This window comes from Myxine glutinosa, chromosome 5 (assembly GCF_964187855.1).
Source record: "Myxine glutinosa chromosome 5, kmMyxGlut1.1, whole genome shotgun sequence".
NCBI classification, from domain to species: domain Eukaryota; kingdom Metazoa; phylum Chordata; class Myxini; order Myxiniformes; family Myxinidae; genus Myxine; species Myxine glutinosa.
Window position 1 is genome coordinate 81,766,986 of NC_136265.1, and position 72,089 is coordinate 81,839,074.

General features: G+C 48.6%; 1 protein-coding gene across 1 annotated transcript; it reads left to right on the forward strand.

Annotated features, from left to right (window-relative positions):
• Positions 1 to 19,462: 19,462 nt before the first annotated feature.
• Positions 19,463 to 41,530, forward strand: LOC144892138 (uncharacterized). The gene is made up of 4 exons (XM_078777362.1): positions 19,463 to 19,749; positions 20,196 to 20,258; positions 31,921 to 32,058; positions 41,406 to 41,530. Exons 1-4 carry the CDS (start codon positions 19,629 to 19,631, stop codon positions 41,528 to 41,530), a joined length of 447 nt encoding a protein of 148 aa, XP_078633488.1. The 5' UTR covers positions 19,463 to 19,628.
• Positions 41,531 to 72,089: the final 30,559 nt, after the last annotated feature.

The following is a 72,089-nucleotide window of genomic DNA, read 5'->3' on the forward strand; positions in this document are numbered from 1 at the left end:
GTTCACCCTCAAAAATCACCAATAAACTCCAATACATTGAGAACTCCGCTGCCCGTCTACTCACCCATTCCCGGACCCGTGACCACATCACCCCCGTCCTTTACAAGCTTCACTGGCTCCCCATCCCCCAGAGAATCCAGTACAAAATCCTCCTCTTGACATACAAAGCCCTCCATAACCTGGCCCCATCCTACCTGGCTGACCTCCTCTCCAGACACACTCCCACCCGCAACCTCCGCTCTGCTGGTACAAACCTCCTGACCCCCTCCACCCGGACCAAATTCAGATCCTGGGGGGACAGGGCCTTCTCCATCGCTGCGCCCACCCTCTGGAACTCACTACCTCACACCATCAGAGACTCCTCCTCACTCACCACATTCAAAACATCACTAAAGACCCACCTGTTCAACACTGCATTCAACATTCAACCCACAGCATTTAACCCCTGACTATCTCTTCTCCTTCTCCCTCCTTTTGCTTTAAATATTTCCCTATTGATTCTTGTCTTTTTTGCAATTGTTGTTTTCATGTATTGTTATGCATTATGTTTGCCACTCTGTCAAAGCGCATTTGGGCTTCTGGAAAAGCGCTATACAAAATAAATGAATTATTATTATTATTATTATTATTATAAATCCCTTCAGCTGTTCACAAGTTCTCACATTTTTACCTGACATGACCTCTGACCTTTGGCCTTTGACCTTGGGACCCCCAAAATCTAATCAGTTAATTTTTACATCATTATACATATCTGTACCAAGTTTCAATTAGATAGCTTTAGCCATTCTCAAGTTATAGACCTATTGCAGACTTTGACCTTTAACCTTTGACCTCTTGAATCCAAAATCTAATCAGTTAATGCTTACATCATTGTACATACCTGTACCAAGTTTGAATTAGATCACTTCAGTCATTCTCGAGTTATAGAACAATTACAAACTTTGACCGTTGACCTCTTGACCCCAAATCCTAATCATTTAATCATTGCATCATTATACATACCCGTACCAAATTGGAATTGGATTACTTCAGCCATTCTCAAGTTATAGACCTATTACAGACTTTGACCGATGACTCTAAGATATATTCACTTTTTTTTCTCCTTTTTTTGTATACAGAATCGAGGCTCGTGAAAGAGCTAACATTTATCACACAAACAAATCAAACAGACAAACAAAATATATAAAAAGAGGGAGCGGTAGACAAGATGGGGAGAGAAGGGGAAGCACACAAACAACATTTGAAAGCAGGGACATCGGGAGATGTGTGGGAGGGAGATGGCTTGGGGGAGGAGGCGTGGGAAGGGGGGTGGGTGGCAGAAGTATAAAACACAAGGACACCAAGGACTTCCAGGAAAGAAGTTGGTATTTCAAAAAAGTGGATTTGGGGTGAAATTAGCAAGGGTAGAAAAGATCAAGGTTTTGGATGGGGGAAGATAAGAGATGGTGGTGAACAGCTGTTTTGAAGACCTGGAGGGAGGAGTGGGATTGCAGAGAGTGAGGGAGTTTGTTCCAGAGGCGGGAGAAAAGAGCAATGAAGGAGTGAAGGTGAGCAGAGATTCTTGATTTTGGCAGTTTAACCATAAGAGGGTTGCAGGCAGATCTTGTGCGACCAGTAGGAATATTTGGGGGACAGAGCCCAGAGAGAGCTGGGGGGGGCAAGGCCGGAGAGGAGTCGGTAGAAGACGGAAAGACCACCAACCTGCCTGCGATGAGTGAGTGAAAGGCCCTCGGAGTTAGCTTCATCGCGGGAGATTCCAATGATTCTGTACGCTTTGGTTTCAACAGCGTGAAGACGAGCTAGGTGTGAGGCAGGAGCACCAGCCCAGAGGGGAGAGCAGTATTCCATTGAGCTGCGGAAGAAAGCCTTGTATGTGGTGAGGAGCTCAGGTGTGCCAAGGAAGGACTTCGCACGACGGAGGATGCCCAGTCGGCGACTAGCTTTGGAGGCCAGATTTGAAATGTGGTTTTCCCAGGAAATATCATGGCAGATAGTGAGACCCAAAAGCTTGAGTGACAGAACTTCTTGGAGAGGATTATTCAGAAAGTGGATGGGAGGGTTTTCCAGTCGGTCTTTCCGGAGAGACATAGTAAGAGTGTGAGATTTGTCAGGATTGAAAGACATGTACCACTTGTTTGCCCAGTCTGTGATTTTGTCCAGGTCTGCAGAGAGTGAGGCGGCTGCAGACTGCCGATCTGAGGGATGAGGAATGGAGCGACAGAGAGTAGAGTCATCAGCAAAGAGATAGAGAGGATTTTCAAGAGAGTCAGAGAGATCATTGATGAAGACCAGAAAAAGCACAGGGCCCAGAACACTGCCTTGGGGACCTCCAGCCTGAACAGGAAGAGGAGATGAGAGAAACCCATTCAGGGCCACACGTTGACTACGACTAGAGAGGAAGGCCGCCAGCCATGCGTGGAGATTTCCATGGATACCAAAGGAGGAGAGTTTGGTGAGCAGAGCGGGGTGCCAGACCGTATCGAAGGCACGTGATATGTCAAGGGAGACAGCTCTAATTTCCTGTTTGGCATTGAGGACCTCCATCCATTGTTGAGAAAGCAGAAGCAGCATGTCCAGAGTAGAGTGACCTGGTCTGAAACCAAATTTATGATCAGAGATCAAGCCATTGGAGAAGAGAAAAGATTTCATATCCGAAGCAATGATGGATTCCATGACTTTGCTGATAATTGGGAGAAGGCTGATTGGTCTGCAGTTGGTAGGATCTGTTTTTGCACCTTTTTGTGCAAGGCGGTGATGTTGGCTGATTTCCAAGCAGATGGCAGATGACCTTGAGCAAAAGAGAGGGTGAAGAGAACAGAGAGAGGGAGTGAAAGAGCGGAAGAACAGGATTTTAGGACCCGTGGGCTGATGCTGTCAGGTCCAGTTGCAGTATCAGAGTCGAGGGTTGACAGAAACTTTTCCACCTTGTCAGGAGGAAAGTACACAGAGTCCAGGAGCAACTGGGTACGGTGGGTACAGAGAGGGATGGGTTTGGGACACAAGATTTAGAGGCAAACACAGACTTGAGGCATTCAGCTTTTTCATGTGCGGAGTCAGCTGTGTAGCCGTTGAGGTGAGGGAGGGGATGGAGGGGGAACAAACACCAGAAACAGATTTGACCAGATGCCACCAGGATTTGGAAGAGGGAGACAGATAAGAGAGTTCGGTGTTGAGAACGGAGAGATATTGTTTCCTGGCTCTCCTGAGGGTGGACACACACTTGTTTCGGGCTTTGTGAAAGCAAATGAGATTTCCTTCCATTGGATTTGCTTTCCAGGAGACGAAGGCAAGTTGTTTCTGGGCAACAGCCTCACCACAAGATTCTGTGTACCATGGACGGGAGGAAGGGTATGACAACTGAAGACGAGATGGGATAAATCTGTGCATGAGAGAGAGCAATTTACTTTGGAAGAATTCCCAGGATGAGTTGATGTCAGAGGCAGTAGAGATGGGAGACCAGTCCAGATGATTGATGGCTGCTTGAAGACTGTGCCAGTTGGCCTGAGTGAAATGACAGACTCGTCGATGCTGAGGAGGCTCTCTGAGAATGGTCAGAGAGATGTCCACTTTAACAAGCACATGATCAGATGAGCCGATTGGAGCAGAAGAAGAACAACAGACATTTTCAGGGAAGTTGGTCATAACCAAGTCCAGAAGACAAGATGCTCCGTTGACTGAGATCCGGGTTGGGAAATTGACAGATTGTGTCAGTCCCAGTGAGTTGCAGTAGTCCTTTGCTGAGGAGCCATGGCTGGTGAGAGAGGTACCCACACCCAGCTAACTGGCATGGTGACAAATGAAATCACCACATATGAGGAAGAGAGAGTTGGGATGGGTAGATAGAAGTTGGTCCATATTGTCAGACAGCGAGATGTAGATGGAGTCATCACTGTTTGGTGGACGGTACAACACACATATGAACAAAAGGTGGGAGCGAAGGGAAAGCCATAGCCAGAGCTATTCCTGGGGGTGAGGTGGAGAGAGGGCAGTGGAGGGCGAGTGAGGAAGAGAGTTTTTTTTATAAAGATAGCAACCCACCTCCAGGACGAGGCTCAGGTCTATCATACCGGAGGAGGGAGTAACCTGGGAGAGATACCAAGGCATCAGAGACATCATGAAGGAGGAAAGTTTCTGTTAAGCAGATCACATCTGGTTTGTCAGAAGCAACCTGTATGGAGAGATCAGTCAGGTTTGAGCGAAGGCCCCAGATGTTTGAGGTCCATTCCGTTAATGAAGAGGAAGGGGGAGCATCGGATACAGGACAGGGGGGGAGGGGTCGGGTAAGTAGGGTAAGATGTGGAAGAGGAGGAAGAGGTAGGGAGAGCTGTTGAAGGTGTGTCAGAAATTTCAGAATAGCTTGGAGAAAGGGAAGGATGGGGCGGACAAAAGGTTTGATGGTGATTGGGTGAGGCACAGTGAGGTGTTATTTGAGGAGGGGGAAGAGCGAGGCAGAAGGTTGGGGGAGATTAAGGTGAAAGTTGGACAGGGGAAGAAGCGGGGAGGATGCTTTGAGGAGGAGGGGTGAGAGGGGAGTCTAGGAGGGGAGGGGTGAGAGGGGAGTCTAGGAGGGGAGGGGTGAGGGATGAGGGAGAGTCTCAGAGGGGAGGGGTGTAGGGGGGGGAGTTTAGGAGGAAGGGGCAAGGGGGGAGATTTGAAAGGGATGCGTGATGGGAAGGATTTGGAGGGGAGGGGCAAGGGGGAAGATTTGAAAGGGATGGGTGATGGGGAAGATTTGGAGGGGAGGGGCAAGTGTTACGGATTCATCACTTCCGTTGTTGTGGTTTTCATCCACTTGAAACATTTCTGGTTCCATGTATTATTATTATGGTGGTTTGAGGGAAATGACGGTTATTGTTGTCAAAAGGTTAAAGTTTTAAATGAAACCGGAACCAGACGACGAGGAAGCGGAGGAGAAGAAAAAGAGGGCGGAGCGAAAGAGTCGGAGAAGAAGCTGGTTGCTTTGCGGTCTGCAATGAACGTTGTCGAGCTAGTCACGTACTTTGGGTTTCCTGGGACAAAGGATTCCTGCGATAAAGTTGTTATCGCTGTGACTGATCATCCTGCGTGTCAGGTTTGGCGTTAGATTCCGAAGAATCATCGCCGGGTCGTTGCGACTCGAGGACGAGCCGTCGGCCATTTTGACTCGTGCGTCGAGCAAACTTTCCTTGCTTCGTCAACTGTTTCCACCGCTTTGAGACGTATCTGTGGTGTGTGTGTGCACCGAAGCTTTTGACAATTACTTTGCGGCTCGCCGACTGTGAACAGTGAAAGTTCATACCTGGAGGGCACCTTTGGATTTCCCAGTCATTGTGAGTGCACCTTTGTGCCGCTTTAACCACGTGATCCTTTTCTCCGCTTTGGCTGCGTGCGCCTTTGTGCCGTTTTGGGTGGCGTGACTGTGCCTGTCATCTGAACGAGATTCTGGTTTCGATTCGACATCGTTCCGTTGATCACTGGAGGAGATCAACTCTGAGCTCGAAGACGGGAATATAGAGACATTGGGGAATGTTCTTTTCCACTCACTTGGAGCACAGTGAGTTACCTTATGCATGCTAGCTGATGGTAGCATCATAGGAGATATTGATTGTACTCTTGATTCCTGTTATTGTTGTACTGTTATTCTTGTGTGATTTTTAATACAATATTTGTTTGTATTATTGGTGTTTGTATTAGTTGCAATTGGTGTGGTTTCACCATTGATTTTTGACACTGGATAACATATTTTTCTGCCGTGACTCCTTTCGGGGCTCGGAGGTACACCGTGACCAAGGGGTAGGGGAGAAGCACGTAACACAAGGGGGAAGATTTGAAAGAGATGGGTGATGGGGAAGATTTGGAGGGGAGGGGCAAGGGGGTAGATTTGGAGGGGAGGGGTGATGGGGAAGTTTTGGAGGGGAGGGGTGATGGGGAAGATTTGCAGGGGAGGGGTGACATTGGATTATAGAAAGTGTATGATTCATGGAAAACGAACATTTTTTGCAAAATGAGTTTCTTGTGACCTTCGAGTCAAAAATACGTTTGAGGACGCTGGAGGAGGGGTGGAGTGCAGGAGAGTTTCGGGAATGTAGAAAAGAGGAACTGTAAGAGATGGAATTTTTTTTTGGAATGAATAGATTTGGTGAGCAAGTCGAAAGCATCCTTTTATAGAAGAAGAAGAAGAAGAAGAAGAAGAAAAAGGTGTTATAATATATGACAGAATACAGTACTTCAGGGGAAAGTTTAAATATTTTAAAATTGAGCAGTGAAAACTATCTGGGGAAATGGAAAATGGAAATGGGGGTGAAACACGTGATCGAAGAACGAACGAACAAATAAGAAGAACGAATAAACTAATAAGAACAACGAATAAGAATAGAGAAGGAAATATTTTTTTGTGTTTTTTTTTTTTGAGTTGAGATTTTAAACAAGGAAGTATGGGGTGAAAGACTGGGACAAAAACAGAGAGCGAAAGTAATTGCAGCACAATCGACGGACCGCTGAGAGAAAAACAAAACCTCAAGGTAGGACACGGTAGCCTAGTAGGCCTCAAAAGATGCGACACAAATTAACCGACGATTTTCTATGCAGGTATGAAAAATTAACACCGAGAATCTTACTAAGGACACACTATAGGTACACACACCAAAAGATAAATACAGTTTCGACAAAAACACAATTGTGAAAAATTACTTAACTTCGAAAGCGTGAGCGCATGGACAGCTTCGAAAAGACGTGACCTCGCCGACAAAGATCTCGCGAGATCTCAAATCTCACTCTCACTTAATCTTTGCAACATTATACTTTGCAATCTCACTCAATCTCACTCACTTGCAATAGACTTAATCTTTGCAATCTCACTTAATCTTTGCAACATTATACATACCTGCACCAAGTTACAATTGGATCACTTCAGCCATTCTCAAGTCATAGACCTATTACAGATTTGCCCTTTAACCTTAGACCCCAAAATCGAATCAATTCATCTTTACAATATTATACATACAATTTTATTATATCAATAATAATAATATTAATAATTATAATAATAATTATGTTATAATTATATTATTATAATATTATAATTATTACATTACGATATTGGATCACTTTAGCCATTCTCAAGTTATAGATCTATTACAGATTTTACCTTTGACCTTAGACCCCAAAATCTAATCCTTTAATCTTTACATCATTATACATGCCTGTACTAGGGTACTAAGTTTGAATTAGATCATTTCAGCCGTTCCTAAGTTGTAGACCTATTACAGACTTTTACCTTTGACCTCTTGACCCCAAAATCTAATCAGTTCATCTTTATATCATTCTACATAAGTGTCCCAAATTTGGTCAGAATCCCAACACTGGTTCACAAGTTATCGCTGTAACAGTATTTTTACCTAACATGACCTTTGCCCTTTGACCTCGTGACCCCAAAATCTAATTAGTTCATCTTTACCTCATTTTACATACCCGTGCCAAGTTTGACTAAGATCTCTTTCGCAGTTCTCAAGTTATCGCGGTAATGAAAATCTATCAAGGCCGGATGGACAACCTGAAAACATAATGCCTCCGGCGACGAAAAAACATGAGAAAGTCGGGAGACGACGATGGTTCACGAGCGAGCGGTATTCAATGACAAAGGACGGACTATAACCGAAACAGGTCCGGACAGGTCAGGCCCGGAAATGTCAAAACGAAGGTTACTGACCTTGAAATGAGATAGAAAATAATGTACAATCAGTTATGAGGTTAGTTAACTACACAATAGCGAAAATTCGGTGAAAAATGAAATGGGAAAAAAATGAAAAATCGAGCTCCGTGGGGCGAGACACATGACATTGGCCGAACCAAATATCGAAACCAGTGTCAGATTCCACCCACTCCCTCGGAGAAGATGTAGCTTGAACTTGATTACCCCCTAAAAAGACATCTTTTTCGGGCGTGGCTCCGCCCACAATGGGTGCAAAACGCCCACTCTAGGCAGGACACAACGAGATCATGATATCAACCTCCCACCCAAGTTTCATCAAGATTGGATGATATCATCGGGTAGTTATTCTGCGGACAGACAGACACACACAGAGACAGACGCACACACATGACGAATATAGTGGTCACTTGATAACTCGTGAACCAATTAGACTCCACAGCAAGAACTTTCAGAGTTTCAGAAGTGTTTGTTCATGTTCAGCTCATGCATGTGCCATGATCACGACACCCACAGATGGGTGAATCTCGGATGGGTGAAATTCATATACAAACAAGGGGAAAACGAAAGTAAAATAAAATAAAAAAATGCTTCGACAAACGAAGTCATCACAACCTGGATAGATTACAAAAATGCCTTTGATAGTGTCCCACTGTCTCACATTCATGGATTATAAAATGCATGCAAGTATACAAAGTTAATCCCTAAATAGTCAGACTGATAGAGAAAGCAATGAGGTTCTGGAATACAACACTGATAATACCTCACTTGGAAGGAAAAATTGAGATCCCAAGGGTGAAGATACGACGACGTGGTATCTTACAAGGTGACAGACAGCCTTTCCCCCCTCCTGTTTTGTCTGGCTCTGGACCCACTGAGTAAACTTATCAATGAACAAGGACACGGATACAATCTAACGTCCAAAATAAAAATGACCAAATAACCTCTAACGGTGACACGTGCTGCACGTGCACGACCTAAAACTGTTTACAGTGAATGATAACAAATTGGTTGATCAACTCAAACTTGTTAAGTTGTACTTGGAGGCCATTCCAATGGAATTTGGTCTTGACAAATGCGCCAAATGCACATTTCTATCCGGTAAAACATAAAGAACACACAATATCTCAATCGATGAAATTACAACAATACAGGAATGAGAAAATGAAGCATCCGACAAATACCTCAGAAAATAAGGTCCCCAAGTGCAACACAAAAAATACATAAAATTAATCAGCAAAGAGTGCCTACAGTAGAATAAGACTAATTCTGAAATCAGACCGCTCTCCACTGAACAAAATCAAAGCTGTAAACCAACTCACAGTACCTGGTATTCCAGTACAGGTGTGCAATTATCAACTGGCCACAATTGGAAATCAACAACTTCGACACCAAAACAAGGAAACTTTGAACTATTCATAAACTATTCTACAAAAACCAATGCATTCCGAGGTTTTATTTGCCGAGACGAAGAGGAGGCGGTCTGATGGAGCTGAATCAAGTGCACAGAACATTGTGTGTAGGACTAGCGGAGTATGTGAAAAGCTCTGAAAAGACTATCGAATATTTGTACATGATCATGAAAATAACAAATCAGAAAAGGTATCCTTAATCCATTTATCAACAAACATCCAGAACAGGTGCATTTGCAGGATACTACGCAGGGAAACAAAACAGAAACAAATACAGCCCCAATGATCGCAAAGAAGAAACAGGAAAACTATACATAAAGAACGGTAACAGCACTCAGTAGAGAGCATACCTCTGCCTGGTTGGCCGTATCAACCAATGGTGAAGAATCATTTCAAAAATTCTCCTCGCTGGATCCGGATCTTCACCAAAATTGAATCGATCCTTCCTTTTCAGACACACAACCTGTCCAACAAGTTTCGTCCAAATGCATCCATAACTTTTTGAGAGATCCCGCTATGTATCGTTTTGGGCCCTACCTCTCAATGGTGAAGAAGCACTTAAAGATTAAATAATTCTCATATCCGAATCCATATTCAGATATTCACCAAAATCGAATCGAATCGTCCTTGTCAGACACCCAACCGGTCCACCAAGTTTCGTTCAAATCCGTCCATAACATTTTGACATATCCTGCTATGTATCGTTTTTCCCAATAGTGAAGAATCACTTGAAAATTCTCGGAGCCGGATCCGAATCCGGATCTTCACCAAAATCTAATCATTTCGTCCTTGTGACATGCACTACATCTCTGCCAAATTTCGTCCGAATCCGTACACAACTTTTTGAGATATTTTGTTCACAAACAAACAAACAGACAGGGGTGAAAACATAATCTCCATCCACCTTTGGTGGCAGAGGTAAATATCAGCAGATATACTCTGACAAATGGGAGAGTGACAAAAGAGCAGGAAGATTCAAAAAAGAGCTTGACTGAACAGGGATTGATAAGGAAGGCTCATCGGAATGGCTAAGAAAAGGTAAAATTAATTGGGACGGAGAACGAGTCATCATAAATGCCCAAGACCAGGGACACCACACTAATGGCTTTAGGAAATTGGCAGGATTGAGCCAATCGGACAAATGCAGGTTCTGTGGAGTAGAAACAGAAAGTACTAGTCACCTCCTTTCGGGATGTAAAAAACTCATGTCAGAAACAGTTGTACACAGAAAGATCTGGCAGAGTCTGTCGAGTGATCCACTGGCACATCTGCAAAACATTTTAACATTCCTGTCCCAGATCAATCATGGAAACACAAACCAAACTATCCTTGAAAATGAACACATAGTGCTCACGCTTGACAAGATGATCCCATCAAGTGTCGACAATGCAGGTGGAGCATTGCGTCCGGACATAGTGATCAAACACAAAAAGGAAAAGACGGCACTGTTGATTGAGGTTTTGGTTCCCAATGACTTTGGGCTAAATGCTTCTGAGACCAAGAAAATGGTCAAATACCAGGAGCTGAAAAATGAGGTCAAGACGTCTTGGAAATTGAAGAAAGCTGAAATTGTACCAGTCGCAGTCGGAACAACAGGGATGATCAAGAAACCCCCTCACTGAGCACTTGAAAAGCATTCCGGGGAATATCACAACAAAGGAGCTGCAGGTGGAGGCTGTCAAAGGTTCATTGAGGGTTCCAAAAAGAGCTCTTGGAAAAAAGCTATGAGAAGGAAGTTTCACAATCTGGTTCATGAATAATGATTCTTTACCGAAAAAGGATGTTGGGAATTTGAGTTCTCGAAGAACTTCCTCCCATCTCCTAAAACCAGCATATGGAGATACCATCCAACGAGAGAAGTCTTTCAATGTTTTGTTTGCAATGAAGATTTTGGTCTGTCCTGCAATTTATGTCATCATAAAAAAAACACAGCAGAAGAAAGACATACAAGTGCTCTGTTTGCAACAAGGATTTTGTTCTTTCCTCATCAATGAAAAGATATGAAAGAATTCACAAAATAGAGAGAACATATCAATCTCAAGATGAGACAGGGTTTTACACTTCAGCAAAAACTTGAAGAGATCACGACTGGCCCCAAAACTATCACAAAAAGCTGCAGATGAACATAATTAGTTCAAAAGAAATGAACTGAACCACAGAGGAGACCATCCTCTATTGCAAAGTATATTCCATGCATGAAGGATTGGGGATTCACAGAAAAGAACAACGTTTCCAGGAACAACTGAGACACGGATTTCACCCAAGGTGGGAAACCCCCTTGGGAAGGGATGCAAATTCCCTCTCCCCAAAAATGGGTGTTGCTGTGAGTTGGAGACAAATGCTGAACATGAGACACTGCACCACATGTGGGTATAACTATTTTAAAAACACTGCGAGTATAAAACAACACCGAGAGATATACAATTTATTGTTTGACTTTCACACAGTATGAGTTTTCAAAGAAAGGATGTCGTCAACAGACTATGATGAATGTGCATAACTGGCAGCCAAAAGATGCGCTCGCCCCTCAACAGGAGCTGGAGCCACACTCTTTTCAAGGAGCCGAAGGCCCTGATGTCCAAACTGTTGTGAATAGTGACACCCTGCATCAAGGTTTAATTCAGACTCCGGCTCGACACCGAAATTCCAACGGCAGTAATGGATGACAACTGAGTAAAAGTTTGCCGACCCATCCCCAGAGGAAGAATATTGTTGCGGTTTTGTGTTTTTATAATAAAGGTTAATTTCTCCTCATAGTTTAGTTACACTACAACATGTAGCCTCGTTTAAGCTCAGTTATTTCTTCGTAAATGTAAGCGTAGACCTTCCCTGTGTTTAGTTTTGCATTGAGTAGGACAATGAAAGTTAGGTCCTTTACGATGCCTCAATGCTTTGGGTTTTGGCGCAAAATACCATGAGGCCAGCCTGAACAAGTCGATCAAGGCCGAAGGAAGGCGGGACAGGAGGAGTGGGAGTGACCGGTAAGCACGAGCCGCCAATCAGGGCTCGAGGGGAGTGACTTACCACTGTGGCAAAAGGCGGGGTTTGGAACATTCGATGCGGGCCAGGGCGGGGGCAATATAACCCTGTGCCCAGAGCCCCCACCTCAGTTATGAGGGGAGACGCTCTGTGACCAGTTATGAGAAGGTACGCGCTGTATTCGGTCCTCCTCTGAGTTATGAGCCGGGATCCTCTGTTGAGTTAGAGTTACGAGTTATGAGTGGAGTTGAGCTGGAGTCAGATCCCCGAGGAGTGCAGACGAGTTGTGCTGTGTCAGTTGCGAGAATGAAAGTGCTCCCCGCGCTCCGCGCAGTTGTATTAATCGCGCTGTAAAAGACAGCCGTGCCGGGCCACAGACGCGTGCATATTGCCTTCTGCCTGCCTTTGCTGAGATACGCGCCGCAAGGATTTTCCCGCCTGCCTGCCTGCCTTTGCCGGGATACGTGCTGTGACCGCCAGAGGGCCACGCCGGGTGAGCTGTTCCTGGAGCGACCAAAGCCGGCGCGTGAACATTCTGCCTTCATCTCCCTGTGTGTGTGTGAGTGGGCCCATTGTCTGGGTAAATAAGTTAAGACTGCCCTGTGTCTCTTCTTCTTCTACCATCGTACATTGTGTAAATAATAATTAAATCTGTTCTTCCTTTGATTCGACCGTTTCGTCCCTTCCATCATTGACTTAGCATGGTATGAATTAGATCGTTCTGATCGGGTTCCAATAGCAAGGTAACAGCACGGACCACGTGGTACGCCATCCGCTCGGGTGTACTCAATTATGCGTGGTTCGTGCGAGGCTCGATCCCCGCTTCCGCTGCGGTGTGGGTACTTAGGTCCGTGCAAAATTGTCCCGAAACCCTTTTCCACGTCTGCCTGGAAGTGGCGACTCAGTCTCACGGTTCGAAGACCCAGAAAGAAAAAGGGGCTTAATCTCCCCTTTGTAAGGGAACGGGCTTCGCAAAACTGCAACAATATATTTCGCCACGTAACCCCCATCGGGCAATAAAACCCCAGATCGAGAGGATGGAAGCAATTGCGGTGGATGCCAGTGTCAAATGAGACAAGGATGGGCTTATGAGTGGAGACAAGGAGAAAAAAAAAAGAATCATCATGAGCAGTAGTATTTGGTTGAGCAGGTCATGATCAGGAGTATTGTTATGTTTATGGGGGGTAGGCAATGAAATCCCTTAGTCTTGGTCGGACTGTATCGGGTAGTGTGCTCCGAATGCCATGAAAAAGAAGAAGAACCTCCATGTAACTGAGTAGGGAATCGGTCTGTCTGTCTGATGATTTTTTGACCGCGATACATTCCATCGTTACTTATCCAATCTCAACCAATCTTGACAGGATGACTGAGGGTTACACAATGAGGGTTGTAGCACATTCATGTGCCCCCTTCCCCAAGGGGGTTTTCTCCCCCGAGCAGGTTTTCCCCGCCATTACCGACATTGGGGTTGCGTGTTGAGGTGTATATCCATGTTAAGTTAGCTTTATCGTGGCATTTTTCCAAGGCCGCTTCTAATAACAAAATGAATGATAGATAATAGCATAATATGAATATTACAAAATATTAATACTAATAATGTCCCACTTCCCCAAGGGGTTTTTCTCCTTGAACAAACGCCATGTCAATGTTTACAAATAGCTTATCATGGCATTTTTGTGGGAGCAATGGCCCAACGGCCTCTAACAGAGGTAAAAAAAAAATTTTTTATAAACAACAAACACATCTGATTAGCTTTTTAAACAGTCGCTAATGCTGTTGTTACATATTTATGTGAATGTATGTGAATTATCATTCAGGTCTTTGCTTATCCATGTGTAATAGAGTAAGGGTTGTTGTGGTTGGAGGGTCAGGAGCCCTTCTGAAAAAGTGTCCGGAAACGGAAGTGACCGGAAAGGGAAGAGGAAAAGACACGAGGAAGAAAAAGCGACGAGGATTATTCTTCCTCGCCCCGCTCCGACGAAAGGTGGGATCGACCTTGCGCTGCGTGGAAAAGCGGCGTTCCGAAGCCTGTCTGGCGAGAGGAATTACCGGGACGTGTACCTGCCCGGTGGAGACGTCAAGTTGACGTGGGGGCCGTGCAGCGACCCCGCGTCTGGCACTGTTCGCGGCACCGTCTAAACAGACGCGTGCGGGTCGCACGTTGGGGCCTAACGCGCCTTGCAAGCGGCGTGGGGCTTTTGGCTTGCTCTACCGTACCCGCTTCGCGTGGCCACGAGGGGCTGCAGCCACGGTGCCTGGTACGATACCTGCCCGGTGAAAAAACGTCCACCCGGGGTTCGTTCAACCGCCCGAGTGCGGCGACGCCGACCAGTATCTTGGTCAGGAGGGGCCCAGAGACATTGTGTGGAGCAGAGACCAAAAGGGGGTCGTGAGTACCGAAGTGAACACACATATATAAGATGGCCATCTTAAACATATAGGGGATTGATTGGGGATTGGGAATTGTGGATGGTTGTTTGCTATTGATTGCTCGGGGAAAATCTCCGTGGTTGTATCATTGAAATTGTATGGTGTCATTACCATTGAAATATATCCTTGAACATCAGTTTTCTCTTGGGTGGAATTCATATGGATTGCGTGGCGAAAGCGCATATATAATACAACTTTCTGGCGAAGTTCCTCTCACGGTCCGGGGGTCACCGAGACCAGGTATTCACCGAGGGGACCACGTAACAGAATTGGGGGCTCGTCCAAATTACGATTTGCAGATTCGCAATTGGGTCTACGTCCGGGATCTAAAATTGTATAAAATAATAAAATAATATTTTTATTAATTAAAATTTATTAATTAAGTATTAATTGGAAAATTTTTGGGGAAATTGGGGTAAAGTCTTGGGTGAAGGTTAACAGGTGTTAACGATAGTCACCATGGCGTTTGTGGCACAGAACTTTGCGGTAACACCGAGTGAGGCACAGTTCCGAGCGTTACTAAAGTCGGACCTCTTGAAATTGGCCAAACATTTTAACTTGGAGGTCCGAACTAATTTGAGGAAGGCAGAGTTGCAGGCCACGGTGATACAATCTATGGTGGGATTAGGAACGTGGGACGAGTTAGCCTGGCAGTGGCTACCCGAAGAACCAGAAGACGTTGAGCTCCGGAAACTGGAGTTACAATTACGGAGCCAGGAACGGATCAAAGAAGAAGAAAGGAAAGCAGAAAAGGAAAGAGCAGAAGAAGAAAGGAAAGCAGAAAAGGAAAGAGCAGAAGAAGAAAGGAAAGCAGAAGAGAGGAGAGAAGAGAAACAAGCAGAGGAAAGGAGAGTGGAACGAGAACTCCAGGAAAGGTTAAAAGAAGAAGAAAGGAAAGCAGAAGAGAGGAGAGAAGAGAAACAAGCAGAGGAAAGGAGAGTGGAACGAGAACTCCAGGAAAGGTTAGCAGAAGAAGAAAGGAAAGCAGAAAAGGAAAGAGCAGAAGAAGAAAGGAGAGTGGAACGAGAACTCCAGGAAAGGTTAGAAAGGATGAAAACAGAGGAAAGGAAAGCAGAAGCAGAGGAGAGGAGAGCTGCAAGGGAACTCGAAGCAGAGGAGAGAAAAGCGGAAAGGGAATTAAAGGAATGTGACATGGAGCTTCAGCAAGAAATCAAATTCAAGGAGCTGGAGTTAATGAGAGAACGGGGAGAGGCACCACCCTTGCTGACGGGGTCGACACCTAACCAGAAAACCTGGGATGTGGGCAGACATGTGAGGCTGGTTCCACCGTTCAGTGAAAAGGAAGTCGCGAAATTTTTTCCACACTTTGAGAAAGTGGCTCGACAATTAAACTGGCCGGAGGAGGCCTGGACCATACTCGTGCAAAGTGTGCTGGTGGGGAAAGCTCAGGAAATTTATTCGGCGCTACCAATGGACCAATGTGCAGATTATGAGGTACTGAAGAAGCACATCCTCAAAGCCTATGAGTTGGTTCCGGAAGCTTACAGGCAAAAATTCAGGAATGCCAGGAAGAGGGAGAGTGAGACCCATGTGGAGTTTGCCAGAGTGAAAGAAAACATGTTTGATCGGTGGTGTGAGTCAAAAGGAGTCGGGAAAGACTTCGAAACATTGCGGGACTTGATCCTGGTGGAGGAATTCCAGCAGTGTGTCCACGAGGACATCAAAGTGTACCTGCAGGAAAAGAAGGTACCAAAGTTGTGGGACGCAGCCACCATGGCAGATGATTATGCCTTAACCCACCGAATAGGGGTCCACAAACCTAACTCCTCGCCTAGACTTCAGCAGGGGAGTTATGGAACACCCGGTGCGGAGAACGACCTTACATGGCGGCGGCCTCGAGATGATTATGGGGACAACTATGATACCCCACCTGTTCAAAATCAGAGGGATGCGGGCCCAAGACAAACTTATAGTTCGGGGGGCCCGAGGCAGACCACGAGTTTTTCCTCCGGGCCTACTTGCGCTTTTTGCAAGAAACCTGGACACTTGATGTCCAGTTGTTACCGCATGAAAAGGGAAGACCCAGAGCGGAGTCCGACTATTACGACTCCAAATGCAATGGCCATTGTGAGAAATCGCCATCAAAAGGGTTACCAACCATTTATTTCAGAGGGGTTTGTGTCACGGGATGGAGCCTCGACTAACCGGAAACCGGTTAGGATATTGAGGGACACAGGGGCACATCAATCTTTAATGCTTGAAGGCATTTTGCCATGGTCCGAGGAGACGGCAACGGGGGATAGTGTTCGTTTACAGGGGATCGGGGGCGGTGTTAGTGCTCCCCTTCATGTCATCCATTTGGAGTCCGATTTGGTGTCAGGACCAGTCACCGTCGGCTTACAAGCCACGCTTCCTGTAGAGGGTGTATCTGTGGTTATCGGGAATGATTTGGCCGGGGGTCAAGTTTATGGTAACCTGAGGGTTGGTAAAGAGCCCAGCAGGGAAAATAACACCACACCAGCTCGGGATGGCGACAAAAGTGCCAAGTTATTTGTAGGGGGACTGAACTTCAAAACAGAGGAAGAAGTTCTGACCTCTGTCTTCAACAGATATGGGCCGCTGGTGGAAGTGCGGTTGGTAAGAGACGGGGAAACGCAATAGTCAAGAGGGTTCGGCTTTGTCACGTTTGCCAGCACAAAAGACGCCAGAGAGGCAGAGAAGAATTGGAATGGCAAGGATTTGGAGGGTCGGACCATAACAGTAGGGAAGGCATTTCGTAGGCGTCGAGAGGTCTACAGGAGAGGACAACTGGGCGGTAGTGTTGGTGGTGGCCGCAATCAATATTATTATGGAGGCTCCCTGAGTTACGGCAGCTCCCGAAGGAAGGATTGTCAAAGTAGTGGCCGAGAAGGAGACCGCTATTCATGGGACTACAGGGACAAGCGGTCCCACCATAATTATTAGGGAAGTTCTGAGAAGTTGAAGCACTGAAGGCGGCGGAGCCGCCGAGCCAAGATTCCTACACGGATTAACCGTGAACGCCGTTCCTAAAGGCGTCCAGGTAGTGAACTTTCCTGCACGGACTAACCGTGAACTCCACGTTCCTCAAGGCGCCCATGTAGAGAACTTTCCTGCACGGACTAACCGTGAACTCCACGTTCCTAAAGGCATCCATGTAGTGAATACTCGGCTTGGCCTCCTGGAAAAAGTGCTATCGAGTTGCTTAACTTTGGATCTTTGATCAACCCCTTAACCTTCATTCACAAGAAACTGACAGTCAAAGTCAGAGGGTCATGAGATGGAGTTTGGCTTGGCAGGAGTCCAAGGGGAAAATGAACATGTAAAGGGCAGGGACAATGTCGTGGCTGGTGCTTTGTCCAGAAGGAATTACCTTTGAAAATCTCTGGGGGTTGTGTGAAATTTTGTTGCTTTATTGTTAAGTGATAACTGTGCCCGGGGGGAACTGATAAGGTGGGGGGGTTGAGTTATTTGGTTTGTTTATCCAAATTGGCCGGCAAAGAAAGTTTTCGCTGGGTTCAAACTTTCTTTCTTGAAGGGGGGGAGTGTTACATATTTATGTGAATGTATGTGAATTATCATTCAGGTCTTTGCTTATCCATGTGTAATAGAGTAAGGGTTGTTGTGGTTGGAGGGTCAGGAGCCCTTCTGAAAAAGTGTCCGGAAACGGAAGTGACCGGAAACGGAAGAGGAAAAGACACGAGGAAGAAAAAGCGACGAGGATTATTCTTCCTCGCCCCGCTCCGACGAAAGGTGGGATCGACCTTGCGCTGCGTGGAAAAGCGGCGTTCCGAAGCCTGTCTGGCGAGAGGAATTACCGGGACGTGTACCTGCCCGGTGGAGACGTCAAGTTGACGTGGGGGCCGTGCAGCGACCCCGCGTCTGGCACTGTTCGCGGCACCGTCTAAACAGACGCGTGCGGGTCGCACGTTGGGGCCTAACGCGCCTTGCAAGCGGCGTGGGGCTTTTGGCTTGCTCTACCGTACCCGCTTCGCGTGGCCACGAGGGGCTGCAGCCACGGTGCCTGGTACGATACCTGCCCGGTGAAAAAACGTCCACCCGGGGTTCGTTCAACCGCCTGAGTGCGGCGACGCCGACCAGTATCTTGGTCAGGAGGGGCCCAGAGACATTGTGTGGAGCAGAGACCAAAAGGGGGTCGTGAGTACCGAAGTGAACACACATATATAAGATGGCCATCTTAATCATATAGGGGATTGATTGGGGATTGGGAATTGTGGATGGTTGTTTGCTATTGATTGCTCGGGGAAAATCTCCGTGGTTGTATCATTGAAATTGTATGGTGTCATTACCATTGAAATATATCCTTGAACATCAGTTTTCTCTTGGGTGGAATTCATATGGATTGCGTGGCGAAAGCGCATATATAATACAACTTTCTGGCGAAGTTCCTCTCACGGTCCGGGGGTCACTGAGACCAGGTATTCACCGAGGGCACCACGTAACACTGTTTATAACAATAAACAAAGAAATTGGAGGAATCTGGACATCACTCAATGCCCATGACATTGCCGAACGCACCTGATCGTAGATGTACTGTCGTCTATATACCCAACAAGGAATAATAACATGATCCTTCCTGCCGCTAACGTCGAGTTCTTCCAAGGCGTTTGTTGTGGTGTTTTTCCAAAGCCGCTTCTCATTACAAAGTTAATAACAACACTAATGATATTATGGCATACCGTAATATTCATGTGTTTTCAATGACCTGATTTAACATGTTTTAATGTCACGCATGTTCCAAGGCCGCTTCTAATAGTGCACCATGGTACATCTAAACCCCCTCTCCGCCTGCCACTCCCACAGTGAGCGGGTGAACTAATAATACAAAGGGAGCCCTGGTTCGATCCAGAATCCCACTTATCATTTCGTTTTAAAACATCACCTTGGATGTTTTTAAGGGAGTGTTCGATTTGTGACGAATCTGCGGATTCGAATTGATGAATTAACTCCATTCAGAGATTGATTGAGAACACGGAGTTCACTCACTCTAACTTCACTCACGGTGTTGTTTGTTTGTGTTGAACCCTGTGGTACTGTATTATAGTTGTACTGTGCCTCACGTACTGTATTACACTGTACCCCATGTACTGTATTACACTGTACCTCATGTACTGTACGCTATGAAGGGAGATTTGGCCATGGTGGAGCACAGAACGAACCCCCCGGGATGTAGGAGCGGCTCCGATGGAGGAAACGGGGTCAGTCCGGGACGTTCTCCCGGGGATGAGGAGTCTGGATCCGGTACGTGCTGTTCGTTCCCGTGCGGGGTCCGTGCTGTGTACTATTTAAATAAATAATAATTTAGACGGAGAATCACACCATGTAGGCCTACGGACTGGGTTCCCTCGTACAAGATCGTGTCGATCTCCTGATCTGGTTTCATCGTACAAGATCGTGTCGAGATCCTGATCGGGTTTCCTCTTCCAAGATCGTGTCGATGTCCTGAACCGGTTAATCGATCCCCTTCGTTGTAATCGAAGCTCGAGCGGACATTTTGATTCCCGAGAGCAGATTCGTTAATGGACGAGGTGTGAGAGAAGTTTAAGTGTTTCCTCTTTCAAGTCGTTTCAAAAATATCTTTTTCAGGGAATTGAAAAGTGAAAATTTTCTGGATATCGATTGTGATGATGATTTTCTTCAGAAGTATTGCTTAAAGTTGAGTTTGAATGTGATGTTTTTATTTTCAGATGTTATTGTGAAAGTGAAGGTGGAGTCCGAGTTTGTTGATGATAACTCCTCGTTTATCAAAGGTTTGAGCAACAACCACAATAACAACAATGGTGCTGTTAATGTTCAACTTTAATGATAACAATACACTTTGCTTACAGAATATAAACAGTTTGCTCCGTTATATTTGGTACCTGTTGTGTTTCCCATTATGGAAGTGTCCATTTCATCAGTGCAGTATTTATCCAAATGAACATCTCCGACATGTTAAACCACAACACTGTTCAGATTTGTTTTTGTATGCATAGTTGAAGCTTGTGGAGGAGCTAGGACGAGTACACTGAACAAATCCGGACACAACAGGACAAAAGCAATAGTGGAGACCAACAGCAGAGCCGAAGACCAAGACAGAGTGAGGCGGACAAACAATGGGTGTGGGGAGGAATGGGAGGCAGGAGAGGATGCACGAGGTGGACAAGATGGATACAGAAAGAAACTCTCAGGAGGGGAAACTGGAAATTGGGAAGGAGGGATTTGCATGGGTGAGTGCGGGGTTTCCAAAGCCAGAAAAAGACCAGGTTTTCGATTGGAGATCATGTTGGTGAACAGCTGTCTTGAAGGAGCAAGTCCAATGTACCGTGACCTGGTTTGGATCCGAACTGGTGTTCAGAAATCAGGCCATTGGAGACGAGGAAAGATTTGATGTATACTGCGAAGATGGACTCCATGACCTCGCTGATGATTGGTATTAAGCTTGGAGGTCTGTAGTTCAGCGGATAAGTTTTTGCACCTTTTATGTGACTCGGGGGCCCGTTGATCCATTGGGCCAAATTTTCATTGGTCTTCATGGCCTTGCAGCATACCCACCTGCCTGCTTTACTGCTTGAGCTTTAGCTTGCCTTTCACCAAGTGCAGATGTGCAGTGGGCCAGCGCAGGGAGGCATGGGGAGAGGGCGAGGGGTATTATGTGTTCGTCGTTGTTATTATTGTTGCCAAATGATACTAATATTATTATTTTTGTTTATATTAATGATATTAATTAATGTATGTTTTGTTACAATGTTATCATTCTTTGTATTATTTATTAAGCCGCCGCATCCGAAGGTAGCCGGAGGCATTATGTTTTCGGGTTGAACGTCGTTTTTGTCAGCAACCATATGTCCGATTGAGACGAAACTTTCAGGGTAGGAGTGACACCCGTGCAGAATATTTTTATGAAACCGCTTCACCGATCGATGTGAAACCTGTCATAGCTGGTGAAAATGTGATACTTTTTGTTTCTTTTTTTTTGTATACAAGGTCGAGGCTCGTGAAAAAGCTGACATTAATCACACACACAAAAAAATACGGACACACAAAACATACAATGAAGGGAGCGGTGGACAAGATGGGGAGACAGAGGGAAGCACACTAGTACAACAGCAGAGAACAGGGACATCGGGATATCTGTGGGAGGGAGAGGGCTTGGGGGGGGGGGGGGGAGATGGGTAGGCATGCGAAGGGGGGGGGGGGGGTGGGAGAGGTATAAAACACATGGACACTGCGAAGACTTGTAGGAAATAAGTCGGTATTTCAAAAAAGTGGATCTGGGGTGAATTAATGGGGGTAGAAAAGATCAAAGTTTTGGTTGGGGGAAGATAGGAGATGGTGGTGAACAGTTGTTTTAAAGACCTGGAGGGAGGAGTGGGATTGAAGAGAGTGAGGGAGTTTGTTCCAGAGGCAGGAGTAAAGAGGAATGAAAGAGTGAAGGTGAGCAGAGAGTCTTGATTTTGGCAATTTCACCAGAAGAGGGTTGCTGGCAGATCTTGTGCGACCTGTAGGAATATTAAGTTATTGGTATACAACATTTTGAACAATTGCAGGAGCACCAGCCCAGAGGGGAGAGCAGTATTCCATCGAGCTGCAGATGAAAGCATTATTTGTGGTGAGGAACTCAGGTGTGCCAGGGAGGACTTCGCACGACGGAGGATGCCCAGTCGGCGACTGGCTTTGGAGGCCAGCTTGAAAATGTGGTTTTCCCAGGAAAGATCATGGCAGATAGTGAGACCCAAAAGCTTGAGTGACAAAACTTCATGGAGAGGATTGTTGAGAAAGAAGATGGGAGGGTTGTCCAGTCAGTCTTTTCATAGTAAGAGTGTGAGATTGGTCAGGATTGAAAGACATGTTCCACTTGTTTGACCACTGTGATTTTGTCCAGGTCTGCAGAGAGTGAGGAGGCTGCAGACTGCCGATCTGAGGGATGAGGAATGGAGTGGCAGAGAGTGGAGTCATCAGCAAAGAGATAGAGAGGATTTTCAAGAGAGTCAGTGAGATCATTGATGAAGACCAGGAAAAGCACAGGGCCCAGAACACTGCCTTGGGGAACTCCAGCCTGAACAGGAAGGGGAGATGAGAGAAACCCATTCAGGGCCACACGTTGACTACGACCAGAGAGGAAGTCCGCCACTCCGCCAGCCATGCATGGAGATTTCCATGGATACCATAGGAGGAGAGTTTGGTGAGCAGAGCGGGGTGCCAGACCGTATCGAAGGCATGTGATATGTCAAGGGAGACAGCTCTGATTTCCTGTTTGGCATTGAGGACCTCCATCCATTGTTGAGACAGCAGAAGCAGCATGTTCAGAGTAGAGTGACCTAGTCTGAAACCAAATTGATGATCAGAGAAAACATGAAAAAACATGGCTCTCAAAAACATGAAAAAACATGGCTCTCAAAAACATGAAAAAACATGGCTCTCAAAAACATGAAAAAACATGGCTCTCAAAAACATGAAAAAACATGAAAATCCACAAAAACATGGCTCTCACACACACTAACAAACACACACACACACACACACACACACACACACACACACACACACACACACACACACACACACACCATTCAAAGACTTTTGGGAAGTTACGAGTGGCAGCAAATTTGACATCTTGCCCCGAACGTCATTTTTCCTTGATACGCCACTGCTCCACTGTACGGGTGATCTGTTTTTAAAATTCCCTCTAGTTGATGGATCCAGATTGCATATATTTTTGAACATGATTAACCACCACTTGGTGAACGATATTCAGGCTGCTTTTGCAAGCCATGTTGTTACAGTAGACAGAGCTCCCCTTTTTGTTTTTACGTACCCATTTTTTTATTGATGAACATTTTTGTCCGATATACTTTCATTGTATTAACTGGCGTGACTCGGCGTGCTCCGCGTTCCTCACCACATGTCGTTTTAGAGGGATAGACATCTTTGACCATTTTGGTGTCTTTTGTGTCTTTTGTGTCTTCAGCATCTTTTGGGTCCTCTGGGTCTTTAAGGGTCTTTTGGGTATTTTGGTTGTTCAGTGTATTTAAGGGGCTTTTTTGTCTTCAGGGTCTTTTTGGTCTTCAGGGTCTTCAGGGTCTTTTTCGTCTTCAGGGTGTTTTGGGTCTTCAGGGTGTTTTGGGTCTTCAGGGTCTTTTGGGTCTTCTGGGTCTTTTGGATCTTCAGGGTATTTTTGGGTATTCGGGTCTTTTTGGGTCTTCGGGGTGTTTTGGGTCTTCGGGGTGTTTTGGGTCGTTTGGGGTGTTTTGGGTCTTCAGGGTGTTTTGGGTCTTCGGGGTCTTTTGGGTCTTCGGGGTGTTTTTGGTCTTCAGGGGTGTTTTGGGGTCTGTGGGGTGTTTTGGGTCTTTGGGGTCTTTGGGGTGTTTTGGGTCTTTGGGGAGTTGTTGGTATTTGGTGGTGTTTTGGTTCTTTGGGGTGTTTTGGGTTTGTTTTTTTTTTTTTTTTTTTTTTTGTTTTTTTTGGATACAAGATCGAGGCTCGTGAAAGAGCGAACATTAATCACACAGAAAGACAAACAGACACACAAAACAAATAACATCGGGAGCGGTAGACAAGATGGGGAGAAAGGGGGAAGGACACAAACAACATTTGAGAGCAGGGACCGAGAGACATGGAGACTTCGAGAGAACTGTGGGAGGGAGAGGGCTTTGGGGGGGAGGCATGGGAAGGGGGGGGGGGGGTGGGAGAGGTATAAAACATATGGACACTGCCAAGACTTCCAGGAAAGAAGTTGGAATTTCAAACAAGGTGGATCTGGGGTGAATTCGTGGGGGTAGAAAAGATCAAGGTTTTGGATGGGGGAAGATAAGAGATGGTGGTGAACAGCTGTTTTGAAGACCTGGAGGGAGGAGTGTGATTGAAGTGAGTGTGGGAGTTTGTTCCAGAGGCGGGAGAAAAGAAGAATGAAAGAGTGAAGGTGAGCAGAGAGACGAGATTTCGGCAGTTTAACCATCAGAGGGTGGCTGGCAGATCTTGTGCGACCTGTAGGAATATTTGGGGGACAGAGCACAGAGAGAGCTGGGGGAGCAAGGCCGGAGAGGAGTCGGTAGAAGACAGAAAGACCACCTACCTGCCTGCGGTGAGTGAGTGAAAGGCCCTCAGAAATAGCTTCATCGCGGGAGATTCCAATGATTCTGAAAGCTTTGGATTCAACAGCGTGAAGCCGAGCCAGGTGTGAGGCAGGAGCACCAGCCCATAGGGGAGAACAGTATTCCATTGAGCTGCGGATGAAAGCCTTGTATGTGGTGAGGAGCTCAGGTGTGCCTAGGAAGGACTTCGCACGACGGAGGATGCCCAGTCGGCGACTGGCTTTGGAGGCCAGCTTGGAAATGTGGTTTTCCCAAGAAAGATCATGGCAGATGGTGAGACCCAAAAGCTTGAGCGACAGAACTTCTTGGAGAGGATTGTTGAGAAAGTAGATGGGAGGGTTGTCCAGTCGATCTTTTCGGAGAGACATAGTAAGAGTGTGAGATTTGTCAGGATTGAAAGACATGTTCCACATGTTTGACCAGTCTGTGATTTTGTCCAGGTCTTCAGAGAGTGAGGAGGCTGCAGACTGCCGATCTGAGGGAAGAGGAATGGAGCGGCAGAGAGTGGAGTCATCAGCAAAGAGATACAGAGGATTTTCCAGAGAGTCGGAGAGATCATTGATAAAGACCAGAAAAAGCACAGGGCCCAGCACACTGCCTTGGGGAACTCCAGCCTGAACGGGAAGGGGAGATGAGAGAAATCCATTCAGGGCCACACGTTGACTACGACCAGAGAGGAAGTCCGCAAGCCATGCATGGAGATTTCCATGGATACCATAGGAGGAGAGTTTGGTGAGCAGAGCTGGGTGCCAGGCCATATCGAAGGCACGTGATATGTCAAGGGAGACAGCTCTGATTTCCTGTTTGGCATTGAGGACCTCCATCCATTGTTGAGACAGCAGAAGCAGCATGTCCAGAGTAGAGTGACCTGGTCTGAAACCAAATTGATGATCAGGTCTTTGGGGTGTTTTGGATCTTTGGGGTGTTTTGGGTCTTTGGGGTGTTTTGGGTCTTTGGGGTGTTTTGGGTCTTTTGGGTGTTTTGGGTCTTTGGGGTGTTTTGGATCTTTGGGGTGTTTTGGGTCTTTGGGATGTTTTGGGTGTTTGGGATGTTTCGGGTGTTTGGGATGTTTCGGGTGTTTGGGATGTTTTGGGTCTTTGGGATGTTTTGGGTCTTTGGGATGTTTTGGGTCTTTGTGGTCTTCAGGGTCTGTTGATCTTTGGGGTAGTTTGGTCTTCGGGGTCTTCTGGGTATTTTGGGTCTTCGGGGTGTTTTTGGTCTTCGGAGTGTTTTTGGTCTTCGGAGTGTTTTTGGTCTTCGGTGTGTTTTTAGTCTTTGGGGTGTTTTGGGTCTTTGGGGTGTTTTGGGTCTTTGGGGTGTTTTGGGTGTTTTGGGTGTTTTGGGTCTTTGGGGTGTTTTGGGTCTTTGGGGTGTTTTGGGGCTTTGGGGTGTTTTGGGTCTTTGGGGTGTTTTGGGTCTTTGGGGTGTTTTGGGTCTTTGGGGTGTTTTGGGTCTTTGGGGTGTTTTGGGTCTTTGGGGTGTTTTGGGTCTTTGGGGTGTTTTGGGTCTTTGGGGTGTTTTGGGTCTTTGGGGTGTTTTGGGTCTTTGGTGTGTTTCGGGTCTTTGGGGTGTTTTGGGTCTTTGGGGTGTTTTGGGTGTTTTGGGTCTTTGGTGTGTTTTGCGTCTTTGGGTTCTTCAGGGGCTTTTGAGTTTTGGGGTCTTTTGGGTGTTTAAGGGTAATTTTGCTCTTCAGGGGTCTTGGTGGTCCTCAGGGTCTTGGGGGACTTAAGGGGTCATCAAAGGTCTGCGGGGTCTCAGCAGTCGAAATGTAATTAAGAGTTCACGGACTTTGTTTTGGGTGTTGATTTTATTTGAAGCCCCCCCCCCTCCCCCCCTCCATAGTCAGGTTCACTATGTTTTTTCGTTCAAAATTTTGGTAGATTAGCAAAACTATACATTATTGGAATATTCAGAGCATGAGGAATCCAAAAATTAATGTTTACATTTGCGTAGACACCTTTGCGAAAATGACACTCAGGACAGTGATGAAGATCTGTAAAAGCATATTCCTGAACGGTATAGACCTCGTAGATCCTGTGTATAGGACTTATAGTTCAATCTGATACTACCTATAACTTCCTATAACAACCTATAACTTCAAAGGACTTGCAATATCATGTATTATGTAATACAGTTATATCACAAATATAAAGACAATGGTTTTCAATCACCTTTGTTTGTTGCTTTTCTATAATCCTGAGCACTATTTTGAAGCCTTTATTGGATTCCTTGACCCAGAAAACATAGGATTAGCATATTTAATTAAGTCTCTAGGTTGACTAGAAGCCGAGATCGCGCAAAATATGTATTTTATGGCGGCCATTTTCAAAATCCAAAATGGCGGCCATGCAGGTGTCTGTGCAAATACCAACATTGATTTTCAGATTCTCCATGCTCTGAAGATTCCAAAAATGTACAGGTTTGCTAATCCAAAAATTTTGAAAGAAATTATATTTGTTAACATAGTGAACCTGACTATCTTCATCACTGTCCTGAGTGTCATTTTCGCAAAGGTGTCTACGCAAATGTAAACATTAATTTTTGGATTCCTCATGCTCTGAATATTCCAAAAATGTATAGTTTTGCTAATCTACCAAAATTTTGAACGAAATTATATTTGTTAACATAGTGAACCTGACTACCACCCCCCACTAGCTCGCTACCTCACTCCAACCTCCTTCCATTCTCTCTCGCCTCCCTGCTCTTCCCCCTCCTCGCTTTACCACTCCTCCTTGCCCCTCTTCCTCCTTTCTTCCTCCCCCCTCCTCCACCCTCCCTTCCCCTCTCCTCCGTCCTTTCTCTCTCTCCCCTCCACCCTCCGTTCTCTCACTCCCCTTCCCACTCCCCTCCCCTCCCTTCCCTTCCCCCTCGCTTCCCTTCACCTCACCGTTTCCCTACTTCCCTTCTCCTTCCCCTCCCTTCCTCCTACCCCAACCCCTTTCCTCTTTTTCCCCTCCCCCTCTCCCCCTCCCCCTCTTCCCCATCCCCTCCCCTTTTCCCTCCCCTTTTCCCTCCCCTTCCCTCCCTCCCCCTTCCTTCCCCCTCCCCGCCATCCCCTCCCTCTTCCCCTTCCCCTACCCCTTTCCCTCCTCCTCTCCTCACTCCTTCCCCTTTCCTCCCTCCCCCTTCCCCCCCCTCCCCTTCCCCCTGCCTCCTCCCCCTCCCCTTCCCTTCCCCACCTTCCTCTTTCACCCCTTCCCCCCCCCCCCCCCATTCATATGCCCGTCAGGGAACGACTCATTGTTACACGGCAACGCCGGTACTTTTGCGAGTTAATTAATAAACGTCAAAAAGTATGCACACACACACACACACACACACACACACACACACACACACACACACACACACACACACACACACACCTCTCATCCATTTATAGTAGATGCAGTAATGTTACCAGATTTCCGAAATGATGGAAGATGACCCCATGCAAAATAAATGGTGAAAAGGGTAGCATGAGGATGTGCAAGAGCAGCCTGCCAGGTTTTTAGGACATGTGAGCTGATGCTGTCTGGTGCAGTAACAGAGTCAGAATCCAGGGATGAAAGAACGTTATCCACCTTCTTAGGTGCAAAAGATACAGAGTCTGAGAATGGGGCATTGGGGGACACATGATTTGCAAGTAATCAGAATCGAGACATTCAGCCATCTAATGAGCGGTCAGTCAGCTGTGGTGCTCTTTGAAGAGAGGGAAGTGGTGGAAGAGGAGCATACACCAGAGGGGTTGCCAAGGTGCCACCAGGTTTTGGAGGAGGGAGACAAGTTTGAAAGTTCATTCTTGTGGTTGGGCGGATGTTGTTTTCTAGCTCCTCTGAGAGTGGACGCACACTTGTTGTGGACTTTTTGGAATGCACTGAGATTGGTCTTCCAGGAAAAGAAGAGAAGTATGACACACAAATAAATCCACAATCCTGTTCAGAATCTATCTCAGATGGACACACTTCAGCGAGATTTTCTTCCACCTGTGTTCACGTTTCCTCTAAACCCGTGGTTCTTAACCTGGGTTCGACCGAACCCCAGGGGTTCAGTGAGCCAGGCTCAGGGGTTCGGTGGAGGTCCTCTGAAACGCATTGCAATTTTTTTTTTCCAGTTTTGTATCAATTTTGAATCTGTGTAATTACGCTTATTATTAATATTATTATTATTTTGCTATGTATGTTACGAACGAATGGAAATGTTATTTGTAATTGTATTCCCATCCCATTCATGGTTTCTCTGGTCTGTGTTTAAGATAAGTTGTTTCACACTGACTGTAGTAAGTTGAATCAATGAGCAACTTGCTAATTATTCTGTTGATGGTGCTTACTTGCTTACTTACTGGATTTTGGACTTTGCAGGTGTTCGGAAATTCCAGTGAATAGCCTCGATTACCTTGCCGTGTGCCATGCGTCATTGGTCGCGCCTTACTTTGGAGTTACTGATTAATTGAAAAGTAATTTGGAAATGCTTGTGGATATGCAGGGCGGGTACAGAGTTATATTAAAGTCAAAAGTGGATGGTGATTATAAAATATGATTGAATTACTCAGAAAATTAGGTGGAGGTGATATAACTCCTTTGGTTGCAATTCAAAACTAACAATTCGCAGTTTTCTATGTAATATTATAATAGGATTTGAGGTGACATAGAGTTGAGTAGATAATAAATCCCATCATCGTAACTACAAGTTATGTTTTCTTCGTTAAAATTTCTCAGTTTTCAGAGGGGTACTGATTATATTTAAGCATGTTCCTTTTTTAATTTTTGTCATATAATTATTATTTGCCCGAACTCAATTAAGATCAGTTTGTCACTTTTTTTTTTTTTTTGCAGTATGTCGAGCAAAAAAAGGAAGTGGTCGGAGGATTACATGCGGTACGGGTTCATGTGTTTGACGGAACGGGACGGAAGTCAGCGTCCTCAATGCATGCTTTGCAATGTCAAGTTGAGCAACTCCAGCCTAGCACCAGCAAAACTACGGGAACACTTCAAAAAACTGCACGGCGAGGGGCAGTACAAAGACGCAACGCTGGATGAATTCAAATTGAAGAGAGTCCGATTCGACGCAAGTGCTACCTTGCCCACTCTCGGCTTCATTCCAATTGACAAACCGATCCTCACCGCATCGTATGAAGTTGCGTACCTGATCGCAAAGCAGGGCAAACCGCACACTGTTGGCGAGACACTCATCAAACCGGCCGCGTTGAAGATGGCCAACATCATGCTGGGAAAAGCTGCTGAAAACAAGTTCTCTCTCGTTCCACTCTCAAATGACACCATCAGGTGCAGAATCGACGACATGAGCGACGACATCCTCGCCCAGGTAGTGGCAGATTTAGTCGCGAGCCCGACGAAATTCAGCCTTCAACTCGACGAGACCACCGACGTTTCACATTTGAGCCAGCTCATCTTATTTGTGCGTTATGTCAAAGGAGACCAGATCAAGGAAGACTTTCTGTTCTGCAAGCCTCTCACAACAACGACGAAGGCAGCCGACGTGAAGAAGCTTGTGGACGACTTCTTCAGAAGCAACGGCCTCTCGTGGAACATGGTGTCTGCAGTTTGCTCGTACGGAGCTCCAGACATGCTGGGACACAACTCCGGTTTTGGAGCGTTGGTGAAGACCGATGCACCACACATCATCGTCACGCACTGCGTCCTGCACAGACACGCGCTGGCATCAAAAACCCTGCCTCCAAAACTGGCCAATGTTCTGAAAATCGTCATTGAAACTGTGAATTACATGCGAAGCCGTGCTTTGAATCATAGCATCTTCAAAGAGCTGTGCAATGAACTCGGCTCTGAATTTGAAGTCTTTCTCTACCACTCTAACGTTTGATGGTTATCATGAGGGAAGGTAGTGAGCCGTGTTTTTGCCTTGTGTGTAGAATTAGCCCTGTTTTTGCGAGAACACCAGCATTGCCATGCAACGCACTTCCAAGAGTCAGAGTTCATCCTCACCTTGGCGTACTTGGCTGACATCTTTGATGCACTCAATCATCTCAATTGCCAGATGCAGGGCGGTGGAGTGAATGCCATCAAATCTGAAGAAAAGCTGAGCGCTTTCCGAAAGAAGTTACCGTTGTGGAGGCGGCGAACAGAGAGCGACAACTTCACAAACTTTTCGCTACTGGACGAGTGCGTGAGCGGGATCGAAGATGAGTCTGAAGTTGGAGGCACTGCTGTACCGGGGGAGCTGAAGCAAGCGATTGCCACGCACTTGGATGAGCTGGGAAAGTAATTCGACGGCTACTTCCCTGACCAAGAGCAATACCCAGCATGGGTGCGGCAGCCGTTTACTTTCGACGTTGCAACGGCAGATGTCAACGACCAATACCTCGACGACCTCATCGAACTTCAGCAGAGCCAGACTCAACAACAACTCTTCGGCACAACAACGCTCTCAACATTTTGGTGCCGCCAAATGAAAGGGTATCCTCACCGCTAAAATTGCCCTTGAGATCCTCATGCCGTTCGTTACAACGTATCTCTGCGAGCATGCGTTTTCGAAACTCGTGGACATTAAAACAAAGCAAAGGAGCAGGCTTGCATGCGACAATGAATTGAGGGTGGCCCTTGCCAAAACAAAACCACGCATTTCCCAGATCGCCTCCCGAAAAGAAGAACAGAAAACGCACGCATTAAGATGCAATTCTTCTTAATTTTTTGGTCAAATTTGAGGGGTTCCGCGAGTGTTCGGTGGGTTTCGTTAGGGTTCGGCGCCTCTAAAAAGGTTAAGAACCACTGCTCTAAACATTCAATAAGGAAATAACTCCACTGTAGATGAAAATTGATCGTAAATAACAATGAATAACTGCTCTATAACTCCGCTATTTTTTTACATTGGGTGAAGCAGTGGTGGTTTAGGTATGCTTTTCGCCAATTGATTAAGAAATTAATTATTCTACGATTATTTATTTTTTTGATTACGGAATTAATCATTGAATCAATCAATTGTTGTACACCTCTCCCTCCCAATACTGTCTATATGTGCTGCACGGCGGCATTGGCAGGTGCCAAAGGTGCCCAGACAATGTCACACCTGAAGGATATGTTATTTATTTATTTGGCATGGGGCGGTGTACTTTGTAGCTCGACTTGTTTACGAGATTTTTTCACTCCTTTTTCGTTTGTCAATGTTAAATTGAGATATCAAAGTCGTGAGTTAAATGAGAATTCTATTTTTAACTCATCAGATGATAAATGGATTGAGGATGAGACATTTCTTTTTGTGACGATGCTTGCTTGGATTTTGACCAAATGAACTTGCAAAACCCTCTTCTTTTTTTTCATTGGATTCACTCGTTTATCCCTTTTTTTGTTCATGGAACACAATGTCACATGGTTTCCAAATGAAGCTCCTCTGGTGAAGATGGAAACCTTCCAGAGTAACTCTCTTCAGACCTCTCAGAATGCTTTGAGCTCTGAGCACATAAAGCAGGAACCATGTGATTCTCCTCCGGCAGAGACAAGCAAAGCTGAACAGCTGCTCGAAGGTAAGCCGAGTTACACAGAGAAGATATCACACTATGTTTACCTGTTTTGTTTATTTTCCCGAATAAATTATTTATTTCCAATTCTTGTAGAATTCTTGTAGAATTGTAGATTCAAAGTGTTTCCATACATGGGCTGTTTTTATGTCAACGAAACAGGGAACTTTTCTGAGTCACTTGTCCAACTCAAATCCCATGAGATCTTCGCCAACAAAGCTTTGCTCCTTGGAGACCATGTCCCTGTCCATTCTGCGCAGATGTAAGACTAGTTCGACAATCCAATATGTTTTGCATCCCCTTCGTCCAGTGATCGACAACCTTTTTCTCGTGGTGGGCCAGATCAACATCGGGTTGTCCGGGCATGGGACGGACCGATAACCGAGTAGTCATTGGACGTTAGAAGAGTTTGTTTTTAATTTCCAGTTAATATTCCAAAGTGAGTTCTGTATATAGTTTGAATAGGGAATGCCATGGTTTTCGTGTTGGTCTGTCAGTGTGAGCCCTGTGCCTGCATTTTTGTGTGTGGCGTAGCGAGGATGATACAAGCAAGGAAAGAGCAGAGGATGGAAGACCAGAAACGAGTGAGAAATGGGACAAAGAGACCAAAGATCTGTCTGTGATGGGTAAGTGATAGGCCCATGACCTCTGCTTCATTGCGGGTCATTCCAATAATCTTGGAGGTCTTGGTTTCCACAGCCTCAAGCTGAGCAAGGTGTAATGCAGGAGTGCCAGCACAGACAGGAGAGCAGTACTCTCTGAAGCTGCAGATGAATGATGGATTCCAATACCTTACTGATGATTGCAAGTAAGCAAATGCATTTTCCACATGAGTTGTGGAGGCCAAAGGTTGGAAAATCATTGGTTGAGGCACAAAATCTGCTCTTGCTGAGGATAGGTTGGTGAAAGTTTGGTCTTGTACCTTCTCTTCCTTTCAATTTATTGCCCCTCCTTCATCATATTGGACTGAAAAATGATGTATCTGGAATCACTTTTTGAGGAGGAAAAGGGAGTCTTTGGAAAATATTGTCGTGTCCGTGCCGATATATACCGATCTCGGACGGATTGCCGATCGAGCTTAACACTCCGAGGCGTTCAGTGAACAATGGCAGAGTTAATACGTAAAACACCCCAAAGCAGCGAAGCTCTTTCCTTTGCAGATCCAACTGGACGTCTTCTGACCTGCGACAATTAACTCAAACCGACACTGATTCAAATGTACAAAAATACCGCCTTTATTGAAGCAATGCCGGAAACGCAATAATGCACGACAAACTCGGATTCCTAAATGGAGCACCCCCAAACGGACTCAAATACAAAAAAAGGGAAAAATAAAGGTGAACGAAAGTAAAAATGTGCAGTTGTGACTTATCTCTGGTCCCCTTGATTATCCGGGATCGTCCTAGGTCCCTCGTCCTTGGCGGGAAAATATGACCTTGGTGCCGTTCGGGCGCGGCAACCAGGCCTCAGCACGCCCTTGTTCACTCAGCCGCGCTTGTCTTTGTTGTCCGTTTCACCAGCACCGGTCTCTCAGCACACCCAGACAACGAAAAGCCAGCACTCACGAGCCAGTGAAAGGACAATGCAGCCGTGCAGCCAATAGCCCGGACCAAAGAGAAAGATTGCACGGCCGCGACCGTCTGCTATCAAACTAGGCACACCACTGACAAAAACCATGACTGTTCGCTGTCAAAGTCCCAACTCAAGACCGTTCGTATTGAAAATCAGGCGCAAGAGATGCCCGCCTTTCACAAACACCAGGACCCGAGAGAATTCGTGACCATTCGCTATCAATGTCCCCACGCAAGAAGGGCGGGAATATGACTGTTCCACCGCAAGAGCTCGTCCCACCACAAGAGCTCGTCCCACCGCAAGAGCTCGTCCCAATGCAAGAGAGTGTCCCAACGCAAGAGAGAAAATGTCGGGAACCCTGGTCTTTTGTACTCAAGGCTTTGACGCCATCCAACGCCGCCCATGCCTGCTCCAACCAGTGAGTTCATCTCATTGCTCGATGACCGTCCTAACCAATCACTGCTCTTCGGGGCATGGCCTCACAGACCTGCCTGCTTTTGTGATCACCCATCGGTGGTATCAGCAGTGGTCCTCAATGTCCTTTTACCGGTTCGTTTTTATTTAGTGTTATTAATGCGCTAGTGCCTGGTTTTGTGTGTGTGTGATGCATTGTCATGAGGAACAGAGGGGAAATAACAGAGGCAGTTACATACAGGGGATTAACCATCAATCCCTAACTAATTAACATAACCCCACAATTATACACTTTCACGGCATCCGGCCTGACTTATGTACTTCAAGATGGCCACACGACATTTGGAGCATGGTAATCTAAACAATTCTACCTGGCTCTAAGGTAATCATTTGCCTACCTCCCACAAACGTAACAATATAAATAAGGACCACACATCACACCTTCTTATTTTCTGCTGCCACAATAATCGAATAACCTCTGGTAAGTTAGCTTGTGTTTACTCAGTCACTGTCAGATACATTTTGGAAAATTCTGCCATTTTTGAATTCTTGATATTGAGCTTGTCCATTGAATGAAGGACAGAAATATATGGCAAATGCTTCATCTAATCTAAGTGAAATATTATCAAGTTTCCAACATTTTCAAGTTTTGGTAAATTTTGAATGCTTTTTGTGATTTGTCTTTTCAGTGAAACAAATGAAACTGGTTTCTTGTTACAACTGTTCCCAGTTGTTCTGCTCAGAAATTTTAAATCATCACATGACACAGAATGTTTGTCAAGAAACCGACACGTTTAGCAGCGCGTCTTCCATCCGCAGTTGTAAAAGCTGCGCAGAGACTCTCAAGAATATCCAAGGAAGTAAGAGACCACACAAATGTTCTGTTTGTGGTCAGGATTTTTTTTATTCATCACGTTTGCGTCATCATCAAAGGATACACACCGGAGAGAAGCCTTACAAGTGTTCCATGTGTCTGGAAGCATTTCTTTATCGAACAACTTTAATAAGTCATCAAAGAAGACACATGGGAGAGAAGCCTTACAAGTGTTCTGCTTGTCTTAAGGCATTTGTTCAGAGAGCAACATTAATAAGGCATCAAAAAACACACACAGGAAAGAAACCCTACAAGTGTTATTTTTGCCTCAAGGCTTTTGCTTTTTCATCGTATTTGCATAATCATCAAAAAACACACACAGAAAAGAAACCCTACAAGTGTTCCGTTTGCAGCAAGGCATTTGCTTTTTCATCATATTTGCATCATCATCAAAAAATACACACAGGAGAGAAGCCACACAAGTGTTCTGTGTGTCTTAAGGCATTTGTTCAGAGATCAACATTAATAAGGCATCGAAAAATACACACAGAAAAGAAACCCTACAAGTGTTCCGTTTGCAACAAGGCTTTTGCTTTTTCATCATATTTACATCATCATCAAAAAATACACACAGGAAAGAAACCCCACAAGTGTTCCATTTGTAGCAAGGCTTTTGCTTTTTCATCATATTTGCATCAACATCAAAAAAGACACACAGCAGAGAAGCCACACAAGTGTTCGATGTGTCTTAAGACATTTGGTCAAAGATCAACATTAAAAAATCATCAAAGGATGCACACAGGGGAGAAGCCTTACAAGTGTTCTGTTTGCAATAAGGATTTTGCTTGTCCATCATATTTGCATCAACATCAAAAAATTCACATGAGAGAGAAGTCATACAAGTGTTCTGTCTGCAACAAGGATTTTGCTTCTTCATCATATTTGCATCAACATCAAAAAATGCACACGAGAGAGAAGCCATACAAGTGTTCTGTGTGTCTTAAGGGATTTAGTCATCAAGGAAGAGTAAAAAAGCACCAAAGGATACACACCGGAGAGAAGCCTTACAAGTGTTTTGTGTGTCTTAAGGTATTTGGTGATAAAGGCATATTAAAAAAGCATCAAATGATACACACGGGAGAGAAGCCTTACAAGTGCTCTGTTTGCAACAAGGATTTTGTTTGTTTATCGCATTTGCACCGACATAAAAAAATTCACACGGGAGAGAAGCCACACACGTGTTCTGTGTGTTTTAAGACATTTAGTCAAAGAGTAACATTAATAAGGCATCAAAAAATACACACAGGAGAGAAGCCTTTCAAGTGCTCTGTGTGTTTTAAGGCATTTGGTGATAAAGGAAAATTAAAAAAGCATCAAAGGATACATACGGAAACGAAGCCTTTCAAGTGTTCTGTTTGCAACAAAGATTTTGTTTGTTCATCACATTTGCACCGACATCAAAAAAGTTCGCATGGGAGAGAAGCCGTACAAGTGTTCTGTGCGTCTTCAGGCATTTGTTGAAAGAGCAGCATTAACAAAGCATCAAAAAATTCACACTGGAGAGACACATCGGGCACAGGAGCATTAGTCATGGGAGGAAGCATGAGTTTATACAGGTGGCACAACATTAGCTTTGAAGGTGATGGGATAAGTTATTTTATTTTATTTTACATATGTACACAAATATTGCACACACAAACACACACACACACACACACACACACACACACACTCGTACACACATACATACACACACATACATGCATACACACACATACATACACATACATACACACATACATGTATACACACACGTACATACACATACATACACACATACATACACACACACATAAGCGCACGCACACACACACACACACACACACACACACACACACACACACACACACACACAGGAGGTGGATACTTTGAAACCTGCTCGGTAAGCATACACACAAACGCACGCACAATGGAGGTGGATACTTTGAAACCATCTCCTGAAACCCACCCACTTGTGGAGATATGATCTCCACAAGTGCGTGCTGTGAAATATGATCTCCAAAACCTTATGCAAGTCGCAGGCTTTATTGAAATCAGAAAGTGTGGAACACTACACAGGACACAGCATACAAATCATCAATACTACAGAATGAAGCACAAAGCATGTCTCAAACAATAATCACCGAAATCCTCTAGTTCAGCTTACCAAATCTCCCAGGAAGCAAAACAGCATAATGCGGCACCTCGTAGCAGCAGATTAAATACTGTTATGTCGGTGTGGTAGCAATATGTAGAGCCAGATAGATCTGTGTATGTAGGTATTCGTCTGTCGCGGTAAGGAATCTGACCTGTAATAAGTTTCATGTTTAGGCGATTTGTCAGTTAGGATGTATACCTGTGGACATACCAGGATGTTTGTGTGTTAAATAGAATAGGGATTAAAGAATAACGCCCCTGTGTGTCCACACCTGGTCACCAAACCTTTGTCCCTTATGGCAATGCACACCTGTAGACACGCAGTTAGGTCCCCAGCGCAACATCAAATAAATCCCTTCCCTGGCATAACTTTGGAAGACGAACAGGCAAGGGGGAGGGGGGAGCCGGCTCGGGGCGCAGCCACATGGACCTCGGCCAGCTGCACCTACGAGCTATGATCATGCTACACGCCACGTGCTATACCACGCCCAGGAGGGCTGTGATCGGTTGGCGCGAATGGACGCGGAAGGCGCGAAGCGGTTCGACAAAGGGCGGGAAGTTATGCGGCTCTGGTTGGGTGCCATGCCGAGGCTGACGTCACCGCCAGAGGTTATAAAAAGAGCGCGCGGAACTCTGCGTGGCAGATTTCTGGCCTGGCAGTCCCGGTGCGATCTCGAGTGGAGAGAGTCCTGTCCCTGGTTGCGTTGACTCGCAGTCTTGGCCCTGGTTGAGTTGGCTTATCGATCGTGTGTGAAGATCGACCTCGTGGTGCTTGGAGCGGTGCTTGTGCGGGAGTGAGACTTGGTGCTGTGAACGGGCCTAGTGGTGCATGCGAGGCGGGCGGAGGATTCCTCCACGCCGGAGATTGAAGACGACAAGACAGCTAAGACCGAGCTCCGCGTTCCCAATTACATAACGGACGTGTTATTTTGGTTGTTCACTCCCCCGGTCTGTATTTGACGTCAGTGTGTGGGATCCCAATCTGGGAACTTTAGATAATATCGCGTTTTACTGTCCCTACGTTTCTTTGCAATAAACCCTTGTATTATTTTCCATCCCCTGTTAAACCTGTGCCGGTTGAATTAGATTCCCTGCAGGATCGAAGCTGCCGTCGGCGCGATCCAGGTTAGCTTTTGCCGCAGCCATCCATTTTCCTTCTTCCTCCGCGTTTTATAGCCGAACCCGTGTTTGGTTGTTGCCTCCGAATAAATCCGTTCAGGCCCATCCACGACCTTCTTGTGTTAACTGGAGTCGCACGACAATACGCAAGCAAAGCATACGCCCATGAAAGATAGATAAGAACTCTTTCATGCCTTCCACCAGCGGAGTTGTAGTTTGAATAGGATTTTATTATCACAGTAGCCAACGACAACTTACACACACATACATGCATATTCGGGCAAACGCCCATGTACACATACACACACACAGGTGGATACTTTGAGACTTGGCAGTGCTCCTTTGCACCTTCTGAAACCTGCATATGGAGGTAACAACCACCGAGAGAAGCCACACAAGTGTTCCGTTTGCAACAAAGCTTTTGCTTCGTCATCACATTTGCATCAACATCAAAAAAAATTCACACGGGAGAGGAGCCTTACAAGTGTTCTGTGTGTCTTAAGGCATTTGTTCAAAGATAAATTTGATTCAATCCAAACTGGTAAAATCATCACAAAGGCACCAGAGTCATTTCAACATGCATTCACTGTTGGATACTGCAAAACCCTTTGGTATTACACTTGACGTATTATGTAAACCTGTTTCTGTTTCTGGGTAGCCGCAGTCAGTAGCTCGATGATGCCCTGCAGCCGAAGGCTTGCGTGTTCGGTCACTGTGTTGTTTGAATAAACTCAGATGTTCATCTCTGCCTCCTTGAACTTTTAACATGGCGAAGTCGGCAGGATGGCGTAGTTGGCAAAAGGAACATTCTGCGCAGCTCTGGGTGTGATCATCGGCTCCAATCCAAGCTGATAACGGTGGATGGCAGCGATTTTCGATTTCAGCGACTTTCGATTTCAGCGAAAGTCGATGGCAGCGACTTTCGATTTCCATCCATCATCATCGTTCGCAGGAAGGGGATTTCTCATGTTTGTGTCTGTTTCATTTCTCAGTGAGTACGTTTAACACACAGACGTGCCTCCCAAAGAGAAACCTACGGAGTACTCTCAGGATGTGACCTCGTTTGTGGTTATTATGAAGGACATAATGGCTGTGCAGCAACGTGCTATGTTGAACCAACAACAGGCCGCAGCCGATCAACAGCAGGCACACATCCAGGAAATTAAACTGCTTTGTGAGGCCATAGCAGGCCGCCCGCCCACTGGTTCTGGTGACGTCGGTGACGATGGTGTTCCAGATCGTCAAAACACCCCCGAGGCATCATCTTTATCTGCTCCGAAATTCTCGGTTAAACAACCACCAGTGTTATCCGAGTCTACGACTTTGCAGGATTTCAAGGCATGGAGAGAACAATGGGATGATTACTACCTCATCATACGTCTCGATCGTATGCAAGCTCGTGAGCAGTTGGCAACTCTTCGGAACTGTCTGACATTGGGCATGATATCAGTCCTCAAGATTGCCATTGATATCGATTTCACATCGGACATACTTTCTGTCAGGGATGTTCTCACCAGCATTGAAGCACATCTACAAAGACAGTGGCACGTCATCCACGATCTGGTTGATTTTCATGAGCGGCACCAAGGGACTGGAGAGACCTTAGACTCATCATATTGTGCACTAAAGGAGATTGCCGCCAATTGTGATCTCTCAACCATGACTGTTGAACAACAGTTTGTCATTCTGATCATCACTGGCATATCTGATTCAGAGGTGCGTCGTAAGCTTATGGCTAAGAGAGATCTCACACTACAACGTACTCTGGACATGTACCGTAGCAAGGAAGCCAGCAGGAAGGCTGATATGATGACCGGACGTCAATCCCGGGCTTTCATTGCCAAAAACTCTCGTCGACCATTTTTTTGTCGCAGTCAGTCCCGACCCGAGACCACCAATTGTGTACATTGTGGGGGTGATGCCCACAGGAACTCAAAGACCTGCCCGGCTCGTGATGGGAAGTGCCAGAAGTGCGGCACCGTGGGCCACTTTGCACGTGTATGTCGAAAATCGAAGGGGGACAAGCCTGTATGTAGAGCTGGACAGCACAATGACAACAAGCAACCCCCAGCTGTTCGGTGGATCGTCTTGGTCGCTGCTGTGTTTTGCGCATTGCAGAGGAAGCAATTTCACCACAGACGATAGCATTCGACCTATGGAGGGCGGCGCCATGCGTATTAACCTGAAGGATGACGCTGTACCTTTCCAGCTGAGGAAGGCATGTCCACTACCAGTGGCTTGGTGAGATCAGGTTAAGTCAGAACTTGACGACATGGTGAACAAGGGTGTCCTTTCTCCGATGGGAAGCTAGCCTTCAGATTGGTGTCATCCACTTGTGGTACTCCAAAACCTAATGGTCGCATTCACATGTGTGTGGATTTCCGTATGTTGAACCGCCACGTCAAACGCCCTGTATACCCTCTCATCACACCTGCTGAGGCAGTCTCGCATGTGAAGAACACTTGCTTCTATATTGTATATGATGCGACCAAGGGATACTGGCAAATTCCTCTGGACGAGGCCAGCCAATCCCTTACCGTATTCATGACACCTTGGGGTCAGTTCAAATACTTGCAAGCTCCAATGGGCCTCAACGTGAGTGGAGATGAATATTATTACAGAGGTGGCATCGCTCTTGAGGGAATCCAAAATACGGTCAGGGTCGTCGATGATATGGACCGACATTCAATGAGGATGTGCAACAGGTGCGGAATGTACTTCTCCGATGTCGGGAACATGGCATCGCATTGAACCCGCATAAACTTACTGTTACTGACATATAGGAAGTCACATACGACATTTCATTTGCCATCTTGACCTTTGACCTTGAGTGACCTTGAAAGGTCAAACTCAAGGTCAAAAATAGTTTTTTTTACTAATAACTCTGTCAAACATTATCCGATTCCCTTCTAACCAACACCAAAATGTTCATTATTCAATTCCCGAAAAATAACATGTGGCATAAAATGGTCAAAAATGCATAGTTTTAATTATTTTTTGGGGTCAAAGGTCAGGGGGCCAAGTTTTCATTGAAAATATATTTCAAACCACTATAACTCTGAAAGGACAAGAGATATGCATACACTTACTCAGTTACCTTCCATTGCTTAGCGTATACACGTGTATAGATTTCTCACCATTTTAATCCAAAATGGCCGATTTAAAAAAGTACATTCCGGCACGTCCTTGGTCTCTGACCGATTTTTTATTTTCCTGTTTCTTGTTCCGACTTTCATAGCAACCAGCCCTTCTTGGTTCAGGCAATACGAGTGGTCGCAGCCCTTTCTTGTCTCACGTCGGTGCTTTGGGGAGCGGGGGGCGAGCCTGACCTGCTCGCTTCACATTCGGCGGCTGGTGGATTAACGGACTTGGCACGCCACCCCCTTCCCCCCCCACGCCCCCTCCCCCCGGTGAACACGACAGTATTTTCCCTGGGAATTCTTTTCTGGCCAACAAGTTTGTAAATGCTTTGGTAAATGAGGTTTTTTTTTCTCCGCAACTTCATTATTTTTAATCATGGCTGGAAATACTATTCTCATTGAACTATCAATTAATTCCACCACAATGCTTTTAATGATTTTATTTCACAAGAAATCTGGCACAAACAGGGTAATTTTTCCTTCCATTTAATCAATGCAAATTGGCAAAATCATGATAAAGGCACCAGTTATTTCAACAATTTAAAAAGTTGTTTTGTATCCTCTCTTTTCCACATCCCTTCATTTTACAACGATGAGTGAAGTCCACGTTTTTCTATCTGGGATCCTTTAATTCTAACCTTTGTTAACATGTTTAAAATATATGCCAGAGGTTCAGTCCTTGTTCGAGTCTTTATCAAGTTCAGCTTGTGAAAACCTCACACAGCATCGAGAGTGGACAAACGGTGAGATATTACAATTTCATTCAGTGTCACCAACTGTGGAAAGTGTTATTTGTGGTCAAGCAGAGGTCGTGTGCACAACTTTCACATGGACAGTGCAGATGTGCATTGACATTTTCAACTATAATCGGTTTGAACTGTGAAAATTCCGGGATCGACATTTTAAAGTGATAACAACTGGATGGAAGATGGCTGAAAATGCGTTGAACATTTCTTGATTGTTGTTTTTGCAAAAACGTGTTTTGCTTCATGGTGTCCATAAATGTCTTGCAACCGTTTTCTGCCTAATTTCCCTTTTTCTATGATTATGTGATAATGAAGGAGCGGCGCTCCAACGCGAGTCGAAAGAATTGACGCGACCAAAGACGGAATTCGTCCGAGTTGCTTTATTGAAACAAAACAGCTCAGGTATTCTGAACAAAAGCCCGTTTATCGGGCAGCAATATATATACACATTTATGTCGGGAAGTTTGCCCGGCAAAAGCTATACCGGGCATGCCCGGGTGTCAAGGGCGAGCCTTGGAAAGGCGAGTCTGGACCTGCCCGGGCGTGTTTGGCTGCGGCCTGGCAAGTCGAGGCTGGGCGTGCCCGGGCGCTCTGGACGAGCACTGGAAAGGCGAGAGCGGGCATGCCCGGGAAAGACGAGACCGGGCGTGCCCGGGAGGTTCGGGCGTGCCCGGGAGGTTCGGGCGTGCCCGGGAACAGTGAGTCCGGGCATGCCCGGGAGAGGCGCGTCTGGCCGTGTTCTGGCCGGTGCAAGGCGATTGTGTGCATCCAGCGGTAACCGCTACACACGCCCCTCCAGAATCGACCTGCACCGGCAGGGTCAATTTAAGGGGGGTCCGGATTACCCGGCCGAAGCGACCCCTGGAGGGTCGTGGGGAGGGGTCCGACGTGGTGGTGGGTGGTCGAGCGGGGGGAACTGTGGACGGGGGGCGGCCTCGCCGCGGAGGAAGGGCCAACCGTGGTGGTCGGTCGACGTCCATGTGCGCCGGTTTGAGGCGGTCCACAGAGATCCGGTCCGACCGGCCGCCAACGTCGACGACAAAGGACTTGTCGCCCCGTCGCAGGACCCGGAAGGGCCCGTCGTACGGCGGCCGGAGTGGCCCCCGGTGCGCGTCATGACGCACAAAGACGTACTCCGCTGTGCGAAGCGCCGGGGGGGACGTAGGACTGGGGGCCACCGTGGCGGGACGTTGGCACGGGGGCAAATCAGCGGGTGGCCTCCTGGAGGTCCGAGCGCTGGTGTGCGGCGGACCAGGGACTGGCAGCGTCGGGCACGAACTCGCCCGGGATGCGGAGCGGCTGGCCGTAGACGAGCTCGGCGGCGGACGCCCGGAGGTCCTCCTTTGGGGCCGTGCGGAGGCCCAAAAGGACCCACGGCAGCCGGTCGGTCCAACCGTCGTCCTGAAGGCCGGCCATGTGTGCGGCCTTCATGGAGCGGTGAAACCGCTCGCACAACCCGTTGGCTTGGGGGTGGTAGGCCGTGGTGCGGTGCAGCGTGACCCCCAACGAGCGGGTGACCGCGCCCCAAAGTTCGGACGTGAACTGTGGGCCGCGGTCGGACGAGATGTCCGCCGGTGCGCCGAAGCGCGCGACCCAGGTGGCGATGAACGCCTGCGCCACGTCGGCGGTGGTGGTGGTGGAGGTGAGGGGCACGGCCTCCGGCCACCTGGTGGTCCTGTCCACCATGGTGAGCAGGTGGGTGAACCCCCGCGATGGGGGCAGGGGACCCACCAGGTCCACGTGGACGTGGTCGAAACGCCGTGCAGGCACGGTGAAAGGTGCCAGCGGGGCCTGGGTGTGGCGGTGGACCTTGGCCCGCTGGCAGACCGTGCAGGCGTTGGCCCAGTCGCGGACGTTCCATCGAAGGCCGTGCCAGACGAAACACGCCGACACCAGCTTCTGAGAAGCTTTCCGGCCTGGGTGAGAAAGGCCATGGATGGAGGCGAAGATGCGGCGCTGCCAGGAAACGGGCACGATTGGGCGAGGCTGGCCCTGGGAGACGTCGCAGAGCAGGACGGTGCCCGCGAAGGGGATGTCGGCCAGGCGGAGGCCCGTGTCCGCCGCCCGGAGGGCCTGCACCGAGGTGTCGGTGGTCTGGTCGGCCGCCATGAGCGCGAAGTCCACGCCGAGGTGGACCGCGTTCGCGCTGGCCCGAGAAAGACAGTCGGCCACAGCGTTGTCTTTGCCGGCGACGTGCCGGATGTCCGTGGTGAATTCCGACACGGCGGAGAGGTGGCGCTGCTGGCGGGCCGACCACGGCTCCGTGACTTTGGCCATTGCGTAGACCAACGGCTTGTGGTCGACGAAAGCCGTGAACGGGCGGCCCTCCAGGAGGTGTCGGAAATGGCGAACGGCCAGGAATAGACCGAGCAGCTCGCGGTTGAACGTGCTGTATTTTAACTCGTTCGGCCGGAGCTGCCGGCTGAAAAAAGCGAGTGGCTGCCAAACCCCGTCCACCCATTGTTCGTGGACGGCGCCCACCGCGTAGTTGGAGTCGTCCGTAGTGAGGGCGATGGGCGCGTTGAGCACCAGGTGAGCCAGCAGCGTTGCGTCGGCGAGGGCCCTTTTTGCGCTCGCGAAGGCCGCGTCCATGGCCGCGGACCAAACGATGTCATGCTTGGTCGGCTTGCCCCGAAGGGCCTCGTAAAGGGGCCGCATGAGCTGAGCAGCGCGGGGCACGAAATTCACCATGCCGAGGAACTCTTGTAGGGCCTTGATGGAACGGGAACGCGGGAACGTGGTGATGGCCTCGACCTTGGTCGGCAGCGGCACGGCCCCGGTCTTGGTGATGCGGTGGCCCAAAAAGTCAACGGTCGTCGTGCCGAAGTGGCATTTGGCCGGGTTGAGAATTAAGCCGTGCTCGCTGAGGCGACCGAACAGTGTTCGGAGGTGGAGGAGGTGCTCGGCGCGGGACGTGCTGGCGACGAGGATGTCGTCCAGATAGACGAAATGAAATGGCAGGTCGCGCAGCACGCCGTCCATTAAGTGCTGGAACGCCTGGGCCGCGTTCTTGAGGCCAAACGGCATCCTCAAAAATTCGAACAGGCCGAACGGCGTGATGACGGCCGTCTTCGGGACGTCGGCCGCCCGGACAGGTACCTGGTGGTATCCCCGTATCAGGTCAATTTTGGAAAATATGACCCGTCCCGCCAAACGGGCGGAAAGGTCCTGGATGTGCGGGATCGGGTACCTGTCGGGGGTGGTAGCGTCGTTGAGGCGGCGGTAGTCGCCACACGGGCGCCATCCGCCCCCCGGCTTTGGCACGATGTGCAGTGGTGAGGCCCACGTGCTATTGGAGCGCCGCACAATGCCGAGGTGCTCCAACGCGTCGAACTCGGCCTTTGCCACGGCGAGCTTGGCCGGGTCGAGGCGGCGGGCCCTGGCATAGACCGGCGGGCCCGTAGTGGGTATGTGGTTCTCGATCCCATGCCGCACTGCGACGGCCGAAAACGTCGGCCGTGTGAGGGCCGGGAATTCCGCGAGCAGGCGAGCGAACTCATTCGCCGTCGGGAGGGCGCACGCCAGTTCGGTCGGCGCGGAGCTGCTCATCGTGCACGCCAGGGAGCTGAAGGTCTAGGCGTTGACAAGGCGACGACGTTTGACGTCGACCAGCAGCCCTTGTGCGCAGAGGAAGTCGGCACCCAGCAAAGCCATGGGGACGCAGGCGGTCACAAAGGTCCACTGAAAGCGCTGGCTGCCGAAGCAGAGGGTGACGTTGCGCGGGCCGAAAGTGCGTATGGCCGAGCCATTAGCAGCGACCAAAGAGGGGCCGCAAACGGCGTCCCGTCTGTCCTGCTCGGAGGCGGGTATGACGCTCAGTTGGGCACCGGTGTCACAAAGGAAACGCCGCCCGGACGCTTTGTCCCAAATGAAAAGCAAGTTGCGCGAGTGGCCGGCGCTCATGGCTGGGAATGAACGCCGGCCCGGCCGTTTCCCGACTTGCCGAAAGTGCACGGGGGTCGGCACGTCCGAGCCTTGTGTCTTGTGTCAAACCTTGCGTCTTGTGTCTTGTGTCAAACCTTGCGTCTTTTAGGCTGACATAGTCATTATTTCGGTCTTCGAGGCCGGCCGATAGGCACAGTGTGACCAGAAGGGACGAGGTTCTCCTGACCACGTGGCCCTCGACTGGGTGGGGTTTGTCCGCACAATGTGGGCGCTTTCAGGATAACTTTAGCCGGGGAGCGTTTGGGCGCCCCGGTCTGATACTGCCGCCCACGCGCAGAACACCTTGTGAGTGCACGTGGGTCCCGGCGGTCCCACTGGCCTAGCGCTACCATGTTTAGACAGCGAACTCCGTCCCCGGGCACCGGCACCTACTCCCGGAAGTTTGAGAGATCAGCAGTGCCGGGCACGGTAGGACACCCACGGAGCCCCGGCGGACCAGGGACGCGCGAGCCTACGCGTTAGCGTGCTACGGCGGAATCAACGGCTTCGGCCATGGCCGGGCCGATACTCGGCCCGGTCGCCCGGAAATGAACTGGTTCGACGCCCGCGCTAGAGAGGTCGCGGGCGACTGAGATGTATTAACAAATAATTAATTAATTTGAGACGTCCAATTTCTAGTGTTTGGAAATTTGGAAGAGCTTGACCCTAGCCTTTCCCTTGCGAGGGCAAGGAGGAACTTAACACTTGACACTTAAGCTTAGTTTGAAGTGCACCCTGCCAGCGCCCACGGCGGGACGGCAGGGCAACCAGAAGGGACGAGGTTCTCCTGACCACGTGGCCCTCGAGCTGGGAAGCGAGAGGCGTTCCATTAGTGGACGCGCCCCTCACGCCCGACTTTCGGGCGGCCCCGGCAGGCCGTTTGTTTTGACGTTCCGTGACAGGCCCCGCACCCGCACCTCTGGGCCGACCGGGCGACCGGAATGAATCCCGGTGTCCCGATCCGAACCTTCAGAGCGGGCCGGCTGGGGAGTGCCAAGCACCCCGTACCTGCACTTTCCGTCCCTGCGGTCCCAAATACCGGAACCACCCGAATACCACTTTATTCGACAAAATGAGGTGCGGCCTACAGCCTTAGAAAACCAACCCTATATAAGTCAATACCTCCAACGACACAGGCGCGCATTCGTGCCGCGTGACGTGGTGACGTCATCGCGCTTTCACCTTGAAAAGACTTATTTGATATAAGTTAATAATTTGATATAAGCCTTAGAAAACCAACCCTATAGAAGTCAAATGGTCCAATAAAGGGTGATGGGAGGGTGATGGCAGGGTGATGGCAGGGTGATGGGAGGGTGATGGCAGGGTGATGGGGGAGGGTGATGGGGCAGGGTGATGTGGCAGGGTGATGGGAGGGTGATGGGAGGGTGATGGGGGGGGGTGATGGGGCAGGGTGATGGGGGAGGGTGATGGGAGGGTGACGGGAGGGTGACGGGAGGGTGACGGCAGGGTGATGGGAGGGTGATGGGAGGGTGCAATAATCCGTTGCAATAATCGAAAACCTATTCAAAATGGCCCCTCGCTACGATTTTCCACGATCACATTTTATTTTCACCACTTCAAATCGACCGAATTTCACCAAATAAGATACCACACTCGCTGCACTGATGTCATTTTTACGGCAAAAGTGAAAACAGATTTTAATTTGGAAATAAAACGAAAGCGTGCACAATGGAACCATTCGTGCCGCGTGACGCGGTGACGTCACGCGCTTCCACCTTAAAAGACTTATTTGATATAAGTTAATATTTTGATATAAGCCTTAGAAAACCCACCCTATATGAGTCAATACCTCCAACGATACAGGCGCGCATTCGTGCCGCGTGACGTGGTGACGTCATCACACTTTCACCTTAAAAGACTCATTTGATATAAGTTAATATTTTGATATAAGCCTTAGAAAACCAACCCTATATAAGTCAATACCTCCAATGATACAGGTGCGCATTCGTGCCGCGTGACGTGGTGATGTCATCGCGCTTTCACCTTAAAAGATTTATTTGATATAAGTTAATATTTTGAATAACTCGGTCAATACCAGTCCGAATTTCACCAAATAAAGGTTCCCGTTATCCACAGATACCCCTGTATCCTCCTAGAGGCGAAGTCAGGATAAATTTCGCAAAAAATAAAGTCCTTCGGCGACGAAAATTTAGCATGGGGTTTTCCTATGTAAATTTACCCTGAAGTAATTTTACCGAAAATCCTGGAAATTTCACGGGGCCAGTTTCTGTCGAGTGTTAAGACGTACTAGCGACTGCGAAATCCGGAATCAGAATTAAAATCCAAGCCTCCGTTAGCTCTAAGGGCCCCCCAAAACAAATCGCATATATTCCTAATGAAAAAACTTCGAAGCTCCTAAATCCCGAATCTCAGACCATCCGATGTCAATCCATATATCCACACCTCGCTACGAACGTTATGCATCTAATGATAAGCATAAGAACCATCAAAAAATATTTTAAAACCACTTTATTGGACAAAATGAGGTGCGGCCTAGCATCTAGTCGAGACCAAGTCACCCAGGCCGATCACCCATTCCGACCCAAATTCCTCATCGACGATAACTAAACAATATATTATATGACTCGCACCGTACATACCTCCTTCTAGATCTTGTTCTTGTCTTGATATACTCACTCAGACTCACCCTATCACGACTGAGTCCTCTCAGCTCTTCCAAATGGCGTCCGCTCCGCCTCGTGTCCAGTCCAACTCCGAACTCTTCTTCTTCGAAAGACCTTCGACACTCGTGGCGAGGGCGTGATGATGTCACTGCGCTTCAGTCTTAGAAAACTAATTTTTATATAAGTTAATATTTTCAATAACTCCTAGAGGCGAAGTCTTAGAGAATTTCGCAATAAGAAATAAAGTCCTTCGGCGACGGAAATTTAACACGGGGTTTTCCTATGTAACTTTACCCTGAGGTAATTTTACCAAAAATCCCCGAAATTTCATGGGTCCAGCCCTATTGAGTGCCTGCGGCCTCTCAAGTCCCTTCACAGAGTCGGGCTAGAGTCAAGCTCAAAAGGGTTTGACACAAGACACAAGACCTTGCGTCCAAGTCATAAGAACACCACGCCTGGTCAGGTGGAGGCCCCGGCCGTCGTGTCGGAAGCGGTCGGTGCGGCGTGGCGGCCGCCAGTTTCACCGGCAGTTCGGCCTCCAACCGCGCAGGGCGCTCGGGCGTTGTGGGCGTCGCCTCGGACGGCGGCAGGCTCCAGGTAGCCACGCCGATGTGTTGGCCCGCCGAGGAGATCTTATCGGCTTCCCTGACGAGGGCGCGGGGATCGGTGATCGACGTGCCAGCCAGGGCGAGGCGTACCGGGTGAGGCAGCTGGTGAAGGAACAACTCGCGGAACAGAAAATCTGGAGAGTGCTCACCGAGCAACGAGAGCATATAGTCCATATGCTCGGACGGGCGCGTGTCGCCGAGCTCGGGCAGGTCGAGCAGGCGCCGTGCGCGTGCCGCCGGTGAGAGGGCGAAAGCGTCGAGGAGGAGCGTCTTCAGCGTGTCATACTTGTCGGCAGCCGGCGGGTGCTCGAGGAGGCTCAGGGCGCGGGCCGCGGTGGCGGAACCGAGCACTGCCACGACGTGGTGGAAGCGGGTGTCATCCGCGGTGATGCCTCGCAGGGCGAACTGGGAGTCCGCCTGGGCGAACCAAACAGCCGCGTGAGCCTCCCAGAAGGTAGGCAGTTTAAGAGTCACTGCCGTGTCCATGTCGGTAGGTCACCAGTGAAGGAGCGGTGCTCCAACGCGAGTCGAAAGAATTGACGCGACCAAAGACGGAATTCGTCCGAGTTGCTTTATTGAAACAAAACAGCTCAGGTATTCTGAACAAAAGCCCGTTTATCGGGCAGCAATATATTGTTACAGACGCGGTTTTAGATGTTATATTGACCGAGCGGTGGTGTATTTAACCGCGTCCGAACAGTTACTCCCCGATTAGAACCCGATTCCACCCGACGTTGACCAGATCGCCCCACAGATATTCAATCGGGAAACCTCTAAAGCGACCGAAAGAGAATGAAAAAGAAGAAGGAGAAGAATATGGAGGAAGAACAGATTTATTATACACACACAAGCAATGGATGGAAGAAGCAGTAACACAGCGAATCGTTAACTTACACTATTCATTTTTACTTAACCCCAAGACAACGAGCAGGACAGGACGTTCACACTTACACAGGGGATATTGCAGGCAGGTAGGGCTTGAGGTGGATTGCTTGAGAGGGAGGCAAAGTCGGAGGCAGCAGCTCTCAATTCCTCGCGGTTTTGGCGGGAAAACCCTCCGTCGCGTATCCGCTGCGGTAGACGTCACGCGCTGGTTCGGCACACCTGCTCCTCTTCTTGTGGTGGAGCTGTCTCCCTCCTTTCAGCGCATCTCTCCAAAGCTGGTTTCCTTGCCGAGTACCTCTCCTCTTTGGCTTGGAGCGTTTCGCATCTCACCGCTCCTCTTGGTGCCGCCTCTTTGCTCATCTCCCAGGTCATCTCCCAAGTCATCTGGTAAAGCAGTCCCTTACAGTCGCTTTTATCACCTCGGGCGGAATTAAGCCGCCGGCTCCGAGGGCACGCCTAACGGGTCGCTCACCGCGGTGCTGATTGGCTGTTAGGGCTGGCTCACTCCTCCCCTCTTATGACGAGGTGGAGACACGCCTTTCTTCTCCGACTCAAAGCACATGGGCAATGGCGGCCTGCGGGATTGAAAACAACTCCCCTTTTGAAAGGAACTTTGGAGAGCGGAGATGTTTGGGGAAATTGGAAGGGCCTACGCTTATTTTGTTTGATACAATGCAAAGTCAATCTAGTGGGAAACACATATTTAGCCTACATGGAATAAGGAAATACACTATTTAAAAGATATATCGTGACCTGCGTGTAAGTTTCATGGAATTAACTAGGAGGACGGCTGCGACCATTATTTACATTAACAGGGTGTTACCATACTTTTGTAACGTTCACATTGTAACGTTTCCACATTCGTTACACTGCACCCTCCTTTCTTCAGGCCCGTGCTCGGGCCTACTAAACTTTAACTTAGTGTGACACGTAGGTGTAATTCCCTCTACAATTAACCTGACCCTGAGTGTGACAATCTTAAAACACAAATAAGTATGTCCCCCTATTGCATTGCATCCTGTCTAACAGACTCAAGCCCACAGCTAACCGAATTATGGAATTATTCTCAAACTATACATTTACGGTGGGGAGCATTATTTACAATGACGTGATTTCTTATTTACAACGCAACCCAGGACCTGTGTTTTTTTTTTCTTTTTAGGGAACAAGAAAAAAAGAAATTCCTGTTGGGAGGGAGGAGACAGCACGCATTGCATCGATGCACCAGTACCAATACCACCAAAGCACCCAAAAGCACCAAAAACACCACAAGCACCACAAAGCACCAAAAACACCAATCGGTGCGCAGTCACCATGGTTCTTAATAAACACAACAAAACAACTGGTGGTGGTCTTCACTTTCTCTGCTGGGTCGATGTTCTTCCCGACGTCTTCTGGCTTCATGCGGCCTATTTGGACATAATAAAAAGCACAACTTGTGTTCGTTTTTATTTAGGGCCTCAGGGGCCAACTAAGGGTGGTCCACCTGTTTGGCATAGGTGCCACCTTACCGAGGTCCGCAAGCAAGATTCCCTGGCCACTATGGCCGGTCTCCAACAGAGGTGCCCTGCCCCAGAACCTGGGGTCCATCAAGTGGTACTTGGCCGCAGAACAGCGGTCCATAAAGTGGTACATCAACGCAATGCATGCTGGTTCTGGGAATCTCGGGCGCACAATGGCCACCTCACGCACGCTCCCCTCGGCACCCAATGGCGCACAGGTCATGTGGGAGACAAAAGAAAGACAATTGAGCGAGGGGTAAGGTCACAAGGGTACACGTCAATAAGGCAATGCAAGGCGAAATGCGTACGGAGGGCGAAGTGAGAAAGCTCGTCCCTACCGTACGTCACCCCCCTGTCACCTACCCTACCCTTGCCCTTACCCCATATGTACAAAAATCTACACATTTACAAATTCGTCACTACTGTCACGTCTTCCCCATATTTCCTCTATACCAAATTCGTCGCGACAATCCCTCTACTTGAAAATTTGCCATCACCAATTCATCATCAATCCTCATAAGGAGGGAGAGATGGAATTACGCACAATGTCACACCCACGTCATGATGCGTCTCACAATCCAAACATTTGCATCATAAAAAATAATCAAAACATGGCATGGTGTGGAGTACCTGTCACCTCAGGTGAGTGGATGCAGATGGTGCGAGGAGATCCTTCATCCTAACTATTTTCTAAATGACTTTAACACACTTTACACTACCCGGGGTCTTTCCCTGCCAATCCATTGGCCAACTTACACTATGGGTTCTAATAACCAATTCCCATTGACCAAACTGTGGTGCTTCTCCATTTGAGGTCTCACTCCCCCGATTCATCTCCCGGTGCTCTCGCACAATTTCTGGGCTGCGACGTCTAGCTCTCCCAACAGGTCTACCCACCTGCACACCTCCACCACTGTAGTTGCCACCCGAGCTTACCTAGCTCCTCACCCTAACCTATCTAACTGGGGCAGGCCCCTCCTGGCTCTGTCACCCCACTCGGTGCCCTCTGGCACTGGGCTACCCGGGTCCGTCCTCCGGATCCTCGGGCCCCATCCCCAACAACTACTACCGGCTCCCAGAGCCCACCTGCGGCCTCACCTGGCCGACATCCTTACAGTGGTGGAGCGCCCAAACAACTACACACACTAACAGGCTACACGCCCGGCCATTTCCACAACACTAATGCACCCATCCAAATACCATTCTGTCACCCGCACCACAGATGCCAATATCCAACCACAATTTACCTGTACCCTCTACCTAACACTTACACTACCCGCCCCGGGTATCCGTGATGGGGGTCCACTCTTCCCCCATTCACACCTTCGCACCATCCACTCCACTCCACAATTTCCACCATACTCACTCCACGACCATCCATTCCAATACTCCATACCATTTATTCCATACACCTGTCCTCCATTCACCTGTCGTTGCACACCTGTGCAATCACACCTGGTGCCACCTGCACCCTCCTTTCTTCCTGGACCATTTGGTCAACACAACACGCAATCACCACTACTCCCTCATACACTGCTCCACACACCTGTTCAGTTGCACACCTGTGCAATCACACCTGTTCCATTCTCACCTGTTCAATCCTCACACACACGGCATCATCTCAGCTGACTACTCCCCTCTGAAACTTGCGCTTCCCAGTTGTCCCTTTAAACTATTGCGCTCCCACGTCATTATCATCCACACTAAACTACCTGCGTTCCCCACTACAGGTATCAGTCACTAACTAATCTTAACGTTACCTAATGTCATTTTCGCTAGATCCCTACAATTATCCAAGCCCTCCCTGGCTCGGTTGTCATAGCCACCCCATAAACTATTGCGCATTTGCCCCCACTTGTGAGGGATGGTGGATTTGCCATCCCACCACATCGGGGGTCTCTCACTATAAATTTTGCTCGTCCAAATTCCAACCAATTCAAAAATTTTCCATTTACTGCCAATTCTACCCACTATTATAAATTTCGTGTCAAATCACGATCACTATCACTATCACCCGTCTACTTATTACATCCTCTCGGTGCGCCAATTCCCTTCTAAAGCTCGGCTTCGTACAGCCGAGCCATGAACGCGGGTTCTTTTGTGCCAGCGGCTGGATACGTCCCGCATTCGTGGCAGGGACGGGGGCTTACCCGGGCCGAGATCCCACGCACCACCTCGGCGTGGAGCCATCCAATGTCCCGATCTCGACCTGCCGGCACGTCTCAACAAAACGTGGTCGCCATGACGACCCTTCCTATCCAGCTGCCCGCTCCGCCTAGTGGAGCTCGGACGCGGCCGTTCCACGCGAGGCCCAGCATGGATCGCGCACGGCGGTCCTTTCGAACCCGCCGTGGCTCGGATCCCCGCTGGTTCTCGCGGCACGCGAAGCCCGGCACACACCGAGGGCCCGATTCGGCTATAAGTCGCTCTAACCGCTAAACCGGTTACCGTCGATGCTTCACCTGGACGCTTACATGCATACGCTACCCCTTGCTTGCTCATACCTTTCCTTACACACCCAGGTACCCTCATTCCGCTCACCGACTTGGTCACACACCTGACCACCGAACACCTTGGCACACATTCGTCGCTCGCACACCTCACCAACACACCTCTTCGCGCCCCCTCCTCTGTCACCTCCTTTGTGACAATCACAGGTGTGCTCTCACCCGCACACCCAACCACGTGCCTCACTACCAATTCCAGCGTGCATTCCCACTCACGCTCTACCATTCCAGGTGTGCATCCTTCCATTCCAGGTGTACATCCTCGCTCACCTGCCACAACCAACTCACGCTCCGTGTCACTCTCACTACTCTCACCTCCACTCTCGGTCGCGCACTCACCCTTACTCTCGACAGCGCACTCTTTCCTCATGCACCTGTCCGTTACACACCTTTCTCGCGCACACTCTTCCGCACATTGTCCCGTTACACCCTCTGTAACACTCACCACAGGCATGCATTCTCCCTTACTCTTGACAGCATGCGCTTTCCCCATGCACCCGTCTGTTACACACCTTTCTCGCGCATCCTCTTGCGCACACTTTTTCGTTACTTCCTCCGTAACACTCACCATACCGCGCTTCCCTGTGCTCCCTCGCACACACGCTTCGACCAACTCACTCTTGACGGCACACTCACTCCTCGGCGTGCACTTTTTCCTCACACACCCCATGGTCGGACATTCTCGCACACCTCTTTTTTCGCACACCTGACCTGTCGCACACTTCACCAACGGCCTCTCACGAACACCCGGATCCAAACCAATCCCCAAGCCGACTGAAGCTTTCCTCACATCATATACATTGCCACTCACCTCCGTACATCGTCTCCGCACCTCCTTTGCCACCTGCAAACTCTTTATTTGGTTAGTGAGCATCACATTATGAGTTGAGCACCGACCTTGCACATATTCCATCACCTCCTCCTGGATTTCTCTCTTAGTTTCTGTCCGTCTCTTCTTAATTTCACTCACCTCTTCTTCCACTTCCTCTAATTTTTGTTTAACTTCTTTTATTTCTCGGTGCGTCTCTTCAAGTTCGTCCTCTAAGGCTACCGTGACCGTCTCTATGTGCATCCTCACCTGCCGGTCCTTTGTCTCCATTATCTCTGTCACCTCGTCCACCCTCTTTGTCAGTTCCTCACGTACTGTTACATGGTCCCCTCGGTGAATACCTGGTCTCGGTGACCCCCGGACCGTGAGCGGAACTTCGCCAGAAAGCTGTATTATATATGCGCTTTCGCCACGCAATCCATATGAATTTCACCCAAGAGACAACTGATGTTCAAGGATATATTCCAATGGTAAGGATACCATACAATTTCAATGACACAACCACGGAGATTTTCCCCGAGCAATCAACAATACACAACCATCAACAATTCCCTATCCACAATCAATTCCCTATGATTAAGATGGCCATCTTATATATGTGTGTCCCGGTGAGTACTCACGACCCCCTTTTGGTCTCGGTCCCGCACAATGTCTCTGGGCCCCTCCTGACCAAGATGATGGTCGGCGTCGCCGCACTCGGGCGGTTGAACGAACCCCGGGTGGACGTGTTTCCACCGGGCAGGTATCGTACCACTACCAGGCACCCCGGCTGCAGCCCCTCGTGGCCACGCAAAGCGGGTACGGGAAAGCAAGCCAAACCCCACGCCGCTTGCAAGGCGTGTTAGGCCCCAACGGGCGACCCGTACGCGTCTTTTTAGACGGTGTCGCGAACGGCGCCCCACGCTGGGTCGGTGCACGGCCACACGACAGTTTGACGTCCACCGGGCAGATATCCGTCCCGGTAACTCCTCTCGCCAGACAGGCTCGGGAACGCCGCTTTTCCACACGGCTCAATCAATCCCCACTTTCGGCGGATCGGGCGAGGAAGAAGAATACTCGTCCTTTTTTCCTCGTGTCTTTTCCTCTTCAAAGCCCTCGCCCTCTCTCAGATCTCTCGATGTCTCCATGTCTCTCGGTCCCTGCTCTCAAATGTTGTGTTTGTGTCCTTCCCCCTCTCTCCCCATCTTGTCTACCGCTCCCGATGTTATATGTTTTATGTGTCGGTTTGTCTTTCTGTGTGATTAATGTTCGCTCTTTCACGAGCCTCGATCTTGTATAAAAAAAAAAAAAAAAAAAAAAAAAGGGCTCCTGACCCTCCAATCACAACAACCCTTAATATACTACACACGGATAAGCAAAGACCTGAATGGTAATCGACATACATTCACATAAATATGTAACAGTACCATCTGACATTGCCTCTGTGTCGCTATTAATTCGTTTTTAATTTCTTTTTGTGTCGCCTTTAACCCTCCGAGTACTGCAGTGTTCCTTTGAACCTGCTCCACTAACTTCGTTTGTCCCTCTGTCAGCTGTTCCACCTCCTCCGTCAGATCTTCTATTCCCCCTTGTAACTTTGCCGTATTATTTCTCACCTCTTTCTCCATACGCTTCTCACCTCGCTTTACCTCCTCGCGTAGCCCCGAAACCTCCTCACTTACCCCTCGTCGTATTTCCTCCATCTCTTTTGTAGATGCCACCCTCATCTGTCCCAATTCATCCCTCTGAGCATCCAGTTTGGTTTCTTCCCCGATTTTCACCTCCTCTATCTGCTCTCCCATTTGTTTGATTTCCCTGGAAGATTGTTCCCCTATTTCCCGCAATTTGTCCTCCATCCTATTTTCTAACCCCATTAACCCATTTTTCACCCCCTCTAACTGATTCTCCTGGGCAGCCATTCTGTTTTCCACCCCCGTTAACCCATTCTTTACCTCTTTTATCCCGTTGTCTAACCCCTCACCCGTACCCCTCGCTTCGTCCCTCATTGCCCCCATTTGGCCCCCTATCCTGTTTTCCATCCCTTTGAAATTATCGTCTGTTTTTACCATAAAGGCCATCATCTGTTTCATAAACGGGTCCAAATTCATTGGCATCTCTGGCTCGGCTGCCGCGACCACGGCCGCGGCTAAATTTGGTGCCGCTACACCCACGTGCGCGAGGACGCCATTTTGTGCGCCTGATACCCCCTCAACCGCCTCCTCATTGCTCTCCTCCTCCCTTTCTTTCCCTAAGTCCTGGGTTACCCCTAACCCGTCTATTTCTCCCACCGACATCCGATCGCCTTGATTGTCCATGGCGAGATCTCAAAATTCGGGTTTTATAAAACAAAATAAATTTCGGCAGCTTATAATTTTGAGCGCGTTAAGCGCGCTTCGGGTCCGATTTCGGGTCCGATCTCCCTCCTCGACACCAATTGTTACTCTAATAGTACAATTGGTGTTCCAAAATTTGGGCCTAACAAATTTAGTCCCAGGTCCGAATCCAACTCCTGACAACCAATTGTTACAGACGCGGTTTTAGATGTTATATTGACCGAGCGGTGGTGTATTTAACCGCGTCCGAACAGTTACTCCCCGATTAGAACCCGATTCCACCCGACGTTGACCAGATCGCCCCACAGATATTCAATCGGGAAACCTCTAAAGCGACCGAAAGAGAATGAAAAAGAAGAAGAAGAAGAATACGGAGGAAGAACAGATTTATTATACACACACAAGCAATGGATGGAAGAAGCAGTAACACAGCGAATCGTTAACTTACACTATTCATTTTTACTTAACCCCAAGACAACGAGCAGGACAGGACGTTCACACTTACACAGGGGATATTGCAGGCAGGTAGGGCTTGAGGTGGATTGCTTGAGAGGGAGGCAAAGTCGGAGGCAGCAGCTCTCAATTCCTCGCGGTTTTGGCGGGAAAACCCTCCGTCGCGTATCCGCTGCGGTAGACGTCACGCGCTGGTTCGGCACACCTGCTCCTCTTCTTGTGGTGGAGCCGTCTCCCTCCTTTCAGCGCGTCTCTCCAAAGCTGGTTTCCTTGCCGAGTACCTCTCCTCTTTGGCTTGGAGCGTTTCGCATCTCACCGCTCCTCTTGGTGCCGCCTCTTTGCTCATCTCCCAAGTCATCTGGTAAAGCAGTCCCTTACAGTCGCTTTTATCACCTCGGGCGGAATTAAGCCGCCGGCTCCGAGGGCACGCCTAACGGGTCGCTCACCGCAGTGCTGATTGGCTGTTAGGGCTGGCTCACTCCTCCCCTCTTATGACGAGGTGGAAACACGCCTTTCTTCTCCGACTCAAAGCACATGGGCAATGGCGGCCTGCGGGATTGAAAACAACTCCCCTTTTGAAAGGAACTTTGGAGAGCGGAGATGTTTGGGGAAATTGGAAGGGCCTACGCTTATTTTGTTTGATACAATGCAAAGTCAATCTAGTGGGAAACACATATTTAGCCTACATGGAATAAGGAAATACACTATTTAAAAGATATATCGTGACCTGCGTGTAAGTTTCATGGAATTAACTAGGAGGACGGCTGCGACCATTATTTACATTAACAGGGTGTTACCATACTTTTGTAACGTTCACATTGTAACGTTTCCACATTCGTTACAATATATACACATTTATGTCGGGAAGTTTGCCCGGCAAAAGCTATACCGGGCATGCCCGGGTGTCAAGGGCGAGCCTTGGAAAGGCGAGTCTGGACCTGCCCGGGCGTGTTTGGCTGCGGCCTGGCAAGTCGAGGCTGGGCGTGCCCGGGCGCTCTGGACGAGCACTGGAAAGGCGAGAGCGGGCATGCCCGGGAAAGACGAGACCGGGCGTGCCCGGGAGGTTCGGGCGTGCCCGGGAACAGTGAGTCCGGGCATGCCCGGGAGAGGCGCGTCTGGCCGTGTTCTGGCCGGTGCAAGGCGATTGTGTGCATCCAGCGGTAACCGCTACAATAATGTGCCCATCCATCCTCGCCATTGGAAGCTCCACATTTCTTGGTAACATCTGCTCCAACTCACGATTTTTGTAATCAATCATGTTCTCTTAATGTCACCATGTTTTTCAAATATGAATAAAACCACACTTCATTGGCAAGAATTTATTTTGGCCAATAAACATCGACCTTACAAACAAGCGAGGAAGTAATACATTCAAAACCAATCATTGAAGGCCATGTTGAACACACTGTGGAAGTCCTTTCAGACGGACTTCCTTATTATTGAACTTCGATGAGTCACTGTGAGTACGTTTTTATTCACAATTAAATTGTAATTTTGTTTGGAGCTTTTGACAATGCAGAAAATAACAGAAACATGAATGGTGTTTTGTAAAATTATCTGGAGCCACAACAATGTTGCATAATTTGTATGAATGATATATTAAGCTATACTTGGAACATGTGAGAAATGTGAAAAGCTGGAAAGAGCTGGTGATAAATGATTGTTGAAAGATGCAGCACTTGGTGAAGTTCTGGAAAACGCAGGGTCAGTGCTTTGTGATTGCTTCAATCAACAAGGGGCCTTTCCACTGAGATTAGTTCCATGCCCCACCTCTGCTCTTTCCTGAGAGTTGCAGATAAGAATGATTTCCAAAGGAGCTAATTCTCCAGAGAAGGCCCAATGAGAAGCCCAAGAAGGCCTCTCTGCTTATACAAACATATTCCTCGGCCTTACTGATGACTGATAGGAAACACGTGTTCTGGCGCCGGCCTGGCTGCAACTTCCATGACCTTTTAATTACTCTTTGCCCTTGCACAAACATCCAGGAGCGACGGAAAACTATAAAAAGGAGAAGTACTTCGCAAGGGCAGCAAGAAACTCACTTGATGGCTTGTGTGTTGTATGTTCAATAAAGTACTTGGTGTAAATGCAAGCGAGTTTGTTCCAGCAAGTCGATTAAATCGTTCACCAGAAAGTGGTAGTCTCTGTCTCTCTGTTTTTCTTAATTGAGCAGAGATATTACACCGACAACAACACCCACATGTCATCAAACAGGAACAAAAAATAAAGATTGTTGAACGTTACGTGTGGCCACGATTGTGGCCAACAGAACACAAACTGGTAAGAGGCACAAGTATTTATTGTAGCTTTATCCACTTTATCCACAACTTTTTCCGTTTAATTAACACAGACAGGCATGAAGGGCTTTTTATGCGTAATACATTCAAAACCAATCCTTGAAGGCCATGTTGAACACACTCACATAATTACCTGCTGTTGGAACGTATTTTTTAAATCTCTAAACTCTTTATACATCCGAGACCGCTTTTGACCCGAACTACTTTAGCCTCGTATGGGTATACATAACATGAATTTCATTGGTTGTGGTGTCGTTCTGAATCCAACTATGGTGGCCATTTTTGTTAACATAACCAAGTACCTCTCATGATCGCTTGCTCCGTTTGCCAAGTGGCTGATACAGAATGACTGGCTTGGTAAGCAATCGCAAGAAACTTGATGACGGAACACTCCAGATCGCAAGACTTTGTTTTCTCTGCTCACGCTCGATGGGATCATTAAGTCGTACCTTGTACGTGAGTGTTACTGCCTTGTTTTGAAGTCTTGTTTTTGATTCATGTTTCCATGAGTTTTCTGGAACTGGAATACTGAAGTTTTGTAGTTGTTGTGCCAGTGGATTACTCGACATACTTTGTTGTGCCTTTTTGTGTAGAGCTGATCTGACATGAGTTTTTCACACCCTGAGACGAGGTGATGTGTGTTTTGTGTTTCCACCTTGCAATATAACCTACCGACTGCACTGACTAAAGGTATTTTAAACAAATTTCAATGGTTTCTGGAAGACATGGCAGCCTGTACAATCATACTAACATCATCATAAGACTTTAAATAAACAAGCAAAAAAGTACTTATTTTGGGTGTCAAACCCCCCACCCCATATACCTCCTCAGACCCCATTTTTTTTCTCATGCCTTGAACAAACTTTGCTACATCACGGGGGATGAAGGTTGTGGTGAAGTTTCATCGAAATAGTGTGTGCCGTTTCCGAGGAAAAAGCAAATTCCAATTTTCTGGGGTCAAACCTGGATCCACTTTGACCCCCCGGGTAAACCCCCTTAAACTCCGATTTTTTTTAATGCCGTGAACAAACTTCAGTCACAACACAACAAGTATCATTTGTTCAAAATTTTGTCACAATCCCATCAGCGGTTTTTGAGAAGAAGTTGGAAGTGTTTCCGGACTGACGGATGGACGACGCGTCATCGCATGGGGTCCTCTTAACTGGGTGAGCTAAACATAGGGGCAATACCCTGACACTAACCTGGTGGAATAAACAGTATACAGCACTGACTGAAGGTATTTTAAACCAATTTCAATGGTTGCCAGAAGACAGCGCAGCATGTAGAATCAAACAAACATAATTATAAGACTTTAAACAAACAAATAAGAAAATATCTATTTCGAGGGGAGGGGGGGGGGGTCAACACCCCTCCAAAGGGGCAGATTTATTTAATGCCATGAACAAACTTTGGTACATCACAGGTGATGAAGGTTGTGGTCATGTTTCATCGGAATTGCATGTATAGTTTCTGAGAAGAGAGCAAACACCTATTTTGGGGGCAACACCATCCCCCGCCTCACCCCTTAAACTCCTAAAGGGCAGATTTATTTAATGTCATGAACAAACTTTGGTACATCATGGGCGGTGATGTTTGTGGTCCAGTTTCATCGGAATTGCATGTGTAGTTTTTGAGGAAACAAAGCAAATGCCTGTTTTGGAGGGTCAAACCTGGCTCCACTTTGACCCCAGGTAAAGCCCGTTAGACCCCGATTTTTTAAATGTCGTGAACAAACTTGTCGCAACACGACACATATAATTTGTGCCATGTTTGATCACAATCCTTTCAGTGGTTTCGGAGAATAGGTTGCAAGTGTTTACGGACTGACGGACAACGCGGCACCATCGCATAAGCTCCCCGGAACTTTGTTCCAGGTGAGCTAATCATACTAAAATATGCCATTTGGCGTCTGTCTGCCTGTCTGTCTGTCTGTCTGATGATTTTTTGACCGCAATACATTCCGTCGTTACTTATCCAATCTGAACCAATCTTGACAGGATGACTGAGGGTTACACAATGAGGGTTGTAGCACATTCATTTGCCCCCTTCCCCAAGGGGGTTTTCTCCCCCGAGCAGGTTTTCCCCACCATTACCGACATTGGGCTTGCATGTTGAGGTGTATATCCATGTTAATTAGCTTTATCGTGGCGTTTTTCCAAGCCCACTTCTAATAACAAAATGAATGATAGATAATAGCATAATATGAATATTACAAAACAATATTAATACTAATAATGTCCCACTTCCCCAAGGGGTTTTTCTCCTTGAACAAACGCCATATCAATGTTTACAAATAGCTTATCGTGGCATTTTTGTGGGAGCAACGGCCCAACGGCCTCGAACAGAGGTTAAAAAAAAAAAAATTATAAACCGCAAACACGTCTGATTAGCTTTTTTAACAGTCGCTAATTCTGTTTATAACAATAAACAAAGAAGTTCGAGGAATCTGGACATCACTCAATGCCCATGACATTGCCGAATGCACCTGATCGTAGATGTACTGTCGTCTATATACCCAACAAGGAATAATAACACTGTGGCGGGCACAATGATCAATAATTCCGTGCACCAGTGGGTGGCGCGAGCGTCTGGGCGTGGAACTGAGATACATGCCCCGCCTTTTGGCCGATCGGCCATGCCCGGGGGCAAGGCGTGGCCTCGGGACATATATGCGACCTCGAAGGTCGAGCCCGTCCAGTGCTGATGTGCGAGCTTGTAATAAAGTGCTTTTGTTTGTACCCACGCGTTGTGGCCTACCTCTTTGGCAATCGAGTTGTGTGTGCACAGCACCACACTGGTGACTCCAACTGGTTCAGCCGTCGCTGACCCAGAACGCGCCATGGCTATCAACGCCATCGCCATCAAACTCCCGGAGTTCTGGGAAGCGCAAGCCGACGTTTGGTTTGTGCAGGCCGAAGCTCAATTCCAACTCCGGGGCATCACGGCGGACGAGACCATGCACTACCACGTGGTTGCCGCCCTCGGGCCCGGCACTGCCGCCCGCGTCGTGTCCACCATTCGGCGCCCACCGGGCAACCACAAGTACGCGGCGCTCAAACGTCTCCTCCTCGCCACGTTCGGGCTCACGGAGGTCGAACACGCCGACCGCCTCCTGGACCTTCCCGCCCTCGGCGACACACGACCGTCCGTTCGGATGGATTTTATGCTGTCCCTTCTCGGAGACCAGTGCCCAGATTTCCTCTTCCGAGCACTTTTCCTCCGCCAGCTACCTGTACAGGTGCACCTCGCGCTGGCCGGTTCAAAAACAACGGAACCCCGCGCCCTGGCCGGAGAATGCGACAAATTTTTCACGGCCTGCGACATGCGGTTGGTTTATGGTGCTGCCGTAGTGGATCCCGGTGCGGAGGCTCCAGCGCCCCCGGCTTCCCTCGTGGCCGCTGCTACGCTCCGCCCACTACCGCCGCCGCCACTACCACCACCGCCGGCATGGCCGACGCGGCCGCCACCGCCGCAATCCCTGGTGCTACTATCACGCCAGGTTCAGCCGCAAGGCTAGAACGTGCCGCCCGCCGTGTTCTTTTGACGGGTCGGGAAACGACCGGGCCAGCGCTCACTTGCGGCCATGAGCGTCTGCCATTCCGGCAGCCTCCTGTTCATCACGGACACCTCGTCTGGACGTCGTTTTCTGTGCGACACGGGAGCGCAGGTAAGCATCCTCCCTGCCTCCGCGTCCGACAAGCAAGCCGCGGGCTGGGGCTCCGCTTTGCTTGCCGCCAATGGAACCCCCATCCGCACATTCGGGAAGCGTTGCCTCTCACTGCGGTTCGGAGGGCAGCGCTTCCAATGGTCGTTCGTCACCGCCAGTGTGCCAATGGCCCTGCTCGGTGCGGACTTCCTTTGTGCGCATGGGCTGTTGGTGGACGTTAAGCGTCGACGTCTCGTCCAGGCTGAAACCTTCAGCTCGCTCGCTTGTTCACTGAGCGGCTCGTTGAGCAGCTCGCTGAGCGGCTCACTGAGCGGCTTGCCAAGCGGCTTGCTGAGTGGTTCTGTCCCGGCGAGGTTAGTCTGTACGCCTCCGGCAGCGGACGAGTTTACCCGCCTCCTCGCCAGTTTCCCGGCACTCACGCAGCCCACCTTTCCAGCGGTGGCCATCAAACATGGGGTGGAGCACCATATCCCCACCGTCGGCCCACCGGTCTACGCCCGGGCGCGCCGCCTCGACCCCACGAAGCTCACCGTAGCGAAAGCGGAGTTCGCCACGCTGGAACAGCTGGGCATCGTACGGCGCTCCAACATCACATGGGCCTCTCCTCTGCACATAGTGCCCAAGCCCGGCGGCAGATGGCGGCCGTGCGGTAACTACCGCAGGCTCAACGATGCCACCACCCCCGCCCGCTACCCGGTCCCGCATATTCAAGACTTTTCCACCCGGTTGGCAAACACGACAGTTTGCTCCAAGGTGGACCTCATCCGGGGCTACCACCAGGTCCCCGTACAACCGGACGATGTCCCAAAGATGGCCGTCACCACCCCTTTCGGCCTCTTTGAGTTCCTGCGGATGCCTTTTGGGTTGAAGAATGCGGCCCAGGCGTTCCAGCGGCTCATGGACAGCGTCTTGCGCGACTTACCTTTCATCTACGTCTACCTGGACGACATCCTAGTCGTGAGCGCGTCCCGGGAGGAGCACCTGCTCCACCTCCACACGCTTTTCGAACGCCTGGGCCAGCATGGCCTGATCATCAACCCCGCGAAGTGCCGTTTCGGCGTCACTGCCACCGACTTCTTGGGGCACCGCATCACCAGGCACGGGGCCATCCCTTTACCGGCCAAGGTGGAGGCCGTCAGGAGTTTCCCGCGCCCCCACACGATCAAGGGGCTCCAGGAATTCCTGGGCATGGTGAATTTTTACCACCGCTTCGTGCCCCGCGTCGCCCAGCTCCTGCGCCCCCTGCACGAGGCCCTCCGGGGGAAGCCGGGCAAAGGTGACATCGGCTGGACGGAGCCGATGGCCGTGGCTTTTGCGGGCGCAAAGCTGGCCTTGGCCAACGCCACCATGCTGGCGCACCCGGCGCCCGATGCACCAATCGCCCTCACCACCGATGCGTCGGACTACGCGGTGGGCGTTGTGCACGAGCAGTGGGTGCGTGGTGTTTGGCAGCCGCTGGCGTTTTTTAGCCGGCAGCTCCGCCCGCACGAACACCGCTACAGCACCTTCGACCGCGAGCTGCTCGGGCTCCACCTGACGGTCCGCCACCTCCGCCATCTGCTTGAGGGCCGCCCGTTCATGGCTTTCGTCGATCACAAGCCCCTTGTGTTCGCGATGGCCAAGGTCGCCGAGCCATGGTCAGCCGGCAGCAATGTCACCTCTCTGCCGTGTCCGAGTACACGACGGACATCCGTCACGTCGTGGGTAAAGACAACCCGGTGACGGATTGCCTTTCCCGGTCCGTCGCACACGCGGTCCACCTCGGGATCGACTATGCCCGGATGGCGCAGGACCAGACCGCCGACCCCGACGTCCAGGCCTTGCAGACCGCCATCACGGGCCTCCGCGTCACCGAGGTGCCAGTCGACGTCACGGGCACGGCCCTCTTGTGCGACGTCTCCCTCAGCCGGCCTCGCCCCATCGTGCCCGCTGGCTGGCAGCGCCCGGTTTTCGACGCCATCCACGGCCTGTACCACCCGGCACGAAGGCCTCCCAGAAGCTCGTCGCGGCAAAGTTCGTCTGGCATGGCCTCAGAAAGAACGTCCGCGACTGGGCCAGGACGTGCCTCGCGTGCCAGCGCGCAAAGGTTCACCGCCACACCCAGGCCCCGTTGGCCCCGTTTACGGTGCCCGAGCGTCGGTTCGACCATGTCCACGTTGACTTGGTGGGACCTCTGCCCTCCTCGTGGGGGTTCACCCACCTCCTCACCATGGTGGACCGCACCACCCGGTGGCCGGAGGCCGTGCCATTGGCGGCGACGGCTGCGGCTGACATCGCGCAAGCCTTCATCGCCACGTGGGCTGCCCGGTTCGGTGCCCCCTCGGACATCTCATCCGACGGCGGCCCCCAGTTCACCTCGGAGCTCTGGGGAGCGGTGGCGCAAGGGCTCGGCGTCACATTGCACCACACCACGGCCTACCACCCCCAGGCCAACGGCCTGTGCGAGCGCTTTCATCGCTCCATGAAGGCCGCGCTCCGGGCCAGCCTCCGCGACGGCAGCTGGGCCGACAGGCTCCCCTGGGTCCTTCTGGGCCTCAGGACGGCGCCCAAGGACGACCTGCGCGCGTCCTCGGCAGAGCTGGTCTTCGGACAACCGCTGCGGGTGCCAGGCAAATTTATCCCCGACTCCACGGCTCCTTGGTCCTTGGTGCAACAGCGCTCCACCCTGCAGGAGACCGCCAGGAGGTTCGCCCCGGTGCCGATGGCACACCACGGTTGCCCGTCCTCCCACGTTGCCCCAGAGCTTCGCACGGCGGAGTACGTTTTCACCCAGCACGACGCCCACCGGGGACCGCTGCGGCCCCCATACGACTGGCCCTTCCGCGTGCTGGAGACCGGGGACAAACTTTTTACCGTGGACATCGGCGGTGCCCCGGATCGTATCTCCGTGGACCGCCTCAAGCCGGCCCACCTCGATCTGGACCACCCCCTGCAAGCAGCTCTGCCTCCGCGTCTAGGCCGCCTCCCGGCATTCAGACCCCCAGCACCCCCCAGCCCCGCCGTCCCGCTACCCCCCAGCCCTGCACGCATCGCCAGAGGGTGTTTCGGCCGGGTCATCCGGCTTCCCCGCAAGCTCACCCTTCAGGTGCGTGGGAATTCTGGGGGGGGGCGCGTGTGGCGGGCACAATGATCAATAATTCCGCGCACCAGTGGGTGGTGCGAGCGTCCGGGCGTGGAGCTGAGATACATGCCCTGCCTTTCGGCCGATCGGCGTGGCCTCGGGACATATATGCGGGCTCGAACTTCGAGCCCGCCTAGTGCTGATGTGCGAGCTTGTAATAAAGTGCTTTCGTTTGTATCCACGCGTTGTGGCCTACCTTTTTGGCAATCGAGTCGTGTGTGCACAGCATCACAACACGATCCTTCCTGCCGCTAACGTCGAGTTCTTCCAAGGCGTTTGTTGTGGTGTTTTTCCAAAGCCGCTTCTCATTACAAAGTTAATAACATCACTAATGATAATGGCAAACCGAAATATTCATGTGTTTTCAATGACCTGATTTAACATGTTTTAATGTCATGCATGTTCCAAGGCCGCTTCTAATAGTACATCTAAACCCCCTCTCCGCCTGCCGCTTCCATAGTGAGCGGGTGAACTAATAATACAAAGGGAGCCCTGGTTCGATCCAGAATCCCACTTATCTTTTCGTTTTAAAACATCACCTTGGATGTTTTTAAGGGAGTGTTCGATTTGTGACGAATCTGCGGATTCGAATTGATGAATTAACTCCATTCAGAGATTGATTGAGAACACGGAGTTCACTCACTCGAACTTCACTCACGGTGTTGTTTGTTTGTGTTGAACCCTGTGGTACTGTATTATAGTTGTACTGTGCCTCACGTACTGTATTACACTGTACCCCACGTACTGTATTACACTGTACCTCACGTACTGTACGCTATGAAGGGAGATTTGGCCATAGTGGAGCACAGAACGAACTCCCCGGGAAGGAGGAGCGGCTCCGATGGAGGAAACGGGGTCAGTCCGGGACGTTCTCCCAGGGATGAGGAGTCTGGATCCGGTACGTGATGTTCGTTCCCGTGCGGGGTCCGTGCTGTGTACTATTTAAATAAATAATAATTTAGATGGAGAATCACACCATGTAGGCCTACGGACTGGGGTACAAGATCGTGTCGATCTCCTGATCTGGTTTCATCGTACAAGATCGTGTCGAGATCCTGATCGGGTTTCCTCTTCCAAGATCGTGTCGATGTCCTGAACCGGTTAATCGATCCCCTTCGTTGTAATCGAAGCTCGAGCGGACATTTTGATTCCCGAGAGCAGATTCGTTAATGGACGAGGTGTGAGAGAAGTTTAAGTGTTTCCTCTTTCAAGTCGTTTCAAAAATATCTTTTTCAGGGAATTGAAAAGTGAAAATTTTCTGGATATCGATTGTGATGATGATTTTCTTCAGAAGTATTGCTTAAAGTTGAGTTTGAATGTGATGTTTTTATTTTCAGATGTTATTGTGAAAGTGAAGGTGGAGTCCGAGTTTGTTGATGATAACTCCTCGTTTATCAAAGGTTTGAGCAACAACCACAATAACAACAATGGTGCTGTTAATGTTCAACTTTAAACTTTAATGATAACAATACACTTTGCTTACAGAATATAAACACTTTGCTGGTACCTGTTGTGTTTCCCATTATGGAAGTGTCCATTTCATCAGTGCAGTATTTATCCAAATGAACATCTCCGACATGTTAAACCACAACACTGTTCAGATTTGTTTTTGTATGCATAGTTGAGGCTCGTCGAGGAGCTAGGACGAGTACACTGAACAAATCCGGACACAACAGGACAAAAGCAATAGTGGAGACCAACAGCAGAGCCGAAGACCAAGACAGAGTGAGGCGGACAAACAATGGGTGTGGGGAGGAATGGGAGGCAGGAGAGGATGCACGAGGTGGACAAGATGGATACAGAAAGAAACTCTCAGGAGGGGAAACTGGAAATTGGGAAGGAGGGATTTGCATGGGTGAGTGCGGGGTTTCCAAAGCCAGAAAAAGACCAGGTTTTCGATTGGAGATCATGTTGGTGAACAGCTGTCTTGAAGGAGCAAGTCCAATGTACCGTGACCTGGTTTGGATCCGAACTGGTGTTCAGAAATCAGGCCATTGGAGACGAGGAAAGATTTGATGTATACTGCGAAGATGGACTCCATGACCTCGCTGATGATTGGTATTAAGCTTGGAGGTCTGTAGTTCAGCGGATAAGTTTTTGCACCTTTTATGTGACTCGGGGGCCCGTTGGTCCATTGGGCCAAATTTTCATTGGTCTTCATGGCCTTGCAGCATACCCACCTGCCTGCTTTACTGCTTGAGCTTTAGCTTGCCTTTCACCAAGTGCAGATGTGCAGTGGGCCAGCGCAGGGAGGCATGGGGAGAGGGCGAGGGGTATTATGTGTTCGTCGTTGTTATTATTGTTGCCAAATGATACTAATATTATTATTTTTGTTTATATTAATGATATTAATTAATGTATGTTTTGTTACAATGTTATCATTCTTTGTATTATTTATTAAGCCGCCGCATCCGCAGGTAGCCGGAGGCATTATGTTTTCGGGTTGAACGTCATTTTTCTCAGCAACCATATGTCCGATTGAGACTAAATTTTCAGGGTCGGAGTGACACCCATGCAGAATGTTTTTATGATAATTGTGACGTAATATGTCACGTGGTATGGCCGCCATCTTCGATTCAATGAAAAAAAAAATTATTTCTCGGAAACGATTGAATGGAAAAATTTTAAACCTGGCACATTGTCAAGTACTCCCAATGGGGAACAAAAGCATGATAATGATGACATCATAGGTGATGTGGTATACCAGCCAAAAATGTTTTATCGCATTTTTTATCCCAAAAATCTGAAATTGTATGCACATGATCTATGACACATTTGTGTTGAAATATTAAATTTTTGACATCATATGTCACACGGTTTGGCAGCCATATTGCATTTCACTTGAAAGCTTAAAATCACATCTCCCAAACCACCAAATTGATTGACTCGAAACTTTTTGTGTGTCAATGACTAAGCATGGTGATTAAAAGATGACCACGAAAACTTCATTGGTCACAAGGTGTGGCAGCCATATTGGATTGAATAAAAATATGAAACAATTATATCTCCGAAACCGCTTACCCTCTCGATGCAAAATTTTGAAAATATCATCTAACACCATCGTTGCATATAGTTTGAAAATTATGATGTCAGGTCACGCGGTTTGGCAGCCATCTTGCATAGAAAAATGAACCTTATCTGATCAACACAAAACTTCACAAATGTAATCCCCCACCCATACATATGCATTTTGTACATATGAGTGTACATTTTAATGTCATATGTCACGTGGTGTGGCAGCCGTATTAGCTTCAAAGCCGATAATTAAAAAATCCCTTCTCTGAAACCGCTTCACCGATTGATGTGAAACCATACCTGGTGAAAATGTGATACTTTTTTTCTTTTCTTTTTTTTGTATACAAGATCGAGGCTCGTGTAAGAGCTGACATTAATCACACAAGAAAAAAACGGACACACAAAACATACAATAAAGGGAGCGGGAGACAAGATGGGGAGAGAGAGGGAAGCACACGAGTACAACAGCAGAGAACAGGGACATCGGGATATCTGTGGGAGGGAGAGGGCTTGGGGGGAGGAGGCATGGGAAAGAAGTTGGAATTTCAAAAAAGTGTATCTGGGGTGATTTAACGGGGGTAGAAAAGATTAACTTTTTGGATGAGGGAAGATAAGAGATAGTGGTGAACAGCTGTTTTAAAGACCTGAAGGGAGGAGTGGGATTGAAGAGAGTGAGGGAGTTTGTTCCAGAGGCAGGAGTAAAGAGCAATGAAAGAGTGAAGGTGAGCAGAGAGTCTTGATTTTGGCAATTTCACCAGAAGAGGGTTGCTGGCAGATCTTGTGCGATCAGTAGGAATAGAAAATTATTGGTATACAACATTTTGAACAATTGCAGGAGCACCAGCCCAGAGGGGAGAGCAGTATTCCATTGAGCTGCAGATGAAAGCATTGTTTGTGGTGATGAGCTCAGGTGTGCCAGGGAAGGACTTTGCGCGATGGAGGATGCCCAGTTGGCGACTGGCTTTGGAGGCCAGCTTGAAAATGTGGTTTTCCCAGGAAAGATCATGGCAGATAGTGAGACCCAAAAGCTTGAGTGACAGAACTTCTTGGAGAGGATTGTTGAGAAAGTAGATGGGAGGGTTGTCCAGTCGGTCTTTTCGGAGAGACATAGTGAGAGTATGAGATTTGTCAGGATTGAAAGACATGTTCCGCTTGTTTGACCAGTCTGTGATTTTATCCAGGTCTGCAGAGAGTGAGGAGGCTGCAGACTGCCAATCTGAGAGATGAGGAATGGAGTGGCAGAGAGTGGAGTCATCAGCAAAGAGATAGAGATGATTTTCCAGCGAGTCGGAGAGATCATTGATGAAGACCAGAAATAGCACAGGGCCTAGAACACTGCCTTTCGGAACTCCAGCCTGAACAGGAAGGGGCGATGAGAGAAATCCATTCAGGGCCACACGTTGACTACGAGCAGAGTGGAAGTCTGCAAGCCATGCGTGGGGATTTCCATGGATGCCATAGGAGGAGAGTTTGGTGAGCAGAGCAGGGTGCCAGACCGTATCGAAGGCACATGGTATGTCAAGGGAGACGGCTCTGATTTCCTGTTTGGCATTGTGGACCTCCATCCATTGTTAAGACAGCAGAAGCAGCATTTTCAGAGTAGAGTGGCCTGGTCTGAAACCAAATTGAGGATCAGAGAAAACATAAAAAAACATGGCTCTCAAAAACATGAAAAAACATGAAAATCCACAAAAAACATGGCTCCCACACAAACAAACACAAACAAACACAAACAAACACACACACACACACACACACACACACACACATACACACACACCATTCAAAGACTTATGGGAAGTTACGAGGCTCAGCAAATTTGACATCTCACCCGAACGTCATTTTTCCTTGACACGCCACTGCTCCACTGTACATGTGATCTGTTTTTAAAATTCCCTGGAGATGATGGACCCAGATTGCATGTATTTTTGAATATGATTAACCACCACTTGGTGAATGATATTCAGGCTGCTTTTGCAAGCCATGTTGTTACAGTAGACAGAGCTCCCCTTTTTGTTTTGACGTACCCATTTTTTTATTGACTAACATTTTTGTCCGATATACTTTCATTGTATTAACTAGCGTGAGTCGGCGTGCTCCGCGTTCCTCACCACACGTCGTTTGAGAGGGATAAGCACCTTTGACCATTTTGGTGTATTTGTGTCTTCAGCGTCTTTTGGATCTTCATGGTGTTTTGGGTCTTCAGGTTCTTTTGGATCCTCTGGGCCTTTAAGGGTATTTTGAGTCTTTGGGGTGTTTTGGGTCTTTGGG

What these genes read in the sequence shown, in the direction of transcription:
- LOC144892138 (XM_078777362.1), top strand. Translation starts at nt 19,629, where the DNA reads ATGAAGGGAGATTTGGCCATGGTGGAGCACAGAACGAACCCCCCGGGA. An exon ending in TAACTCCTCGTTTATCAAAG is followed by an intron (nt 20,259 to 31,920) that starts GTTTGAGCAACA and finishes TTCCAAATGAAG; the next exon opens with CTCCTCTGGTGAAGATGGAA. An exon ending in AGCTGAACAGCTGCTCGAAG is followed by an intron (nt 32,059 to 41,405) that starts GTAAGCCGAGTT and finishes CGACTTTCATAG; the next exon opens with CAACCAGCCCTTCTTGGTTC.